At 43.0% G+C, this 72,089-nt stretch overlaps 2 protein-coding genes and 1 long non-coding RNA gene across 5 annotated transcripts in view; 1 reads left to right on the top strand and 2 right to left on the bottom strand.

Annotated features, from left to right (window-relative positions):
- Positions 1-32,736: 32,736 nt before the first annotated feature.
- SBSPON (somatomedin B and thrombospondin type 1 domain containing) lies at positions 32,737-55,393 on the top strand. Its single transcript, XM_025870722.2, has 5 exons — positions 32,737-33,073; positions 42,276-42,470; positions 51,125-51,215; positions 52,848-53,024; positions 55,191-55,393. The coding sequence occupies exons 1-5, from the start codon at positions 32,860-32,862 to the stop codon at positions 55,306-55,308; spliced, it is 795 nt and encodes a 264-aa protein (XP_025726507.1). The 5' UTR covers positions 32,737-32,859; the 3' UTR covers positions 55,309-55,393.
- On the bottom strand, positions 33,413-38,685 carry LOC141372803 (uncharacterized). Its single transcript, XR_012378232.1, has 3 exons — positions 38,559-38,685; positions 36,195-36,285; positions 33,413-35,329 (listed from the first exon to the last, which is right to left on the bottom strand). It is a non-coding gene; the product is annotated as an uncharacterized lncRNA (long non-coding RNA).
- An 8,715-nt stretch (positions 55,394-64,108) lies between the features above and the next one.
- The window catches only part of TERF1 (telomeric repeat binding factor 1), a 36,162-nt gene continuing 28,181 nt past the window's right edge, over positions 64,109-72,089 (bottom strand). For all 3 annotated transcript variants that reach the window (XM_073892890.1, XM_073892889.1, XM_025870718.2), the window contains one exon: positions 64,109-67,185. In XM_073892890.1, coding sequence (XP_073748991.1) covers positions 67,009-67,185 — 177 coding nt within the window. In that variant the 3' untranslated portion in view covers positions 64,109-67,008. The remainder of the gene's footprint in view (positions 67,186-72,089) is intronic.

Genomic DNA, 72,089 nt, shown 5'->3' with positions numbered 1-72,089 from the left:
TTTGCCCCTCCCCCTCAAAAATAAATAAATAAATCTTTAAAAAAAATACAGATTCTTGGGCCTCATCCCCCAGAGTTTTCTGATTCTGTGGGGCCCGAGAATTCTAAGCAGTTTGCAAGAGATGCTGCTACCACCAGACTAGAAACCATGCTTACAACTTCTGCTTTCTTTCATCAGAGCCCTGAACAGCGGCAGGTCGTTCAGCTTCTCAAGCATCCCATCTGATGTATCTGACCATCCTTTGCAGCCTTTGGGTTGAGAAAATGAAGTGAAGTGAAAATGGGCGTTGAAAGCATGGGTACAATGAAGCAGTTATCACCCTAAGCATGCCCATAGCAGTTTGTAAAAGTCACTTGTGTTCCCTGCAGCATGTGCTTGGAGACAGGTCTGTATCAGAGAGATCAGTAGTGGAGCATTCAAGAGTATAATTAGAGATAACAACATCTGTCTGTGTTATGCTTTTCATGGTGCAGAGCTGGATCCAGGGGCCCCATCACTCAGCGTGGCAGTAATCCTTGGCATGGAGCTAAATGGAACAGTGACTTCAGAAGGACAACATTGATCTTGATTTTAAACTGAGCTCAGGAATTACTGTATTCTCAGGTTTCACTGCATGTCTGGTATTGCACAAATTCTTCAGGCTTTCTTGCTGGAAGTGGGCCTTTTTAAACTCAAAAATAGATCTATAGGCTGAGTGGGGCCTCTGACCCAATGCCAGGCACAACAACGGGTGACTGAACAGATTTCTTATTGTCCTTGGGCAGTCCCAGCCTCACCGAAGCTTGAGAAGAATAGACAATTGTACTCTGTACTAATTTTTCAAAGCACATTTACATCTTTCATCTTATCCTGTCTGTCACAAATATTAATGACAAAGCCAGGCAGAGAATCCAAGTTTCCTGAACCCTAGCCCCATGTTCTGTCCTCCTCAAGCTGTTGGAAGACTTTTATCTCAGTCTCTAGATCAATGCCCAGAATGTTTGCCCATATGCAGAGGGGACATAGCTAGAGAGAGAACAAGACAGAGACACAGAGAGGGAGAGACAGACAGAGGGAGAGAGAGAGACTGACAGAGAGAAGAAGAAAGAAAGAACAAAAGGAGTCAAGGAGGGGAAGGAAATAAAAAACAGAAAGGGATAAGGAAAAGAAGAAGAAAGAGAGAAAGAAGAAAAGAACGAGACCCTGAAAGTCCTAAAGGACGATTGGGAGCCATAACCTTCCATGTCAGTGAACAAGAATAATAGTCTTGTTCCCTTGGAAAGAAAACACCATCCGAAGCCTGAGCGAAGCATAGGGTGTCCCAGAGTGGTTGGCATTATGGATAGCAGTCGTCATCTCCTTCCTGTCCCCTGGTGACAGCAGCTTGGCTCAGAGTCTCTCCTCTCCACCCTCTTGTCTCCCTGGCTGACAGGCTCTGAGACAGCCATGTCTGCAGGTTACTTTGCACCATCCCGCAGCCATACTCGGGGCTATAGTGGGGCCAGGGTGAGCTAGGAAATGACACGGACATGCAGACCATCTCTAGGCTCTCAGGAGTCCCACAAAGCGCCCGGAGTTATTTTCAGTGACACTAGATGGAGACACAAGAGGCCAGAAACTGGGAGAACAATCCTTCCCATCCTTTTTCAGTGTTGTCTTGACTATTACAGGATTTAGATCATGAAACCTTTCCACGGGGAATGTGGGTCAATGTAGCGCTACTTGAGTGGTGAAATGGTATTTTTCTGAACATAAATGGAGACCTACGACCAATTGTGCCAGTCTGCTATGGCAGCTTTCACAATGGCCATGTTGGGGGGGCGGGCAGGAGGGAATGGCCAAGTAGAAATGCCTGTCGGGTATTATCGGATGTGCTGTTTTGTTTTGACTCTTAGTGTCCAGAAACATCTCTCTTTGTTCGAGGATCTCTTTTACCTCATCCGTATTCTTCCTATTCTCTCTACCCACAGAGTTCTCTCTTCAGGTCTCTCAGCCCCTCACACAGCTGCGAGCACATTGCAGGCATATAATAAATAAGTAGAGGATGCACAAGACAGGGAGGATCTGCTCCCAGGAAAATCCAGAGCAGAGGATGCTTGACCCTTTATCTCTTGGAACCTGAGAGTAATGGATAAGATCCATGGTTAGACTCCATGACTTTCGGATGCCTCAAAACCCTAAAATTCTGGGGCACCTGGGTGGCTCAGTCGGTTAAGCCTCCAGCTCTTGATTTCACCTCAGGTTGTGATCTCGGGGTCATGGGATCGAGCCCTGTGTCCGGCTCACCACTCATCGCAGAGTCTGCTCGGGATTCTCTCTCCCCTTTTCCCTCTCCTCTTCCTCCTGTTCATGCTTGCTTGAGTGCTCTCTCTCAAAATAAATAAATAAATCTTAAAAAAAAAAACCCTAAAATTCTATAATGCTTACGTATTTGGAAAACTTTAGGAATGCTGATATCTGCATCTGAAAGGCCATTTGTTAAAGCTTTATGGTAAATTTGTTTGTCAGAGGTTTATTTTTTTTAAAGATTTTATTTATTTATTTAAGAGAGAGAGAGATAGAGGGGGAGAGCACAGAGGGAGAGGGAGAGGGAGAAGCCGACTCCCTGCTGAGCAGAGAGCCTGATGCGGGACTCGATGCCGGGACCCTGAGATCATGACCTGAGCCGAAGCCAGACGCTTAACCAATTGAGCCACTCATATGATCTAAATCCTGTAATAGTCAAGACAACACTGAAAAAGGTTGGGAAGGATTGTTCTCCCAGTTTCTGGCCTCTTGTGTCTCCATCTAGTGTCACTGAAAATAACTCCGGGCGCTTTGTGGGACTCCTGAGAGCCTAGAGATGGTCTGCATGTCCGTGTCATTTCCTAGCTCTCCCTGGCCCCACTATAGCTCCGAGTATGGCCGCAGGATGGTGCAAAGTAACCTGCAGACATGGCTGTCTCAGAGCCTGTAAGAGGTTTATTAATAGTACTGTTATTTGTCTTTAACATAGTTCCAAAATTTTTATTTTATTTACTTATATTCTATTCTGATAACACAACTGGAAACCGTAATCTGTGATAACTCTTCCTATTGTCATATCTTACTTCACAAAATTGAAAGGGCACGTTTTTAGAATTCCAAAAGAAAGTTGACTACTTCAAATGGAGCAAATACCAGTAAAACATAAATTGCCTCTGCTCAATATATGTGGTAAAAAGGATCAAAACTTGGGTCTTTCAGGGCACCTGGGTGGCTCAGTCATTAAGCGTCTGCCTTTGGCTCAGGTCATGATCCCAGGGTCCTGGGATCGAGTCCCACATCGGGCTCCCTGCTCAGTGGGAAGCCTGCTTCTCCCTCTCCCACTCCCCCTGCTTGTGTTCCCTCTCTTGCTGTCAAATAAATAAATAAATAAAATCTTCAAAAAGACAAAAAACAAAACAAAACAAGATTTGGGTCTTTCAAGTCTTTCCACAATATCATCTATCAATTCACAAGCTCTGGGGGGAGCATATATAGCTTAATAAATGGCTTTCTATGGTGATAATATTTGGCTATAAGAAAAAGGAAAAAAGTCTGAGGTACTATAGGTGAAGAAAAAAGAAAAAGATGAAAGGGAGCAAATATTATAACTGTGAAATATAAAGAAAATTTGAGAAATATTTGACTTCTAACAACTATCATTTCTTTGTGGAAAGCATAATACCAAATATTCAATGTCACCAATATTTTCAAGATTTGCCAGGTTCTATGCTCTTGAGGAGGAGAAAGAACTAAGGGCTGGATAAGAAGACTGTAGCACACTGCAGACACTTAATTCACACCAAAGCAGAAATGATCTAGGCTTGTCCAGGAATTTCCATATCGATCATACTGGGGGGCTAGAGGCCAGAACCTGCGCTGAAATATTCCATGTGTTTTGGAAGGGAAGTTAAAAGAAATAACATCCCACATAAGAAGTTCCATAAACTCAAGCTTTAGCCAGTTATTGCAGAGGTGACCTTCTTTGACACTTTAGAGCACTTTGTATCAAATCACCCATGATTTGTTGATCACAAATAAAGAAGTGTGTTTTTACAAAGGCGGGATAAAGTTGTCATCACGTGAACCCACTGATCAATTTTCATTTCTCACTAAAAGTGAGAGGATAAGACATTATGCCTCCAATGTCATGCATTAGGAATACATTGCATCATTATCAAGTATCTTACCAAAAAGTATGAACCCGAATTTAATCAAGACTCTGGATCTAACCTAGCAGTTTTTGGGAAATAACAAAGGATAGAAGAGCTAGTTAAGTGACACCATGAGGAAGCCAGTAGAGACATCCAAAATGTGGAAGCTTCTACAATACACCTGAGCCATTGTTTCAACATGTCAATGGCAGGGGAGAAAAATAGCATGCGTGTGTGTTGAAAGGGGAGAAGCTGTTAAAGATTATAAAGGACTAAGGAAACAGAGCAAACAAATGCAACATATGGGCCTAATCTGGACCCTGCTGAAAACTACCAACTGTAAACAAATAGTGGGGGAATGATTGGGGCAAATTAGAGTGTTAGGCGTTATAAGGGAATTATTGTTACATTTTTCTCAAGTGTGATATTAGCATAATTGTATAAAAAACTGACTTTAATTTTTAGAAAGTTATGCTGAACTATTCAGGGAGAAAATAGCCTTTAAAATGCTTCAATGGGTTTTTGTATGATCATAGCATCAATTAATTCCTTTCGTGATTAAGTCAGTTTGAACTGAGTTTTCTTAACAGTATGTGTGAATGCTTATGATAGTTATTTAGTAGAGAAGAAAAAACTGACGATTCCATAGAGAGAAGGGAGAATTTCCCTTAATGAGCAAGCTGCGCTCTGGGACAGGCCTGGTTACACAGGGGGGCTCATGGACCCATGCCGGCCTAAAGTCTGTTACTGATCCTTGACAAGTTAAGTACAGAAGCTGAGAGTACACTTTTTGAACCTTTTATAACAATTTGATAGAGTAATTTTGTGCCCATTGCTCTAATAATTTTAAAATTTGGCTTATAAAGCACAGATGGGTTTTCTGTTACTTAGAAAGATTCCTAGCCAACATGATATTTGTTATTTTATCATCACTCTTTCCAAGGGTTCTTTATTATTATTATTAATTAATTTTAAAACAATTTTTTTATGTTCAGCTAGCCAACATATAGTACATCATTTGTTTTTGATGTAGTGTTCAATGATTCATTAGTTGCGTATAACACCCAGTGCTCATTGGAACACGTCTTTCCAAGGGTTCTTGACTCGGGTCCTTGGATGTGCCTCAGGAAGTCTGTGAACCCGCTGTACTTGTATGCCTAATGGAATCGCACACAAATCCCCGCTCACAAATACCTCCATACATGTCATATGTGCGGCACATACCCGTCAATAGCTTTCATCAGATTCTAGTAGAGGTCCACGACCCACACAATGTTGACAAACCTTGCCCCAGAGTTGCCTTTGAGTAATCCTCCTCACGCTGCTTAGGGTTGCCTATGTGGACACTTTTTTCTTCCTCTAGATTTCCAGATTTTAAACTTCTCGAAGGCAAATTCCTAGCTCTATGTATGTGTGTGGCCCCACCACCTATAGTCATTAAAGTCCAAATGTCTTTGGTTATTCTCCTCATCACTCTGCCAAAAGGTAGCTCTTAAAAACTCTACAAGGCAACCAAACCTCCCTCATGATGGACACGCTCCCTCACACCCAAGTCAGATGAGGGACAGGGCTGTAGGGAGCTTTCTAAGGCCTCAGACACCAAACATTCAATACTTGCCCATCTCGGTTCTACCAGGTTGGCAGGCTCCATCTGAACAATCCTTTTTGGCTTAGCTACTCACCACACGATTAACTGTTTAAACAAATTCCAGAAAGCACATCAATTATTACTAATGAATTCCAAATCAAATCATCCAGAACTACAAAGGGCCACCAGATGTTTCAGGCAAGGAGAAAAGAGGGGGTGGGAGGCATGGGGAGAGGGAAGATTCTTTCCCACCGCTCTATTAACTTGGATCTGAAAGCTATAATTTATCAGGCACCTGACACAAAGAGGCATCACACACATTTAAAAATATTTCTTGGAGATTGTTCTAACATTCATTTCATGTTGAATATCACTTTATATTGATATCAGCCCTATCAAAAACTTTCAGACCTCTTTTACATATATATCTCATTTTATCCTTACAGTATCTGGGTGAGGGAACAAAGGCTGTGACTATTTCCCATTTTTCCAGAAGAATCAAGTAAGATAAAGTGAAACACATTGGTTTTTTTTTTTTTTTTTAAATAGTAGGACTATATTTAGAAACCAGATGTTCTGAGATTATTGTGGAATACTACCATTTCCGAACAGCCAGTGAGCTAATAGAAATAAGAACTTTCTAAGGAATAAAGTCACCAGGGCTCATACGAAATGTGCACAATAGGTTTTAAGGTATGTATCTGAATAAGATTTACCAGGGCAAGGAAACCAATCTGCAGTGGTGAGCCTGAGGTTCATAGTGAGAAAGTGGGGATGGCCGTGGGCAATTGAAGGTCCCCCAGCGGCTGGGTTCCTGGGTTGGGGGATAGGGAGCAGAGGGTCTGAGGGCACGGGATACCACCAGCAAAGACATAAGAAAATTTTCCATAATGTATCTAAGGGCAGCTCATCAGCAGCCAAGTACACAGGACTAGTCCTTCTCCGAGCAACTTGACTGAAGCTGGTTCCATTATCAAGCCAACTGAGAGATTCTCACTGGATTTGTGTCTAAAACAACACTCCTCCAAATGACTGTAGGATCAGCGATATGTAAAATACGGATGACATATGAGATGGTTAATATACTTGGGGGTGAGAAGTAGGGAATCATGAAAGGAAGACCAGGAAGGAACCTGAAAAAACATGGTTCAACTCTCTCATCTCTCAGGTGAGGGAATGGGCAGAGAGGGTACAAGATTCACAAGGGCACGTGCTTTCTTTTTAGATACGGAAGTGATCATGTGCTAACGAATTGCTTTCTTCTGCTTGTTCTCATTTTTATGCTCATTTTAAATATTTATGTACCTTTGGTGGGCTTTAAATATTTAAAATTTGTGGTCCAAAAATGTTGGAATGAATAAGAATTAAGTGTTGGCTTTTTTCTCTCTCTTGTTACATATTTCTTCAAATAACCAATTTTTTTTTAAAGGTAGATTTCCAATTTTTTTTTAAATAATAACACGTTAACTATCTCACAAAGGTCTCAAAGTTACAGCTTCATGAAGGGAAAAGTCTTAGTGGCTACACTTTTGTTTCTGCTGTGTAAGGATTGCAGAATCAGCCTGAATTTTTGTTTGTGAGCGCATTTCATGCTGCATTCCATCTCTACAATACATTTGATTTATAAACTCTAAAAATAAGACATAATTTAGAGAAAGATGTGGGCTTGGTCAGAGTGAAAGTAATAGAATAAACAATCTCTTGCAATCGCTAGCATTCCAAAATCATTTTCCAGGGTGATCATTAAGCCAAGAACTACAAAAACCATTTTCTGTAATTTGCACTCTATGAACCAATGCAAAAATAGGAAAGCCCTACTTACTGACTCAAGGACCCATTTTGTTTGTTTTCTAATTCCAAGATCTAACCATACACTTCTTTTAGAAAAAATGAGGTGATAGGACAGTTGGAACCTCACCTTGTTTCTTTCTCTCCTCTTCTTTACTGGATTTTAAATAAACTTTAATTTAAAAATTATAATACATACATAAACATGCACATTAAAAATTTTAAGCTTTTAACATTTCAGTTATTGTTTTGAAATTAAGAAGTGCTGAATTTTCTTTTTTTTTAATTTTTTTATAGATTTTATTTATTTATTTGAGAGAGAGAATGAGATAGAGAGAGAGCACGAGAGGGAAGAGAGTCAGAGGGAGAAGCAGACTCCCCGCTGAGCAGGGAGCCTGATGCGGGACTCGATCCCGGGACCCCAGGATCATGACCTGAGCCGAAGGCAGTCGCTTAACCAACTGAGCCACCCAGGCGCCCAAGAAGTGCTGAATTTTCATTTCAAACCAAAATGGTACCTCCTGGATCATCAACCTTGTGGTTTGATGCCTACCTTCTAATAGAGAAGTCATTCAACAAATATTTATTGACTGCCAGACATTTGCCAGGAGCTGGATTGCAAAGATGAGAAAGGGACAGTCTCAAGGAGACACGTAAATGGATAGATAGCCCCACATTGTAACAAGCATTGAGATGAAGAAATAATAGTAATCACAGCTAACATTTATGAAATGCTTGCTGAGGACATGGCACTGGGCTAATAACGTACCTGGGGCTGAGATAGCATGGGAAGGGGCAGAAGTGGTTAAGAAGACAGAACAGTCTGTTATATATAAAAACAACCGGCAGGAAAAAAACTGAGGGTTGCTGGAATGGTAGGGGGTGGGAGGGAAGGGTGGCTGGGTGATAGACATTGGGGCGGTATGTGCTATGGTGAGCGCTGTGAACTGTGTAAGACTGATGAATCACAGACCTGTACCCCTGAGACAAATAATACATTATATGTTAAAAAAAGAAGAAGATAGGAGGAAGGGAAAAACAAAGGGGGGGAAATCGGAGGGGGAGATGAACCATGAGAGACTATGGACTCTGAGAAACAAACTGAGGGTTCTAGAGGGGAGGGGGGGGGGGGGATGGGGTAGCCTGGTGCTGGGTATTAAAGAGGGCACGTTCTGCGTGGAGCACTGGGTGTTATATGCAAACAATGAATCATGGAACACTACACCAAAGACTAATGATGTGATGTATGGTGATTAACATAACATAATAAAAATAAAACAACTGTAGGCTGTGTACTGTCCTACAAAGGAAAGAAAGAAAGAATTTTTTTTTTTTTTTTTTTTTTTTTTTTTTTTTTTTTTTTTTTTTTTGAAAGAAAGAAAGAAAGAAAAGAAAGAAAAGAAAGGAAGGAAGGAAGGAAGAAGGGACAGGTGATGTATATATGACAGATGAAATGTAGTGTGGTATAGAAGTCAGACCACCTTCTTTTCATTGTCTCCCCCCGCAAATCTAAAACAACAGATATTTCTGAGCCTCACTCAGCTTCATCCTCACCCAGGCAATCAAAGAAGTGAAGGTCTGGAATAGACCAAAATGTCGTTGGTTAAACCAAACAGCTGAGAGTTTAATGACCTTTTATCTCCAGTGCAAAATGTTCCAAAGCAAACTGGCTCTGGCATCACAGGGGATGTTAAAACAGTCTCATCAAAAGATGTGGCCTTCAGATCTCTAGAGCTAGCTGCTAAATCCTGCTAAGCCCGCTGAGGGGCTGGCTGTGTGATCCTGGATACGTTTTCTAATTGAATCTCAGCGTCTCCCTCTGTAGAACTGAACGGAGAACACCCACCCTCCAGGGCTGCTGTAGAGATGAAATGAGAGATTAATAAAGAACCATACCCAGCACTTGACACTGAAAATTGGTAGCTGGTACTATTGTCATTATTCAGTCACTTGCTAGTCTCCAGATGACAGCCCAAAACCTTGACACCTGGGACCCAGACTCAGATTCCCAAATTCGCTCTGTGTGTGTATGTGTGTGTCTCCTGGGCATGAGGCATAAGAGAAGGAGAAGGATTCGTCCGTCTATACCAGAGCTTCTCAACCTTGGCACTACTGGCACTTTGGACTGGATAATTCTTTGTTGTGGGGGCTGTCCTGAGCACGGTAGGGTGGTCAGCAGCATCCCTGTCCCTCACCCACTAGCTGCCACTACCACCACCTCCCCACCACAGTCTTGACAACCAAGAATATTTGCAGACATTGCCAATTAGAGGCACACACCCGCCCCCGGTTGAGAACCACACTGCTCTACACATTAGTCTTTTACTCTTCTTGTTGCCAACCACATAAATCCTGGAGACGGAAATGATACTTAGCCTGCCTAGGTCAAGGTTGCATTAAAGGTTTCCAACATCTGTGGAAGCAAAACAAAAACCTGCTTTGAAGGACAGACCTTGCCAATGTGATCCGCAGGCTTTCACTCACACTCTTAGCAGCTCAGTGCTTTTGGTTTTTCAAGACCAAATCCTCTGGAATACTCTCCCTCCCCAGGCTTTCTGACCCAGCTGCCAGTCAGCTCCTCTTTCTGCATTTGTGCCTGGGCACACTGTGAGGTCCTCATCCTGCTCACCTTGCGGGGCTCCTTTTCGCATCTTTCCCAAGCAGACGCACTGGTGACCTCTCCCTTGTTCCTCAGGATGTCTCTGTTCCCCACCGCACCCCCCGCCCAGCTGAAGGAGCCTCCCACATACTTCCTGCCTGGTCACCTTGTCTCTTCCCTACAGATCTTTTTCCAAACCCTACTCCACCGGGACATCTCTCCTAACTCTCTGTCTAGCAATCTTTCTTTCTCCAGCCACTTTCCCATGCCCACATCCACTCAACCCTCCATGAAACAGATTCTGAAAAGAGCATCATTTGATAATATGCCTGGTGGAGTAACAGGTCATTTCATTAAACTCAAAGAAACAGTCGCTGCTCTCTGCCCCTTTGCTGGGTGGCATTTGCATACTGGTGGTGGTGTGTGTCATAGTTGCCTCTGATATTTATCCTGGTCAAACATCGGCATGTTCTACGTCTACTGATATTTAAAAAATGAATGCCTACACATTAGATGATTGGCTATTTACAAAGTCCATTTACTATCAGACATGAACCACACAGCCAAACCCGTGCCCTCAGGCAGTCTGCTCTCAACCTGTTCTTTGCCAATTTTGCTCTCTGCTTTAGTCCAAATTGATTTTGTTTTCCAAAGTCCTCCCTTCTTTTCTGGCCTTTAGCTCTCCGGTTTATAACAGTTTCTTATAGACCTCAATTCTTGCTATGAAGTTATAAGTCATTTTTAATGAGGGAAAAAGACTTAAAAGAAAGGAATAGGAAGTAACTAAAGGGATGGAAGTGGGTGGGGGAAATGAAGGCTTTGGGAGAATAAGCTGTATCTCATGTTCATGACTCACTTATATTAAAACATATTAACATTTTTAGGTTTATTAATGCATTTCATTGAGCCAGCAACATCTTCAAAGACTACTTAGCATACTTTCAGGAAGAAGTTTGGACACATCCTGTGCTTAATGAATCCAGTTACAAAAAAAAAAAAAGAAAGAAAGAACAAAAACCTTACTCAATATAATTAACCTGGCCTTTTCTTCTGTGTTAAAATATAGGACATGCCACTGAGTTTTTATTTTTTTATTCGTTGGTTTTCAACAAGGTAGCATGTGAGGGTGCATCTACGAGTCTTCCAGCTTGTTCACACATTTTCCCAATGACAGGGAGTGAGCGGTCCATGGGTTCTTTCTATTGAGTCCCTGGTCTTCTAGCCTTCCTAAAGCCACATTCTTATTCCGCATGTCCGCCGTCATCCATCCCAGTCATTAGTGGACATTTGTACCGGTTTTCACCGGAAGTTCTCCATTTTACCCCTATGGGTACTTATTTTTGTCAGCATCTTTTCTATTTGCACAGATAAAATTTTAAGACTCACATGGTTACCCCTCTCTTGAGAAAATTTAGTTCTGTACATAGCAGTTCATCTTCTTGTCATAACAGCTTTGTAGAACTCTGGAGTAGAAACCAACCAAAAACCACCTTTTAGGGACTATTAATAGGGCAAAAATTTGGGTTGAGGACTACCTCAATCTAATCTTATTTTACCTCTACAAATGTCTGTCTAAATTGGGTTTGAATCCCCGTTCCAGCACTTTCTAGCTATGTGATTTGGACCAAGTTACTTAATGCCTTTGCGTCTTGGTTTTTTACTTCTATGACTTGTATTTCATAGGGTCATGATGATTTGATGAGTTAATAATATAAATGGAAGCACTTAAAACAATGTCTACCACATAGTAGGGACTCAGCAAATATTAGTGTGGTTATTATCTGGGACTGTGATCTCAGAAGAGCATCTCTTGGAATAGTGTCAAGGTAAAGATATAATGAGTCAGGATGCTGACTGTCATGACCCCCAAAAGTTAGAAATTACCAATTATGAATGGTTTTCTGAAGCCATAAACATTACTTTTTAAAGTGAATTACTCACAAATAACCCAAGTAAAATATGGGTGAAGAACTTAAATAGACATTTCTCTAAGGAAGATATACAAATGGCCAATATGCACATGAAAAGATGTTCAAAATCATTAGTCATTAGGAAAATGCAAATCACCACCACAATAGGATACCACTTCACATTCACTAGATTGGCTAAGATAAAGAAGAAGAAAAAAGAAAATAACAAGTATTAGGATGTGGAGAAACTGAGTCATGGAGATATGTAAATGTTACAGTCTCTGTGGAAAACACATTAACAGTTCCTCAAAAAGTTAAACATAGGAGCGCCCTGGGTGGCACAGGTGGTTAAGCAGCTGACTCTTGGTTTCGGCTCAGGTCATGATCTCAAGGTATTGAGATCGAGCCCGTATAGGTCTCCATGCTCAGCACAGAGTCTGCTTAAGACTCTCTCTCCCTCTCTGTCTCTCACTTGCTCTAAAATAAATAAATCTTTAAAAAAAAGTTAAACAGGGGCACCTCGGTGGCTCAGTCGGTTAAGCATCTGCCTTTGGCTCAGGTCATAATCCCAGGGTCCTGGGATCGAGCCCCTAGTCAGGCTCCCTGCCAAGTGGGGAGTCTGCTTCTCCCTCTGCCTCTGTCCCTCGCCCTGCTCGTCCTCTCTCTCTCAAATAAATAAATAAAATCTTTTTAAAAAACATTAAACATATACTTACCATATGACCTAATAATTCCATTCCTAGGAATATACCCCCCTAAATTAGAAAATAGGTATTCAAGGGCGCCTGGGTGGCTCAGTCGGTTAAGCGTCTGCCTTCAGCTCCGGTCATGATCCCGGGGTCCTGGGATCGAGTCCCACATCAGGCTCCTTGCTATGCGGGGAGCCTGCTTCTCCCTCTCCTCCCCACTTGTGCTCTCTCTCACTATCTCTCTCTCAAATAAATAAGTAAAACCTAAAAAAAAAAAAGAAAATAGGTATTCAAATAAATACATGGAAACCCATGTTCAAAGCAGTGCTATTCACAGTAGCCAGAAGATAGAAACAACCCAAATGTCTATCAACGGATGAATGGAGAAACAAAATATGATATACCCACACAATGGAATATTATTCAGCTATAAAAAGAATGAACTACTGATACATACTACAACCTGGATGAACCTTGAAAATCTTATGCTAAGTGAAAGAAGCCAGACACAAAAAGTCACATACTATATGATTCCATTTATGTGAAATAACCAGAATAGGTAAATCCGTAGAGACAGAACACAGATTGGTGGTTGCCAGGGGCCAGGGAGCGGGGGGGGGGGGGAGGGGGCTGCAGGGAGAATTAGAAGTAACTGCCTATTAAGTACAGGATCTCCTTAAGGGGTTAGGAAAATGTTTGGAACTCGGTAGAGGTATTGGTTGCACAATATTGTGAATGTACTAAATACCTCTGTTGTCTAGCTTTTATTACCCCACTGCAGCTTCAAACACTCTGGTGGTAACTAAATGTTCTTTTTCTTCATTACCTGTCCAGCTCAATGAAACCAAATTGCACTGAGTCTGGCTTTGATGGCTGAATGGCTTATATTAAAATGGTTAATTTTGGGGACGCCTGGGTGGCTCAGTCAGTTAAGCGTCTGCCTTCAGCTCAGGTCATGATCCCAAGTCCCGGATCAACCCCCGCATCGGTCTCCCTGCTCAGCAGAAAGCCTGCTTCTCCCTCTGCCCCTTCCCCCATTCATGTGCTCTCCCTCACTCTCTGCCTCTCAAATAAATAAAATCTTTAAAAAATGGTTAATTTTATATTATATCAATTTCACCTCAATTAAAAAAATCTGCAATGAATTACTCACTTGCCAGTGAGGATGATTTTTCCGGGCATTTAATATGTTATTGAAATGGCAGGCAGATTTTCTTTTCTACTGTATTTCTGTAAAACTAAAAGCATTTTGCAGAAATACTTTCTTTGAAAAGCAAAAATCCCAAGCAAAACTGGTAGTGAACTCTCGACTTGATATTGCTTTTCAGAGTACAACTGCATTCTCCCTGCCAGGGCAGAGCAAAACCGTGACTCTGTGGCCACCCTTGCTTGGGGAGCAGCTGGAGCATTGGCGGCCTGAGCTGAGGATGTGCGTGACCAGGTGGGTGGGTGTGCCTCCTACCTAGTAATGCATCGGTCACGAAGCTCGCCGGGTGAAGAGGGAAACCGAACAGGATAGTTAGGTTACTTTTTTTTTTTTGATGAAAGAGGAATGATTGTCTCTCTTGTTAGAATCTTGCAACCTACTATTAGGGTACACATTATAATAGCACCTGGAGTGCTTCAACCCAGAAGGGTTGTGGCGGGGAATTCGAGGCACCAAGGCTGAGCAGTAATCAAGCATATGGCATTTGTGACGTGGGACTTTCCATTCATTTTCTGTGCTTCTCTCTTCTTTTTTAAAGACTATTTTTTAGTTTGTTTTTTAACAGAGAGAGAGAGAGAGAGAGAGAGAGAGACAGCGAGAGAGGGAACACAAGCAAGGAGAGTGGGAGAGGGAGAAGCAGGCTTCCCGCGGAGCAAGGAGCCCGATGTGGGACTCGATTCCAGGACCCTGAGATCAAGACCTGAGCCGAAGGCAGACGCTTAATGACTGAGCCACGCAGGCGCCCTTCCGTGCATCTCATCAAGCCCAGGAGTACAGCCTGTACTATTGGAACAGAACTGCTTTCAGAACCATTGTTTAGCTAATCCGAATGGCCCTTTTGACTGCCGATGCAGCTAACTGAAAGCTCAGTTAGCTCTGTGGTTTTAACTACATAAAGCCTTCTGCTGTCCACGGGCCACGTAATATTTTCTGTGATGTCCCATCTCCAATGCATCTGTCACTTCAGTTTAGCTGCCCTTGTCCACATCGTTACTCCATATGGCTTCCAATTTCCTATCTCCTATCTTTGGTTGCTGTCCAGGTTTTATTACTCCACTAAAGCCCGAATACTCCAGTGGTGACTACATGTTCTTTTCTTCGTTATTTGTCCAGCTCCACAAAACCAAATTGCACGGAGTCTGGCTTTGGTGCCAGTTGACTGGCTCCTTTCCAGGTGTTAATTATTGAAGAACTTGTCTTTCTATTTGATATTAATTACTCTGTGTGGGCTTCAGAGGAAAAATAGAGCCCAGAAATGGAATGTGACATTAGAAACAGATCCAAACCCTGAGTATCCTGCCCACCAGACCCACGTGTACCGAGCTTTTTAACCCTGGGAGGAATGAGGCAATACTCATGGGTACCTTCAAGAGACTCCAAACACGGGTACATCTAAAGGAAAATGAGAACAGCCCAAAGAGGAAGATCAAGGGAAGGACACGGAAAGGTAAGGTCAATAAGGGGGCAATGACTCCTGAAGCATTACCTCTTAACCATCCTTATTATTAACATGAGCCATAAATGGTTACATTTCATGTGACTTTGCTGCTAAGAGGCATAATGGTTAAGACCATGGACTTGGAATCAGAACGGTGTGGGTTTTAATTCAGACTCTACCAGCTAGTTGTATACAGGCAGGCATTCTAATCTGTCAGATCCCTAGTTTTCTTATCCGTGAAATGAGGCTACAATTGACCACAGATGGTCTCTATCATGAGGAATGTTTCAGTTAATGTATGCAAGATCCTCACCACAGACTAAGTCAGCAATAACTGATACCTGTCCCCACAATTATTAGGGTAGCTGCCGTTTCTATAGCACTTTACCTCTCCCCCTTCTCTTTTTGGATAACTTTATAGAAAAGGAGTCTTGCGTAGGTACTAGAGATGACCTCCTTATTCAATTTTGAGCTGTTAATACGGAGCTAACCAAGTATGCTTAAAACAAATGTCTGCTTTTTGTTTGTTTGTTTTTTGTTTGTTTTGCACTAGACTCAAGCTGAGTTCTGAGGTGCTTGGCTGGAAAAGAGAAAAAGGATGGAACTGACCCTTGCAAAGTCACTGCGGAGCCGAGAGACCACACAGGAGATTGGGCAGCAGGCAGATGCCAGGGAAGCTTACAGGGGGGCAGAAACAAGAGCTCACAGGACAGATCAATGGGAGATGGGGTAGAGCCTGAAGATGACCTGGGTAGTGGTCCCCAAGCTGGAACACTAATGGAAAAACTCGGTGTCCCATCTATGTTTCTTCCCTGTGTGTCTCCTTTACTACTTTGGTCATCAAATGTGTAGAGTTTGCCCCACCACAAGCAAGTCTCTAGGACACCAGCCAGGTGTTCTTTGATTTAATTCAATTCTGACACTCTACCCAGAGATAGCATCAGATTCCACAGGGTAGGGGCTCGGTCCAAAGAGACCGCCTACCCCCTAAACACACACACACACACACACACACACACACACACACACACACTTCAGATGCCAGGCACAAGCTCAAGTTGTCACCTGTGCTTCTCACCCACAAACCACAGATTGGAGGCTCCTATAACCCCCTCCTTGGGATCAACTAATTTGCTAGAGCAGCTCTCAGAACTCAGGAAAACAGTTTACTTACATTTACCGGTTCATTACAAAAGGATCTGATAAAGGATACAGATGACCGTCCAGATGTAAGAGATGTGTAGGGTGAAGGTTGTGGGAGGGGGCACAGAGCTTGCATGTCCTGTCCAGGCATGCCTGTCTTCCAGAACCTACACATGATCGCCAACAAAGAAGCTCTCCAAACTCCATACTTTGCCGATTTTATGGAGGCTTCACCGTGTAGGTGTGATCAATCAGTAACTCTCTTTTCAGCCCTTCTCCCTTCCCAAGAGAAGCAGGGTGGGGCTAAAAATTCCGCATTTCTCATCATGACTCAGGCTTTCCCGTGACTGGTCCTCACCCAGGAGCCATCCAAGTGCCCACCCAGAGTCACTACACTAGGTGATCCTCCTACCACCTGGGAAATTACAAGAGTTTCAGGAGTTCTGTGCCAAGAACTAGAGGCAGAGGCCAATATATATTTTCCATGATCTCACAAACACTTTACACTGGAGTACGCAAAAACTTTCCCAAGAGTGTGCAGCTCACAGATAGCTTTAGGAAAATGATGTTCCTAGACCTCAACATCCATATACAGTAGTAGCCCCCACTTATCCACGGGGGATCCATGTCAAGACCTCCCCAGGGGATGCCTGACACAGCAGTTAGTACCAAACCTTAGATAGACTGTGTTTTTTTTTCCTATACACAAGTACTTGTGATAAAGTTTAACTTATAAATAATGCATAGTAAGAGATTAACAACAATAACCAATAATAGGACAATCGTAACAATGTACTGTAATAGAAGTTTTGTGAATGTGGCCTCTCTCTTTCTCAAAATATCTTACCACACTGTCCTCCCCCCACTTATTGTGAAGATGTGAGATGATAAAATGCCTGGGTGATGAGACGAAGCGGGGGGGGGGGTGATGTAGGCATCGTGATGTAACGTTAGGCTACTCTTGACCTTCTGACCACACGTCAGAGGGAGGATCATCTGCTTCTGGCCCACACTTGACCGCGGGTAACTGAAACCACGAAAGTAAAACCTCAGATAAAAGGAGACTTATGTATATACTTCTTAATATGTCTTTGCCCAGTGGGGCAACTGTAGGCTGGAAGATGCTGATTTTCCACCTCTCCTTTCATAATTGTCCTTCTTCCATTTTACAGAAGAAAGCTATTCTCTGTCTCTAATCTTAGTACACTGTATTGTCCTGGGGCAGACAAAACTCTGGCCTGCCTAGCCAAGAGGCAGTTTGACAGCTCGTGCTGGTGTTGGCGTGGAGAAACTGAGTGGTTCTTAGGGTCAGATAACACCATATGTTTGCAACTCAGGTGTTTTCCCAAGTATTTCAATGAAACTGAAGGATGACCTTTTTGAGCTGTAAGCTGCTCATTAAAAACCATTTTTGATGACAGAATACTCTACTGGAGTTCAAAGAGTCAAGGGACTTTCCTTTAACAAAATATCTTCCATTTCATATACTTATTTTTGTGAACAGTTTTCTCAGTGCTCCTATAAAAAAAGGAATAAAATTTATACTGCCCTATTTCATTATAGGAATAAGTATATTTATTCATGGCTATATGAACGAAATTTTTTTTTAAATCTCAGCTAACTCATTAAGAAAGATATTTCAGGACCATTCCTGCACCCTTGGCCCCTTTACCCCAGGATACCCTAGAGCCTCCTGCTACTGAGATCCCTCCTTGCAGGTTCTGTGGACGTGAGAGAAGCACTTACTCTACTGTCCCTTTCCTGGGAATGTGCACACAGGCTCCTTGGCTGGCCTGATCTACAGGCAACCCTCTGGGGTTCTCCTCGGCCCTTTCACACAGCCTAGCTGAATTAACTAAAGGCAAAGGCCTGTTTTTTTCAGTGATAACGTGGTATAAGCAGACTTTTGAGCCCTCAGAACGTGGTTAATTACAAACACAAAAGAGTTCAAATTTTTTTTTTAATCCAATTGTTGCCTTTAAAAATACTCTGTCAATACTCTGTCCTACAACTTTTGGGTCACTTTTGGTTTTTAAAAAAGTCAGATCTAGGGAAGTCTAAAATGGAGTCTCCTATTCAAATTAGTGATTGGCCTATATTATTCCATCAAAAATTCCTTTCTCCCACTAAATAGTTCATTAAGACAAGCACCTTTCACTGCTCATCCCACTCTCGGATGAGGCCATGAGTGCTTAAGGCAGCAGTTTTCATAATATTTGTTTATGCTCCCACACCCACAAAAAAATGTTGTAAACCTTGCTACTCTCGTGTCTAAAAAAAATTGACATCTAAAATGTTTTATCATTGATATAATTTGATGCAAATGATGCAATTTCCATTGTAGTATAAATATTGATACTTAAAAATAATACTATTATATTGCTCTCTTAAATATGTCCACCTAACTACAAATACCATCATTATTGTACAACCGCTGGTTGGTGGGAAAGTTTTCAATGTTCCTTCTCCTCCTTGAACTTGTATTTCCAACCCACCTCTCCCGTAGAATTTTATCCTATTATCTTGTTACGCTTGGAGGTTTTAATTAACCACTCTATCATAATTTTCTACAATCAAAATATGCATATAAATTTAAAGGTTTAGATTTCCTATGACTCTAAGACTGAACAGGTTAAAAATGTATTCCAGAGTGAGTTATCAAAGATTAGGATTCCCTGGATCGAAACAGCATACACATATTAAAATTTTTTAATAAATATTAGACATAATGCATACAATTTTACTGGAAAAATGTTTGAGAGAGCTTCCAACTTCTTCCCCAGCACCATCCTAACCACGGTGCCTGTGGGCAACAAAGTAAATTCCAGGAGAGGAGCTTCTTTCTCTGTGGGAACGGAGCTGAGAGGTGGCGTGTTAGGAATGGAGGCTGAGACTTGGGCCGGAATGACTGTGCCTCAGTCCCGTCTCAGAGGCTACCTTCTTCCATGGATCACTTAGCCTCTTTGAGTCTCCATTTCCTGTCTTTGTACCCTGGGGAGAACATAACACATGCCCTGTTTCTGGTGCAGAGCTCTAGAAAGTTTCACCCAAGAGAATGTAAAAATGCTTTGCATGCAGCAAAAACAAAATACACGTGTTCCTTGCTGTTATCCGTAAAGGAGGGAAGTGCTTGTTCTGAAAAGTTGACCTGGGAAGCCCAGAATTGAAATAGCAGTTTGATAATTACAATGCTAGTTTAATCTGACCTGTCTGGTATCGCTTTAGGCTTATTGGTATCTGAGATATTAAAATAAATGTATTTTCTTGAAGAAAAATAAGGGTCCTTGAGGGAGCCTTGAAATCCTCTTAAAAATAAAATGAAAAGGATTCTTATAAGCCTAAACGATTCAATGTTCATCTCTTGAGAAGTTAGCTCTCAGCCCCCAGCAGGGGCCTGCACCCCAGGAGGAAGGCAAATCACCACTGGCAAACTAGGAATGAGTTTGTGAGTCACAGAATCACACGCTGTGTGCCTAACAGCCAGACAGCTTCTGGTTTTGAGGACTTTGCATCCTAGATTCTTGGGAAAAAAAAGAGTAAGTAGACACAAGGAAATAAGCAAGTAAGGGAAGAAGGGGAAAGAAACACACAAAAATGCAGCGTGTTTGAAGTCTCCCCATCTTGATTCCATCAGTTCAAGCCCCAGGAGAACACACAAAGTGAGGGGGCGTGTTTGTCGTCCGGCCCTGGGCGGGTCTGCAAGGAGCTGGATGGTAGAGGTGAGGTGGGGCTTGCCCTCCGCTGACAGATCCTAGTCTCAGCTCCACTTTGAAGTTGACCTGAACGATCTTTTCATCAAGTTCTCAGTATCGCTGTGGCTATAATTTAAACTTGAAACAGGAACAAAGTGTTTTTACTATTGAGTAAACCTTCTGTTAGAAGAGCAGATTCTCGCTAGGCAGATGGAGTCTCTCTCTGCTTCTCTTCTTGGTGGTGCATTTAGCCTCCACTTCTCACACGCAAAGTTCGGAGAACCGTCCCTCTGTAGAGCAAGTCAACAAAACATACACCAGGACTGGCCATGGCGTCTAGACAGTGAGAATACCATCCCTGAAGTTCTCCCTCCCTCCCTTCCTTTCTTGCTTGCTTCTTTTCCTTTCTCCTTAGAAAAATATATTTTTTTTAAGATTTTATTTTATTTATTTGACAGAGAGAGAGAGAACACGAGAGAAGAAACACAAGCAGGGGGAGAGGGAGAGGGAGAAGCAGGCTTCCCGCAGAGCAGGGAGCCCAATGCGGGGCTCGATCCCAGGACCCTGAGATCATGACCTGAGCCGAAGGCAGACGCTTAACGACTGAGCCACGCAGGCACCCCAGAAAAATAATTTTTCATTCTTTTGTTTTCTTACTGATCATTGAAATCATTTGGGGCTTTATAAGACATAGAGATTCTTGGTGTCCTGTCCCAGATGACACAATCAGAATCTCTGGAGAGAGAATAACAAACCAGGACATCTCTATTCGGGCAGACTCTGTCATGGCTGCTGGCTGGTTGCCCTGCAGTCAGGGGTCCGTTCAGGGCCACTGAGCTGTGCCCAGGGTGGCCAGGTTTCAGGAGGCACATGGGGTCACTTCAGAGTTGTGATCATGGCAAACTCCATAATACGTATTTGTGACCATGCTCCTTCCAGGCCATCCTCTTGCCACCAGGGGATTTTAAAAATATATCCTAATCAGGTCATGCTCGCTCCAGCTTAAAATCCTTTAGTTGATGTCATATCTTTTTAGATAAGGATCAAAATCCTTCACATGGCTTACATGAAGAGAGAAGTAGGGAACAGATTTTTTTTTTTTTTAAAGATTTATTTACTTATTTTAGGAAAAGAGAGAAAGAGAGAGCCGGGTGGAGGCGGGCAGGGGGAGAGAGACAATCTCAAGCAGACTCCTTGATGAGTGTGGAGCCCAGTGTGGGGCTTGATCCCAGGACCCCAAGATCATGCCCTGAGCCAAAGTCAAGAGTCGGACGCTGAGGCGACTGAACCACCCAGGCGCCCTGGGAAGAGATTTTTTTTTTTTTTTTAATGAGAAAAACTAATAGCAGAACTGAGTACCTAGGGATCTGGGTTCTGGTTTGGATCCTGCCTAATTTTATCAGTCCTGTGACTCCTCCGGCCTCAGCTATCTTACTGTGAAAGTGTATGGTAGGATGAGATGATCTCTAGTTCTCTCAGAATAATTGGGTCTGCACCACTATTTGGGGGACAGGAGGTAATTCCAGAGTAGGGGATAGGATTTGGTTGGAGCAACTTGGCTCATGCAAATGTTCACCTCATATTAATTGATGAGAGGTAAAAGTGAAAAATCAGTGGTAATAAAGGACCCTATGTGCAAGATTTCGACCAAGCATGGTGTTATAGACAACAAACAAAACCAACTTGCTCCTTCTGGCTTGTGATGATGCAATTAAACGGATCTAATGAAAATTGGGATTCTGAGATTGTCCTTTCAAAGAAATAATTCCAAAGCTTGCTTATGAGCATGTCCAGGTTTTAGCTCAGTGAGTACATGGCAAGTGCTCAAATAATTCAGTCCCAAACAAACTGTGAGAATTGGTACAAGTGGAAATGTTGTGAAACTAACTACCAAGAGAAAATGAAAAGTTTCTTTGGATGACTGGTCACATTGCAGCTCTTAATAGTCATCTGCAGGGTAGATGAAATGGTGTGTCAACAATTCATTGATTGGATGATTATAATGACCTTGTAAATTGATGAAGAGGCTTGAATTGCAATTTTTAAAGCAAGTTCAGAAATACTTCATTCACTTCCATTGGGCAATGTGTATGTCCCTGAGGTCAAAGATGGTATCCATCACTTTGACACACTTGGGCCTTTAACCAAGCAGTAGACGGAGGCCAGTTGTTGGATGGAAGATTGCTCAAAGACTCTTTCATCTGCTCTCCCACTTGTATTCACCATCTACTTTCCAGTTTGCCCTCAATGTGCTAAAATGCCCTTCTCTTCTGCATGCCAGACTTTCTCTCTCATCATTCAATCATTTTACCTTCACCAAGAATGCTGTCCTTTATTGGATGGATAGGGGCTGATGACTTCTGATTCCTAGTGCTTAATTAACCATTCCATCTTCTGTTGCCATATCATCTTATAAATACCACTATTATAAGACTTGGAGTATTAGCTGTGTCTGTCTGCCCCTCTATATTGGATATTTTTTCATAGCAGACATCATCACTCACATGTTCGTATCTCCCGCATCTACCACAATGCCCAGCATATAACTGTTACTCATAAATACTTAGAGAACAAGAACGGTAGTGATGACTTGGCAGGGGGAGTGTTAGTTACCATCTCATAAGGACTTTTATTCTAATTTATTTTATAACAGGTAAAATACTACATATCAACAATGAAAATATAGCAGAATGTAATACAGTTTGAATATTAGTGATTGAAGCAGAAAAAATGCTGTGTAGGAAAGGCTTACTTTGAGTGACGGTGCTTAAGAAAGAGAAAACAAAGTGGTTTAAATAGAGGGGGCGAGGAAGGATCTTCTGAAGAGAGATCTTGAGTGATTCTAGGAGTCGCTCACTCCTCTATCCAGGGTAAGTTACATTTCAGAGCACCTGGCCTTCTTTTTCCTAGACTTGCCCATTCTTATGTGTTCCCATTATATATAGGATAATTTACAGGCTGACAATGTAGGTAGGAGGAGGCACAGAACAGAGAATGAAATAAAAGATTGCCTTGAGGTATTTGAGCAAGTTAGAAGGAGGGAGGAGGGGAGTTTTATGGGTTGAATTGTATCCCCCCACATTCACCTATTGAAGTCCTGAGAACCTCAGATGAGTCCTTATTTGGAAATAATATCATAGATGTAATTAGTTAAGTGAAGATGAGGTCTTTGGGGGCGCCTGGGTGGCTCAGTCTGTTAAGTGTCTGCCTTCAGCTCAGGTCATGATCCCAGAGTCTTTGGGCTCCCTGCTCAGTGGGAAGTCTGCTTCTCCCTCTCCTTCTGCTCCCCCCCCCCCCCCCCCCCCCCACCCCACCACCTCTCCCTCTCACAAAAAAAAAAAAAAAATATTAAAAAAAAAAAAAAAAAGAGGAGGTCTTTAGGGTGGCCCCTGGTGTAATATGACTGGTGTCTCATTTTAAAAAAGGGAAAATTTGACACATAACACGCATAGAGGAAGAACACCATATGGACACAAAGATGGCCATCTCCGAGCCAAGTGGAGAGTCCTGGAATAAATCCTTCCCTCACAGCATTCAGAAGGAACCAACTCGCTGACAACTTTTGGCCTCCAGGACAGTGAGACAACAAATTTCTGTTGCTTAAGCCAGTTTGAGGTGCTTCGTTACAGCAGTCCTCGCAGATGAATCTAGGAATGAAAGAGAATGTGTGCATACATGTAAAAGGACAATTGCCTAAAACAGAATGAACTGAATAGTGAACTGTGAAATACAGACATAAGGGGGAATTCTGGGAGCTGGTCAAAGACAGTTCTGAGGAAGGAGAGGACATTGAGTCAGTTCCCGGTGCCAGCCAGCAGATGGCGCTGCCGATTGGAATAGCTCTCGGGTCGGGGAGAGAGCCAGTGGGTCTTTCCAATTCGTCAGCGCCTTGCAAGCGAAGTAGCTGGAGGTGGTCATTGCTGGACATGCAGACTACTGCTAAGCTGTATCCAGCATCCTCTGTGATTCTTGGAAGACTGCAAACAGGGCCTTGTGGGAAATATTTCTGGTGGTTATAACCAGATGGGTGAGCAGTGTGGTATGTGGGCATGGAATTTAAACTTTTGCTGCCTCCGACTAAAGTGCAAACTTCTAGAAGGTTTGTCACTGTGGCTGTGCCATCGCATGGCATCTTACACAAAGTTAGAAAATAGTTGTTCTTTGTGATGATAATTTTATCCTTTTAAGCCTACTAAAAAGAGGCATCATTTTTTCTTAAAAATTACATTTTGAAGCCGTAGTGCGTACAAAGACTATATTTACATCTACTTACATCTTTGAGGGACGCTCCTATTTACTTCTTAGAATATTATTAACTACCATTTTAATATAGAAACTTCAAAATATATATATATATTTTTAAAAGAATCCAACAGTGAACAAGAAATAATAAGTGTTTACAAAGCCCTTTTGCACAGCATTCTATAGTGTCATCAACATAGACCTTATGTCCTGTTCTACAGATGAGGAAAATCGAGACTCCTGGAGTGTAAGCCCAAGTAGAAAGTAGCAGAAGAAAAACCAAACCCTAGTTCTTCCAACCCCCAGTTCAATATGCTCTATCATCGATTGAGTGTTAAAGGATTTAAGGAACTGTTAAAAAATGCAAATCGAAACCACCGTGAGATACCACACCTGTCAAAATTGCTATTATCAAAAAGACCAGAAATAATAAGTCTTCACGAGAATGTGGAGGAAAGGGAATCCTGTGCGCTGTGGGTGGGAACGCAAACTGGTGCAGCCACTCTGGAAAACAATATGGAGATTCCTCAAGGATTTAAAAATAGAACTACTGTATGATCCAGCAATTAATTCTACTTTTCAGGATTTATCTGAAGGAAATGGGAATACTAACTAGAAAACGTCTCTGCACCCCCACGCTCACTGCAGGCTTATTTACAAGAGCCAAGACATAGAAACAAGCTAAGTGTCCATCAGTGGATGAGTGGATAAAGAAGCTAAGATACGTGTAAATACATATGTACACAGACGTATCTACAATGGGAAATTATTTAGCCATAAAAAAGGAGGAAATCCTGCCATTTGGAACATGGAAGGACCTGGGGGGCCTTATGCTAAATGGAATAAGACAGAAAAAGGCAAACACTGTATGATGTCACATATATGGGGAATCTAAAAACAAGAACAAAAACTGAACCCACAGATACAAAGAACAGATTGGTGGTTACCAGAGGTAGAGGGAGGAGGGAAGGCAAAATGGGTGAAGGGGGTCAAAGGTTACAAGCTTCCAGTTAGAAAGTAAGTAAGTCATGGGGATGTAACGTACGGCGTAGTGACTACAGTTAATAATACTGTGTTGTGTATTTGAAAGGTGCCCAGAGAGCTGATCTCAAAGTTCTCATCACAAGAAAAGAGTTTGTAACTAGGAAAAAAAAAAATTTAGAGAACTATTAATAGAAAATTATACCATATAGCTTAATGTCCTCAGTTTTTTTTAATGATTGAAGTCTGTGCTATTTTTCAAGATATTTATCATAAAGAGCCTATGAAATTTTAATAGAAATCCAGTTGTTGATTATATAATTAGCTCTGAGTAGAAAAAAAAATAAAAACTGTTGAAAGTGCACAGAACGGGTTTGAACCTCTCTAGTTTCGGCAAGATATTTAATGTCATCAAGCTATAATTTCCTTAACTGTCAAAAATAAATAGTAATACTCGACCTCATAAGCTTTCACAAAATAAGATACATTATTTAATGTAGTTCCTGGAACCAAATAGTCTTTTATAAATAAATGGTAGCTCCATAATTCCCTACGAAGGAGAGAGAGTATCTGGAGGCCTGGCGTGCAAAGAACATGTCTTCTCTCACGCAAATGACTAGGATCAAGGTCAAAGTCATAATATGCAGCCGTGGACCGACTTCACACCTGCTGGGCTGCTGGGCAGTCAGTGAGCACACTCACTTCTCACTTCTTAGAACTAAATGGAGTAGGAACATTCCTCTGCCTTGAAGGGGCACATTTCTGTCCGGCTTGTCATGTGGCGGGCACGTCTCAGGGCTTTGTGCCCTGCACTGACTAAGTGGGAGTTTTCAATGTAGGAAGCAAGAACAATTTGATAGAAAGATCCCTGCTGTGGATCGGAGGAGGTTATTTTACCGTAAAAGGAGCAAATTACACGACTTCTTTAATGTCATCCAGATGATTTTCTCCTTCTCATTTTTTAAGCTTTGCTTACAATTCCCCAGTATTCCCTAGCAGCATGGGCTTGACTTGGCACCATCCATAGCTTCACCCATCGTAAACAATGCTTGCAGGGCATGAGCTTTCTGGCTGTGCCTTTTTAATTTCAGAATTCCATTTTATGTGACCCCTTCCATACAGATGGATGCTATGGAGTTTACAAAGTGTTTAATGGACATTAGTTCACAGAATTTTAGAACAGATGTATTGACTAGAGGTCGGCCAGACATTTTCTGTAAAGGCCCAGGCAGTAAATATTTTCGGTTTTACGGGCCTTGTAGTTTCTATGTGCTGCAACCACTCAGCCCTGCCCTTGTAGCAAGAAAGCAGCCATAGACAATATGTAAGCAAATGGGCATGGCTGTGTGCCAATAAAACTTTATTTGTGGACACTGAAGTTTGAAATTTGTTTCCTCTTCACATGACACAAAATAACTTTTAGGATTTTTTTTTTCCTTAGCCCACAAGCTGTACAAAAATGGTCATAATTTGTCTATCCCTGCACTAGAAGATTACAGTCACAGAATCAGTAGTAGATCTGCTGGAGACCTTCTAGAGCTTCTCAAGGCCCCTCCTTGTAGAGCTGAGATTCTGGAGCACAGAGAAATGAAATACTTTCCTCAAAGGCATACAGCCTATGAGTTATAGAGACAGAACTATAATCCCCATGTCCTGCTTCCTAAAGCAGATTTTTTTCAAAAACCACAGCGTTCTTCAATAATAACCATGACTTGCACACATCCATGCAGGCCTCTATGATGAGCTTGTAATTAAACTGTGGGCATAACTGTCTGTCTCCTCGTCAGCTCCTCTGACCTCAACTGGGAGAGACTCGGACTTTGCGTAATGATTTCCTCAGCTGTTGCTTGCAGTCTACTATTAGGGTCAAAGACAAGGAGTGAGACCTCTCTCTCATGACTGAAACTGCTGCTTAAGTTAAATATTAGAAGTTTTGAGCTAAAAGGGTCCCTGGAGATTTTCTTGGCTCACACCGTAACATTATATGGGGGAAATTAAGATCCAGAGAGCCTAAATGAACCACCCAAGACCACTCACTTACGGTTCCAGAAGCCAGGTCTTCAGACTCCTAGGACAGAGCTGTGTCAATTGCACCATATTGCCTGACACAGTAGTTTATGTAAAAGCATGTTAATACCCATAATGAAAGCACGCCTTTTGTGTTAAAGTCCAGAGCACAAATAGAATGATTACCATCGATTGCCAACTCATTGTTCTATATTAAGAACCATCCCAGGCATACGTGCATTACAAGCTTTCTTTGCTTATCTCCACTTGATAGATCAGGAAGCTGAGGCTTGAAGAGTTTACAGGAATTTGTTCATGTTGCATAGCTCATATGTGCTAGAGCCACAGCTCAAATCCACTTTTCTTTTTAAAATCTGAGCTCTTCACTCTCCATGGCACCTCTGTTGGGTGCTTTTGTTTGAAGCCACAGAAATCCCAACCAAAAAAGGCATAAATAAGAAAGACTTGGCGCAGGAGACTGCAAAGGGGAAGTGTGAATTCAGGCGTCATCCAGTCCAAGCCCTGTGACCCCTGGCTCAGACTTCCTTGGCTTGTTGGCTAAGATCTCGGGCTGGCTTCACTGAGGCCACTCTGCATCCTCATTCACATCCGGTAAGGGTCAAGGTGAAGCCCGATCGTGTATGGAACAAACATCCCGAAACTGGAGCTCTGCTTGGGCCAATCCCTGGACGGGTCCATAGGCTGAGGGTGGAATTAACCCTCAGAGCCCATCTCTAGAGCTGGGAGTGGGGTCCATCCACCCAAAAAGATCTGCTGTCACACAATGGAGGGAAGGGGTACTCTCTCCATAAGCGAAAATCTGGGTACTTTAGAAAAAGAAGGGAAGAGTGAATACTTTGGGGGCAACCAAAGAATTTCTTTACCACTTCCATATCCACTCTATGTTTGTTTTTTTAAAGATTTTATTTATTTATTTGACAGAGAGAGAGAGAGAGAAAGAGCACACAAGCAGAAGGGAACAGCAGACTCCCCACTGAGCAGGGAGCCTGACGTGGGGCGCGATTCCAGGATCCCGGGATCGTGACCTGAGCCGAAGGGAGACGCTTAACCGACTGTGCCACCCAGGCGTCCCATCCACTCCATGTTTATTTGATTGATACTGTCAAAGATGCAAAACTGGCAGCATAAGCCTTGGCAGTGGTGTTCTTGAACACTTGGCGGAAGGCTGTAAGGGGAGAATTGCTCCAGGTACATGGTGTACACCAATCTTAAACAAGTCTCTTTGGATACTTGTCTGCATTTTTGGCATTATTAAATGAATATGTATCAGCCCATGAAGGCAGGACCTTCCCCAAAAGTATTCAATCTTTTCCTACTGGCTATGTCTGCACTCTGCAGGAAGAAAGCAAAGGGACAAATAGGGACGCAATCCTTGTCTTGTATGACTAGGATTTTTGTAACTCCTCCTACTCTTTATAACTCAGAATTCATTATAATTCAATCTCCCACTTGTCTGGCCAGCTCCAGTGTCTCCAACACCCCAGGACCCCCATTCAGGACCACTCTCATCACAACACACGGTGAAAACTTCATATGCCTGGCATGTCCATTCGACCTCAGTCTCTTTAGGAAAGGACCACTTCTTACCCAACTTTGGTCCTCAGCCTGGAGGAGCATCTGACCCACAGGAAGTGAATGACCATAACCCAATGAGCGGTGCTGGTTCTGAGGAGAGAGCTGGGCTTGTGCCCACGGACTGCTGGGGAGGTCATTTAGCCCCTCGGAAACCCACCATCCACAAAATGAGAAAATTAACAACATCTGCCTTACAGGATGAACTGAAAAAACATGCTATAAAATGTCAATGAGGAAAGTGCTATCTCTTCCAATTTGTCATGAATTCTAAGATGAACATTTTCTCATATTTTAACATCTCTAACACTGAGATCCATTCTTGCAATGGACTGGACATTTATGTCCACCTCAAATCTATATTTTGGAACCTAATGCCCAAGGTGGTGTTATGAGGATGTGGGGCCTTTGGAAGGTACTCAGGTCATGAGGATGGAGCCTCCACGAAGGAGATCAGTGCTGTTATAAAAGAGACCCCACAAACCTCCCACCCTCTTCTGGATCCTTCTGGATGTGAGGTTACAGCTAGAAGGCACTGTCTATGAACCAGAAAGCAGGTCTTCACCATACACCGAATCTGCAGGCCCTTTCATCTTGGACCTCCCAGCCTCCAAAACTGAGAGAAATAAATTTCTGTTGTTTCTAAGCCACCCAGTTTACGGCTTTTTGTTATGGCAGCCCAAGCAGACTAAGACAATCCTGCAATCCATGCATAAATAGGCACCATGACTTATTATTCTATGGTAGTTTTTTCCTTATGTCTTACGTACCGGATTTTCGTGTTGTGTAAGATAGGACTGTGACTCTTACAATCAAAGGTGTCTGGTATTCAACAAAATACAATGTTATTGATATCCGTGCAGTACTCTGCCTCTGACAAATGGCCGCAAGCTGGCCTCAGGTTCAACTGCTCCTTTCTTCAACCTCAAGAGGGTCCCTCCCCCTCCCTCAAAGCATTCTGGGTGCCTTTAATAACCCCCGATCCATCTTATATTCTAAATGTATCCAAAAGCTTTGGGAAATGATTTGTATTTTCATTTCCCCATAAACTAGTTACAGTATTTAGTATAAGCACTTAATCTTACTTGTCTCTACTTTCCATTACCATCTCCCCACCAGCAGCAAGCTTGAAGTAATGGGAAGAACTCTGTAATGTTTTGGAAAGAATAATTTTAGTTCTAGTCCCCTTTTGTCACTAATTAGCTACATGTCTAATCTGTCATCTGTTAAATGGGGGTGCCAATATTTTCCTCACAGTTATGCAAGGTTGAATGAAATCATATATGTGGATGTCCTTTAAAATGACTGCATTCTGGAATGTGATGAACAGAAAGGCCTCTGTTCCCCTCTGTAATTTTACCAATCTTGGATGGCTTCCAAAGACAGCACTTCAGAAGAAAGGGTGACTTTTAAGGTGCATTTGATTACTTCCTATATTCATCCACATGATCACTGAGATGACTCCTATTCTCCAAAAATCTACGAGACATGGAAAACAAAGTGAGAGATGGTTACATTTGCCTGCACCCAGTTTCCAGTAAGTATGTGGAGTCCATGGCTTTAAATGTCGGTGTCCCCCGACTTTGCCCCATCCTGCAGGAACTGTTTCCTTTGCTTGGGCCTGCTACGGGAGGCTTATCTTGATGTCTGCAAGACAGTGCAAGCTTTAACTTGAACCATGAATTTTTTTTTTCAATGTTACTTATCAGAGACAAGCTCCCTTTTATGTTTGGCGTTAACATAGTAATGATTTATTTGTGGTTTCTTTTTCACATTGTGCTTGTCTCTACTTTGCACACGATTAAAACCAACTTTATCTTTTACTTGGTTTTAGGCTTAAATTATGGGGTGGGAGTGGGGGAACATTAGGACACTCGGAGATATTAGTGCCCACTTTGTGCTCAAATTACACATATTGCCTTGTTTCTGTAGACATCTCAGCAACTGGAAAAGGTATAGCGTTCTGTGTTGGAGGGGATGACACCGAGGTGATCTGTCAGAAGTCATAGACCCAGAAACAGACCCAAACCTCCTGAGCACAGACCACCAACTTTCTGTTTTTGGTTTTTGGTTTTGGTTTTGCCTAGGCATAAGGGAAAGGGGGGGGGGGGGGAGGGGAGGGGAAAGGTATTTGAGCAGGCATTTGACATTATACCTTTAATCCTTTTAAACCAGAGGTCATCTTCTTCCACTCCCCGTATCACTTCATTTCATGTTTTATTCCTGAAAATTAACTTAGTGGATCCTTCTCCTTTACATTTATCTGGAACAATTCCAGATTCTTATGGCATTACAGAATCTGTCTCCAGCTAAAGGCATTCCATAAAGGAGACAGCCTTAGGGAAGAAGCGGGGGATAAATTACATGAATGAGTTAGTACAAAGCTGCCAATAAAACCTACAACACAAGTAAAAGGCAGAGGCTGTAATTTGCCGACAGAGTTTTAGTACCAACTACCGAGAATAAAAGTATGTATTATTTATTTAAATTGCCAAACTAAGAGAGACTTAACTAAAGAGTAAGACAAAAATGAATTTCCAACCCTGAGATTTATTTGTATAAATAATCACCAAGAAAGAATTTCTTTTTGACTTTAGAGTGTGTTTTCCTTAAAGTTCATAAGATACAGTTCTTACAATGTATGAAATCTTTTTCACTTCACAACTTTTTTTTGTCTTACTACTGTTATAGTAAAGGATTTTTAACATTTTTTGTTATTTGTCTCTCTAAAGAGTAAAGGAAAGTCCTCTATAAGAAGTCTTTGCATGAGAAAGAAAAAAAATTAGTCTCTGAAATTCATTAGAAATCTTGGGTTCACAGATACAGAAAACTTCATATTCCTGGTTTCTCACCAAAACCGTAATAGTCTAAATGATTTAAGAACATAAAATAAAATGAAACTTCCAGGACAGTTTTTGGTTAAAAAAAAGAGTGAGGAGCAGAAAATGTAATAAATTTGGAGAGAAAGGGGGAAAGAAATGTATGAGGAGTTAGATGAGAGCTTTATTAAAGCGGGAGTTATTGCTAGAATATCATTAAGCAGAGCTTCTTTGGGGAAATCTGCTTTAACAGAAAGCAGAGCACAGTTTATTTTTTTTAATCCTTTCCTTAACATTCATCAACTGCCTCTTCAGTGCATCAAAGTGGCATTTTCTTGGTCCAGGAAAATCTCATCATAAAATATAGCAAAGAAAGGATGCTGCTTTGGTGTTATTTCCTTGCTTCTAAGGGGCTTCTGTGGCCCGCGGGGACTGGTGTCCCGGAAAAAAAAATACAGTATGAGTTTTCCTGGGCGAAGACAGGGTGACCCGCTCACACTGTGCGGCGGAGACCCGTTTGCTGCGCATCAAGCGCTCTTCGTCTCCAGTTTGAGAGTAAAATGCCCACTCATGAACGTGACACCAGGCGTTAGGAAACAGAGGCTGCAGGCAGGAAATGTGGCCGCCCTGGCCGAGCTGCTGGCGGACCCGACGCTCCCTGGGTCGCGGGGATCCCCGAGCACCTGCTGCTCGGCTCTCTCCCGGGGCGGTCCCGCGGGCGAGGGGCGCAGGGCCGCGAGCGGGCTGGCGGCGGGCAGGGGGCTGGTGCTCCGAGCGCTGATTGCCGGGCGCCCCGGGGAGACGCGCCCTCCCCGCCTGGCAGGGGGCAGCCGCAGCACCCGCCCGGACCCGGCGCGCCGCCAGGGCTGGGGAGGGGCGGCGCGGAGGGCGGGGGCCGGGCGCGGGGCAGGGCCGGGCCGGGCTGCGCGTCGCCGGCCGCTCGGGCTGCTCGGGCCCGCCGCTCTCGGACGAGCTCACCACTCTCCCGAAGCTCTGCGGCGTGGCAGGCGCCGCGGGAGCGCTGGCCATGAGGACCCTGTGGATGGCGCTGTGCGTGCTGGCGCGGCTGTGGCCGGGGACCCTGGCCGGCTGCGCCGAGGCGGGGCGCTGCTGCCCGGGCCGGGACGCCGCCTGCTTCGTGCGCGGCTGGAGGTTGGACAGGGTTTACGGGACGTGCTTCTGCGACCAAGCCTGCCGCCTCACGGGGGACTGCTGCTTCGACTACGCCAGGGCATGCCCAGGTGGGTGGCGGGGCCCGGGGGGAGGGGCGGGGGGCGCCAGCCCCTCGCCAGCAGCCAAGGGGCACAGGATCCCACACCAAAAACCGCAGCCCGGGAGCCAGGATCCCCCCTCCCGGCCCCTTCCATCCTGGCGTGTCCAGACCGTCTATCCTGGCCTACCCCTCACCCCTCCATCCAGGTACACCTCCCTCCATTCTAGAGTCCTCCGGGCTCCCTCATCTAGGTGCACTCAGCTTCTACCCCCTACCCCATCCTAGAGTCCTCCAACCCCCTCCCTCCATCCAGGTACACCCAGCTCCATCTTTCCTAGGGCCTCCAGCCCCCTCCATCCAGGGATCCCCCAGTCCTCTCCGTCTAGACATAGCACTCCAAAGCACCTCTCCCCACTAGAACCTGGATGGAAGGGGCTGGAGCTATCTGTTCTCCTGGAAGTGTGTGGGGTTCAGGAACTCCAGCCTGATAGGGCCCCCTCCTACCTGGAAAGATGGCATGTCCTTGGGCCAGGCTCCACTGCGTTCATTCTGTTAACCCTCAGGGATCTTCAGGGCCTTGTGAGCCGTGCAAAGGGAAGGGATGTGTAATAACCCCACTGGGTGCCCAGGGCTTGCTCTGGTAGGGTACTCACTTCAGCAGAACAAGTTCTTGGAGGACCACAGCGGTCCTCACTTCTGGCCTCCAGCATGTGGCACAGCCCCTTTCTCCCAGGAGGTGTTTGATATGCTCTTTGAATTCAATTTTATCTCTATAGCATGATGAAGGTTTTTATCCGGGGGTTCCTATTATGTTTTAATCCTGCTGGTTTTCCTGTAGGGTCAGTCTTTTGCATCTTTCAATTTCCCACAGTATCACAGCCCCTGGCAAGGGCTCAGTAGGTGCTGATTTAAGTAAATTAAAAGATGAAGAAATGGTGAGTATAGTCCTAAAGAACAAGGTTTACCTGAGAGAAGCCAGCTCTGGAAATAAAAGTAACCTTGTTCCCTGCTCATATGCCTCACATATGTTAGGGTTTGGCCTCAAGGATCCCTGCGCTTGGCGTCTTCTTGGGAGAATAACCCGCAGGTCCGTGTCATTACTTGGGGAACCGGATGCCCTGTCAAGAGGAGCACACATTCTGCCTCCGTGGAGCTGGAAGAGGCCACCAGCCCCAGGCAAGATAGCACCCAGATCTGCTCCTGAAAGAACACAATTGAAAAACATGAAGATTTTTTTGATCCTGTTTGAAAGCTAATGATTAACCTACAAATATTGATCCTCTTTTCGATAAGCCTCTCTCCCTTTCCTGCTTCAAAGCCAGGGTATTCTACTACTCAAGTAAGGTGAAGAGTCAGTTATTTAGGAAATGCAGTGCCCCTGGGCCCAGGGTCCCCAGGCAGTCAGAAGAGTATTCGATGCAAACTCTTATCTTCCGGTAGACCAGATAATGTGCCCCGCCAAGCACAGGGCTACAAAGAAGATGAAGACAGTCTCTGCTCCCTACAAGTTCACAGTCAAGCAGGGGACTACCCCTGCGAACCACCTACAGCATGCTTGGTGCCCAAATGAGGGGTCCAGGAGGCTAGGAAGGGAAAACTCGGAAGACCCAAGGGATTCAAGGAAAACTTCCCGGAGGAAGTAAGGTGCAAGCATGGTCCTGGAGAATAAGCAGGAAGTCTCCAGAAGGGGAAGGAGAATTCTAGCAGGAAAGCATCACGTGGTCGCTCGCAGCACCTGTGGGTGTCTGCCTTTGGTGCCAGGAACTGGGCTCGGCCCCAAGGCCACGCTGGTGGACAGGGCAGGCGGCGAACCCAGCTGGACCCGGAGAGACTCAGGCATGGAAGAGGCCTGGGTAGGACAGCCCTGGGTCATGAGAAGAACTGGCTTTCCAGTGAGGGGTGGCAGAGTCCTCAAAGTCTTCATTTGGTCACGGATAAATCCTGTCTTCGGTGCAGGAGGTTGAACTGTTCAAGCAGAGAGCCTCTCATTGAAGCGGGGATGTGTTGGGTAAGGAGGAACAGGGAAGAGAGGACCTGACCATCTTGGGAAGGGCTCCACAAGGAGTCCCGGCACCTTGGAGCCTGAGGAAGAGCTGCGAGCGAGTGGAGGGCATGGGAGCTGAAACCAGAAAAAGAAAGGAGCCCAAAGAATTTTTAAAAGGAGCATATTCAGCCTGAACTGCCCTTCCCCAGGGAGTTAGCGGAGGCCCTCGCAGGCCCTTGAAGAAGCAGACACGGGACGGAAAAGGCTCCTCGTTGAGTAAATCCTCTGCGCCTGGAGTTTCTGGGGAGGAGAGGAGAAAATAGAGACAGTTGGAAGTTGGCCACTTGGAAGTTGGCCTGCTTGCTCTGCCGAGCTGAGGGTGAGAAGGGGCACGGCAGAGCCAAGATGCTGCATCTCCTTAGCCCCGGCCAGGCGTCCTGGCTGTGCATTCTCCACTGGTCTTGCCGGAGCGTCGTACAGACTCAGGAGCCGGGGTGTCCCAGGGCTTTCCCATCACTAAGTTAACATGAATGGGTAGCACAGTGACGTCTGAGCCAACTTCGGGCTGCCATCTGCCACATCTGCTGTGCATGGTTGTTATTGATTCCTAAACATATCAACATTCGGCAGCTCAGGGCCCCACCAGTCACTCCGTAGACATAGAAGCATTCTGCCCCTTAGGATCTCTTCTCCTTACCCAATGTTATGTTACCTGTCGATGCCATCTGAAACCTTTTTGACTGAAATTACGTTACATATGAACCAAAAATGGAGCTGTATCAGTAGAACTAAGAATGCCTTATTTCTCTGCCTTCTGATTTTTTCTTCTTTGTAAAGACATTTTTTTTTTTTTTTGGTGTAGCTAAGAGATGAAATACTGGAATTTCTTTTTCTAAATAGGACTTTTTATTTTTACTTAGTCAAAATAAAAATAAGTTATTGGATCTGTGGAATTACTGAACTGCCAAAAATATCTGTTCTGAAACAAATGATCTCAGAAAAATCTCATTATGATGTTGGTATTGGTTTCAACACCAATATATTGGTGTTGTATATATATCTCTATACCCCTCCCCCCACCAAAAAAAAAAAAAAGGAATAGAAAATTCTCCATTGGCTGTGCCTGACCAGGGGAGAGGTAAAGGAGGAGACAGATCCAAATTACCTGCCCTGGAAGAATTTCTTAGAAGGCTTCCTTATCAGACTCACGATGCCCCGGTCTCTAGCTCATCACCTGGGTTCCTGGAGTCTTCATTCTAAGATCACAGAAACAGTAGGGCTGCACTGGACTTTTTGATGAGCAAATTGAGGAAAGAGTAATAATGAAGCCAAGGGGAACAGGGCAAACATTGAGTAGCCTGTGTGAGCCAGTCTTTTCTTGTAGATTTCCCGGGGAATCTAGAAACCTAACTGGCCCAAATCTGCTGACCGCATACCTGGAAGGAGAAAGGGCAAATGTACTGGAAAATACGGGCTCCAAAACTCATGCAAAGGAAGGATGTCACCGTCTACGGTGATTTAGAAAAGTTGAGGCTTTACTAGGAACCATAGCGGCCTGAGAGACAGCATGTGGCTTCCCCTGCCTTTGTCTCTGTAGGAAAAATGAGCAGGGCCTGGCGCCAGCATTCAACATGACTTGACTTTGCAGGCTTGGGCTGCAGCCCTGTGCATTCAGTGGAGGAGGGTAAAGTTGTTAACCCTTCTGCCACACTTCCTCCATGCCAGGCACCTCACAGTTCTAGTCTTACTTAAGTCTCCCAACACACCGCCATGGTCATCAGAGCGCTGGGAGGTTGGGAGATTCATCCCAAGTCATATGGCTAACAAGTGATGGAGTGAGATTTGAACCCAGGAACTCTTAAGTCCGGAGCCCTTATGTTTAAACATTATGTTTTGACCCTCCAAGGACGGAGGCTTTATGAGAAGCTGTGTACTTGGCAGGTCAAGCCCCAGATAAATACTGGTAGAGTGAGTGAGTCTTCTCTCTCCTTTGACTGACTCCTCAAGGGCAAAGAAGTGTGTCCTGCCCCTCTTTACAATACCCTGACAGCCATGGTGGTGTCACTGAATTATGTTTGTCTCAACAGCCCGAGGGGTCATTCGAGGGGATGTTATCTATGGCTGCAGAGGGCGCCACCAGCTGGGCTGGAGTCACTTGTCCTTTTAAATACAACTCTTTCCTTCCTTGTCTACAAAATATGTTTGTTGCAGAAAACTTGGGAAATACAGAAATGCACAAAAGAAGAACACAACTCACCTGGACACTGACTACCGAGTAAAAGCATAATTATCTTTATGATTTGTATGCCCTTTTTCTCTGGGCTTACATGGTGTATAAAATTCTGTTTTTTTTTCTAATGAGGGAGTCCTTTTTATTGTCCCTCTAGGATTTCATGAACTTGTCCAGTTAATATCTCAAAAGAAAACAAAAACCTACTGGGGGCCAGATAACATGGTTTTTGCAAGAGGAAGAACATACTTGATCATTTTATTGGAGCTTTCGGAGGGGGCGGTAAATAAGCACTTGGGCAATGTAGTCTCATTTGACCTTCAGAGGAGATTTGACAAGATTTCTCAGAAAAGGGCATACATGGGGAAAGAGAAGAAGGCCTATGACATTTAAAATCGTGTTACCATGAGGGGGGGGCTGCTTTATTTTTCTTCCACAGAATGTCAAGAAACAAAAGCTATTCGTAAATGCTACTGGTGTGGGTAAAGTGCAAGAAGAATATTTTCGTAGCAATGACTTAGGACTATTTGAACTTAACAACGTGAGGGAGGAAGCACTTGCTCGTGGGTGGCCTTAAACTTTTAGGCGGCAAAGAGCCAAGCAGGCAGGGCCAGATCCGTGATCAGCCAAGGAGACACTGCATGAACATGAGGGCAAGGTTTTATATTAAGACGAAAGAGCCCAAACTCTATGTAGGAAAGGCAGGATCGGCTGTCAGCTCAGTTTGTTGCTGTGAGTATGTGTGTGTGTGTGTTATCATCAAGAAAAAGAGCAGAAGATGGGTTTTTGAGTTACCTTTTGGCACCTAAGACTGAGGATAGTGTGTTTAGTTCTGGTTGCCCCTGCTCACGGAGGCTGTGAATGGACCTGGAGAGGGCCCACTGGTAATTCTGGTGGTGACTCTAGAAAGATGGGTCCCACAGCTAGAGTCATCAACCTGAAAGATTCCTGCTAGAGAAGAAAGGGCACCTCCTGAGACATGAAGTCCCTGAGCCGCATGGATAAGATAAACATAGATGGGTTTTTTTTTTCACCATATTCTGAAATTCTTGAGTGAGGGGAATTTGGATCAAATAAGAGGAAATACCTCTCCATGCCACTGATAATAAAATGAAACAAGCTTGTTATTTTCAAGATGTGGTACTGGCAGGAGCTATAAATGGATTTAAAAGCATTTGAAGCATTTGTGGCTGCCAGGAGAAGCTGGGATCTACATAACCGGAAGGTACAGAAAGCCACACTCCTTCCAGGGACACCTTTTGGGGCCACCATTGCCGGGAGAGCCCAGACAGCTCTTACCTTGTTAAGAATTCCCATATTTTTGGCTCTGGGAGCTTCCGATTTATTTTGCTCTTGTCCTTCAGACGGCTTTCCTTTCCCACTCTGGAGCCTTAGTCAGTGCTTTGGCTTCTAACTAATGATATGAGCAAACCAGAATCTGTTTCAATGTAGAAAATTTGTTTAGGAAGGAGGCGGAATTTGTCCAATGCCATTTCATTCATTCATTCATTCATTCATTCATTCAACAAATATTTATTGAGCACCTACCATGTGCCAAGCACCAGGCACGAAATGAAACACTCAACGACAATAAAAAAGTAAATAAATATGTAAACTATATAATTATGAACTAGGGAGATATTAGAAAGCAAGGAACACTGAGCTCTGAGAGGAAGTAATTTTCAGGTGTGGCAGGTGGGAGGCTGGAGGTGGCACTGGGAGACTCCTTAGATAATCTGGCCAGAGAAGGACTCCCTGAATAATTCATCTGGGACTTAAAGGATGGCCAACCCCAGCCATGCCCCATGTGGGAAGAACATTCCCATCAGAGGGACACGTGGCCAAGGTTCCAGAGTGTGACAGAGTTGGTGTAAGGAGGCCAGAGGGGGGGGGGGGGGGGGGGGGGGGGGGGGGGGGCACCCCCAGGTGGGAGGGGAGGGACACAAGCTGGCTCACCCAGCCCCTTGTCGGCTGCAGCAAAGAGTTTGATTTTTTTTCCAAATTCAGTAACAATGCACTGAGAGAGTTTTAATTATTATTATTATTATTATTTTAAAGCTTAGTGGAAAATCTTTTAAGGTACTTGTACTTGGATATGACTGGCTATCCCTGTGAGGACATGTGAAAAGGTGCTCTACTCTTGCTTTGGGCAGATTCCCTACTGAAATATATAACGTATTTCTCTGTTGTTGGCCATTCTCGTGGTTGTGGTAGGGACATTTGATAACCAGAAAGCTCTTGAGGAAGGGGGACTAGCCAGAACTCCAGAAAGGACTTGATAATTCTTTGTACTCTGGATCTATCCATTATCTCGTTTCCTAGTGAGCGGAGAGCCAGGCTTGCCCACTGGGCCTGAAGCAGGAACTTAGGGATCTATGTCTCTGTTCTCTTCTGTGCCTACTTCTCTGTCTCTGCTCTGATTGCACTTCTTGGGAGCACCTCCCAAATAAATTTCTTGCATTGAAATCCACATCTTTATGAGTCTGCTTCTGGGAAACTCCACCTGAATATTAAATTATATTGAGTTTAAACAAAGGAAAAAGAAAACAGCTTGCCGGGCATTCTGGCATCCCTTAAGCCTAAGCTTCTTTTTCTTCTAAAAGGGATGGGATGATGTCATTAAGTCCTAACCATTAGGACTTTGGGAAGCTGGGATGAGCTTGGAGTCAGGGATGATCACGTTGCTCACTAGGTCTATTGGTCTCCAGTAATAACTAGGGAAATGTGAAGATTGAGAAGATCAGATTTTAAGAAAGAATATTTTGACATGCTGGCTATGGATGTGAATTCTGATGGAATAATTCAAAGGAAATGTGTGTCATGCAGCTGTAATATATGATCTGAGATGACAAATCTGTCAGAAGTTCCCGTACTTCCCCTAGCCTCTGTGACCAAAGATCTCTTATGATCTATGACGAATTGCACTCCAAACAATCAGCAGTTCACAAGTTAATCATGAATATAATCTTTTGTGCAACAGAGGAATAAATACCTCAGATTCGCCTTCCAACTCAAAATATTTTTTGGAACCCCTTTATACTTGTATAATTCTGTGTGAACTTTTTTTCATTTTGTCTTATAATGAAGCCATCAAGATGATGCTCAGGACCCAGAACTTTCTGATTTTCTTTATGAAGCTGTTAAAGTCATAGATTGGAAATATGAGACATAGCATTTTCCAAGGTCAAATGTTAACCGATAGGAACAACTGATTCTGTGATTCTGTGATTTGGGGATGTTAATTGTGGGGCAAACCAAATAAAATAAATAAACATTGCACATGACACACAAATGTTGGAGAAATACCGAGAAACTAGCTTCTTTCAGAAAACTGTCCCAGTATCATCTTTTACCATATGGATAGAGTGTCTTCAAACCGAGGCCATATTACTAAATTCTGAGTTAATGCCATGGCAAAGTTGTATTCTATAGTGATGTCCAATGTTAATCTTTGAAATAAGTGTCGCGTTCTGTTTTTTTAAAGTGTAATATTAAGCGTCGTCGTTCAAGGCCAAGGGCAAGACTAACGAGGCTCAGGGATGAAGAGATTTGGGTGACAAGTTGGAAGACTTAAGAACAGAAGGAGTGCTTCTCATTCAGCTCCTAGCCCAGCAGGCAGTCTCTTTCAGTGTGGCTCTAGGGCCCAGTGAAATCATGGGATCATGAAAATAAAAGGGGAAGATCCACAAGAAATGACAAGAGCAGAAAGTGGCCTGTTACTGATTTTCTAAAAGATGTGTGCATGGCAGGTATGCGCAACAAGTCTCACGTGCCTCACCCTTGCTTCCTTACCTACCTGATGTGGGATGCCTGTGTTTTTAGATGATTAATAAAAGCATGTTTTAAAACAGTCTGAAGTTTTTGAATTACTGACAGATGTTTATGGGACAGTTGTATGGGACCCTTTTCGTGTCAGGGTGAGCTGCGTGCTGCCAAAGGACTGGTCTTCCAAAATCCATGAGCCCTAAAGAGAGTGTGCTGAGAGGTCAAATGAGTTTTCAAGTACAAGTTGTCAGCAGTCCAAGTCAAGATTTCAGAGAAGTTAGAGTGCTTTCTTGGTGAAGACTCTGTAAGCTTGAAAGTATGAGGATGGTAGGGAAAGTGGGTCACATTTTGTGGGAAAGAAAGAATTTGGGCCTCTAGTTCGGAGGTACATCTTTTGTTTTCTTATTCTTTTTCTTATAAACAGTCTCAAGTCCTGAAGTAATTCCACTGAAACTCATTATAGCCCTTTTAAAAAGATTCGTTAGGACTTTTCAACGGGAAAGTTAAGTATGCAACCACATAGATTTTCCAGTCATGGCCAGAGAATTGTCAACGATAGCCAAATTCTTGCCCCAGACCTGCCCCTTCACGCCTGACCATGAAAGCCCAGTCTTTACCTCTGTAGGCTCTCGTTGCTCTTTGGCAAACCCCAGCTCTCCTGTGTAGGGGTTTAAGAGCCATGGAGGATGAGGATAGAGCGCCTAAGAGAAGTCCCAAGTCTAGAGGTCCTTTGGGGTGGCCCTAACCCATGACTGATGGAGAGACACACTTGGGGATAAGAAGTGACTTGGGCATTTTCTTTTACGTTTCTTCCCTCTATGCTTTCTACAATGAATACGTACTGCTGTTAAAATAAAAATGTTCTGGGAAGGGGAGGATAAAGTTAAAATCAAGGAACTCTAATAAGAGCAAAGATCTTAGCTAAGCCCACGGAGTATGAGGAAGTACCTGAAGGCGTCACTCTCTTCACTCGGGGGCTTCCCTGGCTCAGACCCACCCTCATGACCCCAGAAGAGCTGCCCGTCTGCCCCGAAGAGGTGCGGGGTCCCAGCTAACCATCCCTGTCCACTGAGCCCTGCTGAGACCGTGTCCCGTCCCTGCCCCCCCCGCCCCGCCCCGCCCCGCCATGCAGGACGCAGTCAAAGCGCGGTCTGCGAGGGCTAACCTCGACTGTTGGTGTTGGCGGCGCAGCCTGGCCGGCGGCTGGGCTTACCCAGCTGAGCGTCCCATCCCCGCCGTGCTGTTTTTCAGCTCGCGCGTGCATCGTGGGGGAGTGGAGCCCCTGGAGCGGCTGCGTCGACCAGTGCCAGCCCGCGGCCCGCGTGCGGAGGCGCTCGGTGCAGCAGGAGCCCCGGAACGGCGGCGCGCCCTGCCCGCCCCTGGAAGAGAGAGCCGGCTGCCTGGACTACTCAACGCCCCAGGGCCAGCACTGCGGGCACTCCTTCGGTACCGAGGGTTTCACGGTGGCCGCCTTTGTTGTCTGTGTTGACTTTCCATCTCGTCCTCCCCTAAAAGGCCATGTGCTGAGCGGGGTTGGGGGATGGGGTGGGGGAGTTCCGTGCATGGCGGGGCAGTGGGATGGGCCAGACCACCCAGACAGGAAGTGCAGGACATGCCTGATAAAGAAGTGAGTGTCAGCTGCATCAGGGCCTCCCTACTCCACCCCCTCCGTGGTCGGTGTGTTCTTAACCCCGGGGTGGCCCCCCACTTCTGTGCGTGCCCTCTGTGGAAAGGACACGTGCGTTGTGATGCTTGGCACACTCAAGCTGGTGACAAAGGATTTTAGGTAGGATGACAGTATTTCACACCGGGTAGTAAGTGTCCATCAGGTAAGTATTCATCTTGCACCTTTAATTCCTGGGTAGTCAGGTTGGCTCATCACACACGTGTGAAGGTAATAGAAAAATTATTAATTTCTAAGCAGTGATAAATTATTCTCATAAAACACATGCTCCTCCTCTCCAGCTGACTGCACTGGGGCTGATGTGATCAGATTTGTGATTTGAAAAGATCATTCTGGTTGTGGAGTGGCCAAGGGAGGGGCCAGAATTCCGCCGATGAATGAGTCGGGAGTCGTACAAAACTCACAAAGAAATAAGCCAAAAGACCAACACCAACGTGTTGACCTCGATTGAATCTGATAGAGCGCAACACTGACTTCTCAGGATAACAAAGGTCATGTGTTTTTCATAGGAACTTGGAAATGTTTATACCAACATGACACTCATCAAGCCATTTTGCTCCTTTTTTTTTTCACTCTATGCACAAATATTTATTGAGAGTCTACTGGTTGCCAGGCACTGGGCTGGGTGCCAGGGTTCCATTGGTGACATAAGCTGACGTGAGCCTGCTGTCATGCAGATCGCAGTCTGGTGGGGGGGTGGGGGGGTCATAATCATGATCTTAGGAAATCAGTCCCAGAAAATTACAGCTGCAGTTTGGTGCAACTGGTCTTGAACAAGTGAGTTGTTTGGAGCCATGAGTGTGTGTAATAAGCTGATTTCCCCAGGTCTTGCGGGAGGAAGGGAGCCATAGGAGTGGAGAAGGGAAGGGACTTCCCCAAGGAGGGGGAGGTAAGGCGGAGAAATGTAGAACTTCCCCGACAGAAACTGGCATGGTGAACCAGGTAGTCAGGTATAGGGGCTAGAGGGATTTGAGGGCTGATGTGGGAAAAACCCGACCACAGGAGGCGGTAATCCACAATAAGCTTTTTTTTGGGTGGCGCCTGGACCCAGTTGCAAGAGAAGCGGAAGCCCAGAGGCTATGGTGTGGGGACCACCGTCCAGAGGGGGAGGAGAGGAATCTGCCCGGGGCTCTGTGTCTAGGGGATGGCAACTAAGCAGCATGGTCGGGAGTCTCTGGGTCAGAGAGTTTCGAAGGGCAAGGGTGGTAGCAGCTTGGGGTCTTACAACTCTAAGGCTTTTTAGCTCATCGATGGCCAGCAGATGCCAGGTCTAGTTTCACAGGGTATGTAAAGCAGGCATGGCCCAAATGGCTAAAAATCTGCTTGTTTGGCAATTTTTAAAACAATTTGGGAGGGTGCCTGGGTGGCTCAGTTGGTGGAGGGGCCAACTCTTGGTTTCCACTCAGGTCATGATCTCAGAGTCATGGGATCAGGCCCCGCATGGGGCTCTGTGCTCACTGGGGAGTCTGCTTAGGACTCTCTCTCCCTCTGCACCGCCCCCCATGCTTGCTCAAGCACTCTCTCTCTCTCAAAATAAATAAATGAATCTTTAAAAAGGAAAACAATTTGGATGCGTAAAAATGAGTTTGCTGCCAGTAGACTTTGGGGCTAACAGTTGTCAGCCCGCTGTGCAGAAGTAAACAACCTAGAGACCATCTTTGGCTCATCTCTCTAACCCCGGGGAAGCAAAGGCCCATTTGCGAGGCTGAAGGAAGGCCGGAGTCTGGGGAACACAGAGAGTGGGGCTGGCATTGAGAGGGGAAGCGTCCGCCCTGAGCTCTGCGTTTGGGATTTTGGTCTTTATCTTAGGAGCCTTGGAGAGCTACTGTAGCATTTTCTGATGTGGTCAGATCTGTGATTTGAAAGGATGCCTCTGGTAGGGGAGTGGCTAACGGAAGGGCCAGGGGGGAGGTGTCTCGGGGACACAGCGGTCAGATGAAGCGCCCAGGGAAATAATTTAGTGCTCCCAGAAACAGTCGTGGAACAAAACCACAGTCAGCTCATGTACTCTGCAGAGCACGACAGAAAAGGCTCGGGAGGATGTCGTTGTAGGACATTATTGATTTTTTGGATGACTCTTAAAACCTATAGCTGATCTATCAGGAAGCAGCTGCTTTGCTCATTTACTGGGTCTGGCTGCTAGAAAGGAGTTCTTAAGTATGTTTGACTCTTTAGGGCTAGACCAGGCTGACACAGAACCCCTTTGCAGCCCCGTATCTCTTTATAACAGAATAATGCAGGTCACAGGAAAAGGGACAGGAAGGTCAATGAAGAGGACGCTATGGAACATGGGCCAAGGGCACCTAGGAGCACTGGGCCCACACCCTGCCCCCTGGGGTTCTCGCCCCTGCCTGGACGTGTCCTCTCCTCCGTCCTCTGGGCAAAGTCCCCCGGGCCTGTCCTCCTCTACATGTTCCCGTGTTCCCGAGTTAACCCTCTCACCCACCCTTCCCACCAAGGTCCAATAAGAGGACTTTATAAAGCAGCAGTCTTCATAGGTGACTCCCCACAAGGTGTTCGTGACTTGGAAATAACACCAACAGGACAGATCTGTGCTCAGTGGCCGCCTTTCCTAATAAGGTGAGGTAAAACCCAGTTTGGGAAGAGAGGAGAAATCTCTCCTGGCATTTGCAGCCCTGACTTGCGTTCCTGAGATGCACGTTCCTATGGTAATTCCGTGGAAATGATGACTGCTATCACAAGCTGGTCAGGGAAGACAAGACCCCTTGAATATTCCAGTCTGGTGGCTCCTAAAGCCAGCAGCGTCTGCCTCAGCTGGGAAATTGTTAGAAAGGCAAGTTCCTCCAGCCTCACCCAGACCCACAAGATCAGGGTCGCTGGAGCTGGGCTTAGCACTGTGCTTGTAACCAGGCCTCCAGGGGACTCCGCTGCTTACCGACGTTCCAGAACCCCTGCTCTAGCCCGAGTGTGGGTGCACACCTCTTCCCTCAGCCCCTGACTCATAGCTGGATCCCTTATGTGCCACTTTCCTGAGGGCAGAGGCCCCCGAATGCAAAACAGGGGTTTAGTCAGGAAAACGTGGGGTAAATCAGACCATTTTCTCTAAGGAGGAGCTTCTCAGAGGCTTTCTTATGCTAATAAGCATTTTCATTCTACAGGAGGGAGATAGGATATGCGACGCTTTCCCACCTTATTGGATTAAATGGCCCCTTTCCCCAGGGGATCTCACCGAATCATTAGTGTTCTGTGGAATACACCTGGGAAAATGATGGACAACAAAAGGGAAACAAGAGCAGTGACGTGAAAATGCAATTTGGTGGATTGCCCTGAGCCCTGTGTCACCGCAGTTCCCACACATTCATTTACGTGTGTCATTCATTCAAGGTTCACTGAGCATCTACTACAGCCAGCACGATGCTGGGTTCTGGAGATGCAGACTCGAACACCAAACCTATCAGCCAACTCCAGCTCAGGGTGCTGAGCGAGCGCCGTGATAGAAGGATGGGCAGATAGGTGTGGAGCACCCTCCTCCACCTGGGGCTCTCAGTCCGGCTGCGCGGCCACCTGTGCCCGCCTCCCCGCTCCACTAGACTTGCTATTGGCAGGGCAGGAGGCCTGGGTGCATGGCAGAGCAGTCCCTCACAGCTGCAGGGTGGAGAGCTTTTATCGACATTATTGATTCAGTGCTCATAGCGATCCTGTAGGAGAGCGTACTCCCTTCCCACGGCCACTGTCACAAATTACCCCAAACGCTGTGGCTTAAAACAACTCAAATGTATTACCTTAGGGTTCCAGGGGAGAGAAGTGGAACCCAGGTCGCCCTGGGCTAAAAGCAAGGCATTGGCAGGGCCTGCATTGCTTTTAGGGAGGCTCTGGGGGAGAATCCGTTTCCTTGCCTCTTCCATCATCCGGAGATGGTCACCATTTCTCTCCTCACGGCCCTGCCTCCTTCTTCACAGCCAGCTACATTGCATCTCTGTGCTTTCTTCTGTAGTAACACCTTCCTCTTCCTCTTTTTTTTTTTTTTTAAGATTTTATTTATTTATTTGCCAGAGAGAGAGAGAGCACAAACAGGGGGAGCGGCAGGCAGTGGGAGAGGGAGAAGCAGGCTCCTCACCAAGCAGGGAGCCTGATGCAGGGCTCGATCCCAGGACCCTGGGCTCTTGACCTGAGCGGAAGGCAGATGCTTAACCCACTGAGCCACCCAGGTGCCCCGCCTCTTCCTCTTTGAAGGACCCTTGTGATTACACTCAGCCCACCAAGAAAAGCCGGGATCATCTCCCCATTTTAAGGCCAACTGAGTAGCAACCTTCATTCCATCTGCAACTTTAATTCTTCCTTATAAAATAACATAACATATTCACAGGTCCTGGGGATTAGGGTGTGGAAATCTTGGCGGGGCCAGTATCCTGCTGACCTTGAAGAGGGGACAGCCTCATTATCCTTGAGACCAAGAGGACATTGGAGCTCAGGGAGGTGACAGCATTTGTGAAGGACTTTCAGAATCTAACCCTGGATCTCAGGGCTCTAAATCCTGTGGGGTTTTCCCTCTTGATATTGCGTTGCTGCTCCTTTTATCATTAGAGCTAAAATTGCAAGTGCAGGTTCTGGTAACTAAGTATAGAACTAGAAAGGCTCTGTGAGACCCGTGAATGAAACAGGATCACCGAAGCTCTCTTGTTAATGATCAAGTAGCTATTGAGTTTTTTCCATTTCCTTTAATGCAGATCTTGACTCTATCTTTATCATAAAAACAAATCCAAAAAGCCCTATTATTGTATTAGTTGTACATCCTGACCCCTCCTAAAAGGAGATCGATGTGTATCATAAGCTGTATGCTTCTGGGCCGCTGTTATTTGTCACATTTTCATTCTGTTCCCTTTTACACTATATCTACAGACCAGTGGTTCTAAGCCTACCTTGGTGACACCCCATCGTGTCAGAGGGCTTTATGAAATTCCCTAAGCAAATTCAGTTTATTTTCATGTTCAAAGTAAGTATGCGTGGTGCCATGCTTTCAGAAGTGGAGTTGTTGTAAAACCGAACAATGGTAGGCTGAGAGGATGCCAGAAAAGTTGGCAAATGGCCTCTTAACAAAGAATCTACTGCATTTGGATATTGTTGCCAGGAAGGGGGAAGAAGGGGGACCTGGCTTTTATTGAGAGGCTTTGTCCCCCGGCACCCGGCTATGTTCTTCCACACATAAGCAGCAGTGGGACTGAAGGCAAAAATAATTTCTAAATTCCCACTCTTAAGTAATGGAAATTAAACTGGGGGGAGATATTAAAAAGTCACACTGGCTCAGAGACCCCCAGGCAATGTGGCTGCTGGTCTGGTTTCTGGAGGTTTCTGGTTCAAGGAGGAAGTGCCCCCTCTCAGTAGAATGTGCCACTGAGCCAAGCTAGGGCTTGAGGGGGCAGGACACAGAAGACACAAGGCCCAGGGTTACTGGCTGGCTTTTAGGACAGGTCTTACGTACTGCAGAGGCTTGGCACTGAACATGGACAGGAGATCGAAAAACCAGAAGCAATCTTCTGTGCTGGGGTCCTTGCTTCATCATTTACTGTGAATTTTCCCTTCCTTTAACGTCCTTGAGCCTCAGTTTTCTGAGAACACATCAGGGCACCTCTTCACAAAGCTTTTGTGGGGACCAGTCACAGAGGATGAGAAGGTACTTGTAAAGAAGCAGGCTGGAAACATACCATGTGCTGTTCCAGCGGGCGTTAATCTGGGCCCACCGCGAGCCCCACCCCCCACCCCAGGGGCCCCAGGCCCCATCCCAGCCCTCCACCCTCCCAGGGGGGCCTGAAGGGACTCCAGGTAGAGGGCTCACAATGTTCCCTTTCCTCCTTTAAAGTTACTTCATATTAAGGACACATTAGGGACAGAAAGGGAAAATAAAACAGAATTTAAGCAATTCATAGGAAATACGCATAAAACAATGAAACATTGTGATCCACATTGCAAGGGTCTCTAGGCAGGGAGGAGCGTGGTTTTAGAGATACTGCCTGACACTGCCGTGTTTAGACGGGAGCCTTGAACATGTTCCTTAACCTCTGTGCCACAATTTCCTCATCTGTGGAATGGGGAAATAATAGGAACTATCCCAGAGGGTGGTTGTAAGAATTAAATGCATTCACACATGAAAGGTGCTCAGCATTATGCCTGGAAACTTAGAAGTGTATCATTGTTAATTTTCATTATTATTATTATTATTAGAGAACTTTTTCTAAGGATTTTATATCAGATATTATAATCATATACTTGCCCTTTACCTCCTAACCTCATTTCCCCTCCCTGCCCCAAGCTATATATTAAGTGCGTTGCCTTTGAACTTCTGTAATAATATATGTGGTACAAATAAGGAGATCAAATACATGTTTTGAGCTAAAGAAACACATCCTGAAAATTTCATAGTTTGACTGGTCCAATGCCACGTGGACTGAGCTGCAATTGTATTCTTCACTTGCTGAATAAACTCTTAACTGCGTCAGAAGAACAGAAATGGAAACAATACGTGGGAAAGCGAAAATCCTTTCGATGTTTGTGTTCCAGAGAATTAGATCTAAGAGAAACAGTAAGTTCCTAACATACATGCGCTCCCTTGTTCTTTCTGATTCTGTCCACGGGTTTGGGAAAGTCCCAAAGCTATGGTCACATTTAGAAGGAGTGGCATGTTTCTGGAAAACAATTAAACTTGTTAGCGCAGCAAGGAAAGAGTCTCACAGCTGCGACTCTCAGGGCTTATGCTAGATGTGAATTTTCACACCAAAGAGATTAAGCACCAAACTACGTAGGACAAGAAGGATACCTGCAACTCTCAGGAGCAGGTGACTACCCGGTGTTTGGCCCCTCTGGTCTTACATTCCCTAGTCATAGCAAAAGGCCTCCCCGAGAAAATCTAAAAAAGAATTCGGGCTGCCATCTTGTGGCCGAAAGGAGCCAGTAAGGGGCCACGTCAAATGAACACGTAGGCTTGACGCATCTGTTTTGCAGCCCTTTTGCCAGTTTGCTCACATTGATGATGACTCTGGCAGCGCACGAGCCAACATCAGCTGGTCTCTACCCTTCCTGGGACGGTCCAGTTTCTGAAACGAAAGGTAGGAAGGATTGTTGAGTCGTCTCAGCCACAGGGCTCAGTGTAGGAACAGAAGACCACAGGGAGGTAGGACCCGGAGGCTTGGTGGCAATTCCGTGACTTCATTCACTCACTCATTGAGCCGCCATTCGTTGCCTACGTACTTACTGAGTGTGTCAGTGTGTGAGGGCCACAGTGATGACCAGGGCAAAACCCTGCCTTCCTTGAGCTGACCGCAGAGCAGCATCGGGAGTTCATCTGCAGGTGCCGCACGTACCTAGCATCAGACGCTTCCCCACACTTAGCGGCCAACAGGAAGGAGGCACACAAACAAAATCAGTGAAAGAAGAGAGCAGAGGTGGGAGGATTCCTGGCTCCCTTTCTTCTCTCCGGGCCAGAGCGTCAGAGTTGGGTTGGGGCTGGGGACAGGGAGGGGAGGACCAACCTGACTTTCCTTCCCCACACCACACCCCCCTCCACCAGGCTGAGGGTTGGCATGGGGATGCTGTGCTGGCTGGCACCAGGCAGTCACCCTGAGGCCACAAGGCAGGCGGGGAAGCTTCCAGGCTGGGGTCACGAGGACCTTGGGGGGGGCACTCACACCTCTTCCCTTGGTACATCTGTTTTCTCCTTTTCACATTTCCTCTCTCTCTCTCTGGTGGTCTTTTTTTCTCCTTACATCCCCTTTTCTCTCTTTTTTGTCTTCTTCCTCTGTCCTTTCTCCCTCCTATTCTTCTACTTTATTCTTCCTTTCTTTCCCTTTTCTCTTCTATTTCTCTTCCTTTCATCTTTAAAAATCTTCTCTCCCAGAGCACCTGGGTGGCTCAGTCGTTAAGCGTCTGCCTTCGGCTCAGGTCATGATCCCAGGGTCCTGGGGTGGAGCCCGCATCGGGCTCCCTGCTCAGTGGGGAGCCTGCTTCTCCCTCCCCCACTCCCCCTGCTTGTGTTCCTTCTCTCCCTGGGTCTCTCTGTCAAATAAATAAAATCTTTAAAAATAAATAAATAAAAATAAAAATCTTCTCTCCCTTTCTCCATTCCCTCCTTTCCCCCCTGGCTTACCTGCATCTTTCACTACTTCCTCTTGGTTTTTATTTCTGGCCCCCCTTCCTCCCCTTTCACACAGTGTCAACTTATTACCAAGGACAAGCCTGCCTGTCAGAGGCCTGCAGTTCTCCCTGCCCATCGGTGTGCACACAAATCTTCTTTGAACTGGGTTCTGGGGACACGGTAACTTGGCCCCATTCCATTCCTGGTGGTGTGCTCCGGCCCTTTGCACTTAGGGATGGGGGGCTTGAGACAGGATTGACATCAAGTTTGGGAAAGGTCGTTCCGAGTACTTTAGGCTGCATGTGTCCAACGCCCTTCTCTCTTTCCTAGTCCCTGCCTTTATAACTACCTCTGCATTCAACAAGGAGAGAACAAGACAAGCCGCCTCTGCACAGTGGTCTACAGTCACAGAGGACGCTGGGTAATTTAGTGTTTTTGTTTTGTATGGTTTGGTTTGGGTTTTTCAGCTTATGCTTTTCCAGGTGTATGGCCAAGTCAGCCCGCAAAGCTTGTCTTAGTGTGATGGGGGTTCTTCTGTTACTTGTTTGTTTACTTTGGGTAAAACATGACTCTTTACCACAAAGCTGGGACCTACTTGTCTCTTCTCTTTTTGTGAGGCCGCAAGGATTTGTCTCTGAGGTCTCATCAACAAGAAACACACTATATAAAATGATGGTATCACTTTATCCATCATACTCAGGATGTTCCTCTTAGAGTCATTAGGAGAACATGGACTCTAGCACCACCTGTGTTTGGTTAATTTGAAAGTGGCCCACACGTCAGCTCTGAGGATTTCTGTCAGGACAGAAGGCACAGCCTGGGAGGGACCTCCATGCTTACCTGAAGTCCGCTGTTCAGCTGTCAGCAGAGGGACCCCAGTCTGCTGCATGTTCAGAAACCCCCGCCCATGGCCATGCACTAGCTGTAAGACCCTGGATATGTTGTCCCATCTCAGGTTTTCTTCTTGAGAAATGAGAATATGAATGCCTACCACATGGCGTTGTAAGAATTTAATGAGAAAATAATGAAGAGATGTCTGGGTTAAGCTGTCTGACTAAAGTTGCTTGAAGCTTCGCCATAGAATTTCCTGCCTCAGTATCTAATGGTACCTAATAAATGGTCTACCCCTGTTAAAGCTCACAGAAGCAGACCCTCCAATCACTTTCCATCTAACCTAGGACAGCTCATAATTCTATGGATAAGAAACTAGCCCATTGGAGCTTAATTAGAAACAAAAACACAACATGCAGGAGTTAGTTACTATGTTTTGCTTCCCTGAAGAATTGTAAAATTATGTTGCTTTTTAGTACAAGACTCTAAAGTATTCACCCATGTCTGGATGTTAGAGTGCTCTAGTCACTATAGTGCTAGAGATTTCCACAGTTCAGTGTAAGGTGACACTAGCCTCTGTCACAGAAAAACGTCTCCAGCTTCCCATTTCCTTTTATCTATGATGCCCAATATAACTTTGATGCTTGGATTCAAGTCCAAACTCATCATTAGCCCAGATCACGCAGGTGAGCTGGGTGGGGAGCATATGGAAGGTCCCTGGTAATGTCTGTGGGGCAGAAAGTCATGGGTGTCGGGCAGGGCACTGAGGACCAGCCCTCCAGGGGCTCACACGTTCTCAGACTTAAGACTCAAGCAAGTTCTTATTCAATTTCTCTTATTCTTTTATCAGTAAAGTTATGAAGGGCTATTTTCTTACTGAAATGTGCTTTTTATACACAATGTGGTGTTTAGATTAGATAGGAAACAGGATATCCAAATTTCTGCAAACTCATGTTGACCAGGTAACTCAATCAGGGATTGGAAAAGAGCCACAAGCTTCACTGTAGTTGCCAGTCGGGCATCGTCCATCATCATAGTTCGGCAAATGAGAAACTTTACAAGGCATTCTGTGACCGGTGCATAGCCTGTGAAGATGCACCACACCACCTTCTCCAGTCCGTCAAATGTCCTTGGGGGGGGGGTTGCAGGCTTCCTAAGACTTTTTACAGCGTTAGGCTGTCTCTCATTATAGCAGGTGCAAGTGTCCTGTTTTCTGCTCTAGATACTGTATGGAGTTCAAGACAGAGTCATTGACTCATCACTGCGCTATGGAAAACCGCCCCCTGACTCGATGGATGCAGTATCTCCGAGAGGGGTACACAGTATGCGTCGATTGTCAACCCCCAGCTATGAATTCTGTGAGCCTTCGCTGTTCCGGAGATGGCCTAGACTCAGATGGGTAAGGGAGGAACACTGGTTGAAGGACTTCTCTTATTTTTCATTTGGAGAGATCTGTCCTGTGTCCTGAACAGCAGACTATGTAGCATATCAGGGCATGATTTGGGAGCCAAAACACCAAGTAAGGAGAACCCTCTGTCTAGCAATTCCTGAATCCAGTGCCCAGTTTACACTATGGGACTCGGAGGCTCTATAGCAGAGATGAGTGGGTAAATTTGGATATTGGGGTTCATATCATGCTCCCAAATGACCATTGAAAACCTCATTACTCCAAAGCAGTGTTTTGAAAACCACTTGAATCAGAACCTCTTGAGATGGTGATTTAAAAAATTCAGATTCCTGGGGCACCTGGGTGGCTCACTTGGTTAAGCGACTGCCTTCAGCTCAGGTCATGATCTCAGGGTCCTGGGATCGAGCCCCACGTCGGGCTCCCTGCTCAGTGGGGAGCCTGCTTCTCCCTCTCCCTCTGCTCCTCCCCCACCCCGTCATGCTCTTTCTCTCTCTCTCATAAATAAAAAAGCTTTAAAAAAAATAAAATATGCAGATTCCTGAGCCCCACTTGAGATGAACTGAATCAGAATCTTTGGGGGTGGATTTTTTTTTTTTTTTAAGATTTTATTTATTTGAGGGAGAGAGACAGAGATAGAGAGAGAGCACGGACGGGGAGGAGAGGGAGAGGCAGGCTCCCCACTGAGCAAGGAGCCCCAAGAAGAGCTCGATGCCAGGACCCTTGCATCATGACCAGAGCTGAAGGCAGACGCTTAACCAACTGAGCCACCCAGGTGTCCCTGGGGGTGGATTTTTAACCATCTTTTAGGTTAGGAGTTGGCAGGTAGTAGATAATTTCAGCTTTGTGGGCTATCTGGTCTCACTGCTCAACTCTGCCATCACAGCATGAAAGCAGCCCCAGACTCTATGTGAAGAGGTAAGCTTGGCTTTGTTCTAAAAATACTGTATCTATGGACACTAAGATTCAAATTTCATGTAATTTTCATGTGTCATGACATCTTCTTTTGATTTTCTTTAAAAACAAAAAACTATTCTTAACTCACAGACCACACAAAAACAAAGGGTGGGCTGGATTTGGCCCGTGGGTTGGGGTTTGCTGACCCCTGCCCAGATGATGCAGTCCCACAACAATGTTTCAGAACCACTGCCCAATGGGAGTAGTCCTAAAACCATGACTGAGAGGGTGGTAGGCTCAGCTTTGCAGGATCAGAAACCTACAGGAATCTATAGATTGTCCAGAAGAATTGACTCTGAAAAATCTATCCCAATCCTGTACTTATTTATCAGTTAAAGCTGATAATAACACTCTTCCTAAGAGAAGAGTAGACTTCATGCTGGTCAGCTATTGGACAAAGACCAATTTAAGTCACACGTGGATTAATGGTTTTAAGTATGTCAGGTGGAACTGATAAAAATACAGATTAGAAAGTAAAAGAAGGACCTTCCCAGCTAGTCATTATTCCCATAGTATATTTTAATATTTAATAACTTGAATTTATGTTTAGTAGTCACTTGTGCCTGATAGCCTTTGTAAGGAGTACACCACATGGACAGTAAAGTAGGTAAGACATTCATATCAAATAGAAACCAAATCTTTAGACTTAATATTTTTCTGAATATCTCATCCATATTTTGTCTTTAAATGAATTTGTAATTGAATTTGTACTCAGAAAGTACCTTAAACCCTGGCTGAGATTCCAATGACTTTAAAAATAATAATTTCAACAATCTGGCTTTGCTCTTCCTGCTTCTCCCATTTTTTTCATTATGGAATCAAAGAGTTGAGGATTACAAGAGCTCATTTGGGCAGACCCCTCTAATTTAAATATACATGAAACAGGGAGCCATTTTCCTTTATGTAACACTTCGTATAGTCAGATCGAGTGGGAGAAATGAATACAGTAACCTCAAACTGGTCTCTCAACAAGAGGGTATCCTCAAATAGAGATTAATTTGTAACTTGTTTTGATGGAACCCCTAAGAAGGGAAACTCAGTTTGTGATCATTTTTTTTTAATTTCAATTTTTAATGCACTTTAAAACTCCAGGTGTGATCATTCTTTGATCAACAACAAAACACCTCAATTTATGATCCTGTAAATTAGAATTCTTTTTGGTTTGCTTTCAGCGTAACTAACATTTTCAAAATATCGTTTCAGAAATCAAACTCTCCACTGGCAAGCAATTGGCAATCCTCGATGTCAAGGAACGTGGAAAAAAGTTCGGCGAGTAGATCAGTGTTCTTGTCCAGCTGTTCACAGTTTTATTTTTATATAGATTGTGATGTAAATATTTCACAATGTGTTCGTCATGCTAAACCTAACCAAGTCATGTTCAGTGCTTCATAAACCTTCAAAAACCATCTGGCCAAAGTCCCTAAAACACATGTTATCGCCACACTCCGAAGTAGAGAAAGAAAATGCACGGGCCCGTTCTCAAGATGCCCAGTACCTTTGTTTTTATGTTTACTACATTGAGGACCTACCCTAAAGGTTCCTGTGGTTTTGTGTCCTTGGCCTTCTAGAGAGTCCTCTCATCATTCAAAGGTCGCCCACACAACACAGAATGCATGTCTGTTTGCACTAAAATTACTACAGTATGGTCCATTTATTGGTGCGTAGTTGTCATTTAAGGGCATCCATGCTTTGAATCTTGCATTCCTTCTTTCTGTTCTGTAATCTCTTAAAAACTTCTCGCTTGAAAAAATGTATACAGATATATGTACACTCTCACATGTACGGATTCCCACATATTATTCCATAAATTGTGAAACAATAATTTTAAGAAAATAGTCACAAATGATTTCCACAGGACAAGTTAAGATTTAGTAAGGGTTTCGTAATGAAAAGCCAACAGCTATGTTGAAAACACTTTTTTGAAGAAGAAATTTTCTTTGGTTAATTGACAATCAAATGTTCATTCTAGGTCAGTAGAAGTTCCTTAAATGCTATAATTTTCATGAAGAGAATTTTGGCACCGATGAATGAAACAATGCTTTAATTATGAAAATTTTACCATCATTAGCACCTAAGATTATTTCCAAGGCTTAAAACTTGAAGCTGACTAAAATAATCTTTCAGATTTAAGTTTAAACTAACTTCAAGTTTAATTGAAGTAAACTTACTACTTTTTTCCTACAGCATACATTTTCTCCTGTTTGGGGTGGAAGGCAGTTATTATAGAAGACGTGGATTTTATCACAAATGCGATGACCACACACACACATACACACACACACACACACACACACACTCACACACAGAAGTATTCGTCTTCTATTTTATGATTGGAAAACCAGTGAGCCAGAGACAAAGTGGCTTAAGGATGGGTTATTCTGCAGGTCAGCCACAGAGCCCACTCTCAGTTTCTCATCCAGGACTCAGCTTCAATGAAAAGCCTGCCTATGCCAAAGATAGCTGGGAAAGCTAAGTCCTTTTCAATTCTGAAACAAATTTTAAATTTAGGATATTTCTCTGGAGAACTGCATCTTAAAATTTAAACTCCTGCAGTTTCATTTATATAAAATATTATTCACTAACAAATGATTTACTAAAATACATATTTCTTGGTACTTACATGTAATGACAAGAATGACAATATCAAGCTTAATAGGGCTGGAAAAGTCCCTAATATTTAATGCTGAGGGTAGCAGTATTTCTGACTATATATTCATTTAACTGTCAGAGTTGTTTTTATGGTAAATTCTTCAGGGATTAATAATAAAAAATTTGAGTCTCATCAAGGTTAGGACCTTAAACTGTAAGTTCAGTATTAACATTTTAAGACCATTTCTAACCTTTGTAAAGCAAGATTTTTGAAGATATACCTGGGTAATTTTAATGTTACTTAATTAAAATTTTTATACCAGTTAATAAAATCTCTGTTCACATTTTTAAGAGGTCTTTACTTGTTTGACTTGAAAATACCCACATTTTCTGGACTGGTCAGAGAATGAACAAAATTTCACCAAAAACAAAATTTAAAAAACCCCTCAGAATTGACAGGCATACATATGGAGACTATCAGCCATAAAGCTATGCTGTATTTATGGTTCCAGGGTGTGTTATATCATTTAACGTATTTGAGTTGTATAAAATCATTTTTCACCTTATGTATTTAGTTTTTAGTGCTGGCCATTTATTACTTTCATAGTGAAGTATATTTTTGTTATTTCTATTCTTGAGAACTTTATAGGCTAGAAGACTTAACTATTAGTGTTTTTGAAAAGCTTGTTATTAATTCTAGCAGAGTCCAAGGAAACAGTTCAGAACTGAAAATTGTAGTCCAAGAGATTAAGGAAGAACCAAAAGTTTTATTTTCAAGGTTAAAGATCAAAGTATTTAAGACCTCTTCAGTATTCTTTCTCATTGAGTACCAAAGGGCTGGGTTCCCTGCCACAGGCACTCTACAGTGATAGGCGTACCCTAGAATTACTTAATAGGTTGATTTTTCAAAAGTGTATGTGGTAATTTGAACAAAAATAAATATACCAAAAAATTACATATATGTATGTGTGTGTGTGTGTGTGTATACACACACACACACACCCAGGAAAGATGAAGAAAGGAATTAGGGATGATGATCACTCAGAAGGGGAGAATGATAAAGAGATGGAAAAAAAAAGAAAAGAAAAAGGGTCAAGGTAAATTATAATCACACCATTCTCTTTTTAGGATCTTTCTTGGGATGTTTTTGAGAATGCTATAATTAAACATAAATATCAACAGCAATAATTTAGCCATCTTTTCTGGTTATACGCAAAAATGATGCAAAATAAAACTGGTTATATTCTCTAAGAACTTTCTAGTGAATATTCATATAAATAACTCAAGTTGACTTAGAAAATAAAGACCTGGACATTCTGAGGTATAAGCAATCAGGTGCTGAGCATATTGAAAGAGAGGTGAACCGTCTAGACTAGTGACAAATGGATACACATTTACTCTCTCTCCTTCCCCAAATCCAATTGAGATTACAGGATTCACAGCAGAGAAGTCCATAACATAGATGAGGAGGGCGGAGGTGGTGGTAGGAATCACCCCAAAATCAGAAACTTTGAAGAATTTTTTTGAAGACTGCAAGAAAATTGGCTTCTCCTGATGGCTAAACCAAAACAGAAAGAGTGTACCCTTTAAAACATGTAGAAAAGAAGGTGGAATCAGAGGTGAGAGCCGTTCTTCCTGGGGTGGAGAGGTCCCACTGAACAGCAAACAAGATGGATTTTAAACATCCTACCACTAGAGACAAATTTGTGAAATTTAAAATCGAGGATAAAGAAGAAAGAGAAAGAAAACCCAGATTATCTACAAAGGAACAAGAATTTTCATGGGAAGACCACGGTGTTCTCATCAGTATCCTTGGATGCTTGAGGTCTAATGGAATAAAGCCTCCAAGCACCAAGGGGAAAATAATTTTGAAATTAGCATTCTCTGTCAGCCAAACTACTAATAAAGTGTGAAGGCAAGATACAGATTTTCAGAAGTACAAGGACAGAGAAGCTTTATGAGAGTCCTAAATAGGGTTTTGTTTTTGTTTTTTTTTTTCATTTAAACATGGCAGGTTGAACATATATTTGCCTCCCAATTCCCAATAAACTTACAGTTGAAGGATTTTTTTTAAAAAGATAAAAAATACAACGATAAGAGGATCAAGAGAGACAAAGATAGCAGGAAAGGGATGGCCACCAGATTTTGGACCAGAAAAGCAGATGGCTGTCTAAGAAGAGAGGGGAAAGCCAAATGCCTACCGGAGTGAATCTGGATGAGCAAGGTAATTTACAGCACCTTGGAAAGGTTCCAGATATTTCCTTTAATGGAATGGTTGACAGTTGGTATAAGAAACAGAGCCTTAAATTCTCTCCAGCCAGGCAATAGCCTGACAGGTCTACTCTTGGGAGGGACTCCAGATTGGAAACACCAGAGACAGCAACTGAGAACGGAAACTGAGTGAGTCTCCATTCTGAATGGTGACCCCCAGGTCTCTCCTCCACATGCTCTGAGAATACTGCAACCAGGGGTGTATACTCCCCTCCCACACTCCCACTCTCATCTGCTCACAGCAGTTTGTTAGATTCCTCTCTGAGGAAATCGATCATCCAAGAGAAACGACTGCAGGTACTGACAGCTAAAATAGCCAAGTTCCTGTCCCATCACTATACAGGGATACCTTGATCTTGACATGGGAGCACCCATCAGTGCTCACAGAGCCTCCTGTTAGATTTTTTTTTTTTTTAAGATTTTATTTATTTATTTGACAGAGAGAGAGACAGCGAGAGAAGGAACACAAGCAGGGGGAGTGGGAGAGGGAGAAGCAGCCTTCCCGCTAAGCAAGGAGCCCGATGCGGGACTCAATCCCTGGACCCTGGGATCATGACCTGAGCCGAAGGCAGATGCTTAATGACTGAGCTGACCAGGCATCCCTTCTGTCAGCTTTTTCATTCTCTCTCATAAATATAAATGAACAGCCCAGGACAAGCAGATATTTGAGGAAAACCACTAACAAACAGAGAAACCAAAATTAAATAGAAAAAAAGCAATATAACAAAACTCAGAGGCAATAAACAATACCAGGATCAAAAGAGATGAAATAATATCAACATGAAGTAAGAACAGGATGCTCAGAGAAGGAAACATTAAAACTTCTTTAAAAAGGGCAATTAAAACCTCTTGGATATTAGAAAGATTGATAATAGATAAATGTAACATTTGGAAGTTAAGCAACATTTTCCCCAGAAAGCAGACAAAAAAATTAAACACAGAAATAAGGAGACAAAAGATAAAAAATTAGAAGATCAAAGAGATCCAACATCTGGATAATGGGAGTTCTAGAAAGAGAGTACAAAGAAACTAGGAGGGAGATTACTCAAGAATAATACAGTATTTTTCAGAACTTAGCATATACATTGCCAAAGCCACTGAGTGTCTGTCTCATTAGTTAAAAAAAAAAAGATTCCCATTAAAGCACATTACCATGAAATTCTAGATCATTGGACACATAGAAGACTCTAATAGCTTCCAGAGAGAAAAATGTAGGTCACATGCAAAGGATCAGTAACCATAATGGTTAGCAGACCACTTGAAGCAATATTTGACCCTAAAGACAAGAAAGCAATGCCTTTGAAATTCTGAGAGAAAATATTTTCCAAATTAAAATTCTATATCCAGTAAAATTGTTAGTCAAATACAAGGATAGAATAAGAATATTGTCAAACATGTAAGATAATAGTTTTCCATTCTATGCATCTTTTCTTGAGAAGGTACAGGAAGAGGAGCTCTACGTAAATGAGGGTATAAACCATAAGAGAGGGTCCAGGAAGTAGGAAATCCCATGCAGGAGAGATGGTTGGGATCCCCCAGACAGAGATAAAGGGACATGTGAGCTTGACAGCTGTGCAGCAGGCCTGGAGGGCAGCCGGACGCATGAGAGAGGAGGAAGGAGGTCACCCAGAAAACAAGGAAATCAACAGAATATCTGATATATTTCACAGTGTATTCAGAGATTTTTCAGCTGGGTCAGAGAATTTGGAGATCATAAATGATGGGTACACACAGCTCAGGTGTACATAACGGAAAACTCTAATAATACAACTATAATAATACAAACACTGATTACTGACTTAACCAAAAATGGATACAAATACTCTGGAAGAACTGGGGAGGAGAAGCATATGTATGGTGCAATGTGTGTGTTTGCAGGGGCTGGGGGGAGAGCATGCAAGAGACCTAAAACCTCACCCTATATAGTGGGGGAGGTCAATAATCTAATATCTCAAACTGGAAAATAAACAGCAGTGTGAGCATATTTTTATTAAAAAATATGCTCACTTGAGAATCAAGAGTTGAAAAAGTTGAGAATGGTCACCTTTAGGGAGAATTGAAAGGCAGTGGAAGGGAAGAAATGTTTTCCGCTTTAAGCCATGTAGAACAATTTTATTTTTAAAACTATGAACATGGATTACTTTAGTAAAAATGGAAGTAAAAATTCCAAGAAAAAACTGAAAATATAAGTATGGTCAAAATGTGAAGCAAACTAAAATGTGGCATGGTTTTGAGCTACTAAGGTAGGAGGGATGGATAGAAAGACACAACGAGAGAGAGAGAGAGAGAGAGAGAGAATACAATTTACCTTGACATTTCTTTGAGTTGCAGGAATTCATGATTACAAGATTACATTTTTTGAGTTAGTCACACTTCTAGGATCTCATGTGAAGAATACATGGTATAGTCATAATACAGGCTTATTGCTTTCTGATTTTTTAGAGTTACTCCATATCTAAAGCATGAAATATTTCACTATAATTGTTAAACTGAATGCTAAAAATCAATCAAACCAATCCAAACAAACAGAATCCTTGGCAATGTAATAGGGATGGGCATGGGAAGCTGGGGAGAGCGGAAGTGCTGAGTTTAGGGGTCCTGATTTCCTCATCCTACATCGGAGTCAAGGAATCCTGTCTACAGCTGATGGCATAAGAGAAGCTTTAGTAACTCAAAGAAGAAATACATTGGAGGAAGCTCAAGAGGAGCATGGGAGGGAAGGAAGGTGGAGGTGTGAGGCGAGTTAAATGTCTCCTGTGTCCTATTGGGGAGTTACGGCAATAGCAACAGCCAAGCATAAGTAATCAAGATATGGAAGCATAAGCAAAAGGACTCATTACAGGATTCATTTGGATAACAACTCTGATATCAAAGTTATTAACTGTTGTTTTTATCCACTTGGTAGTGGTAGAAAGCCTTAGACTTAAAATAGCATCTCTGAAATAATGAACAAATTCTTGACAGTGAAAAATACACTTCAATTACAGGTGTATTTTGAGGAATTCTTGTACATTTTACTTGCTGCTGCAGCTGCCAAGTTCCACTGGTATTGAGAACACTGAGCTGGGCTTTTTTATGAGGGACATCAACATTCCTGGACTAAAGAGGGAAGAGAATTCTGCCCTTTTTTCTGATAAAACTTTTAATTGCGGGACATCAGCAGTATAAAAAAAGTTCTGTCACCAATGTGATTCTGCCAATGCAAGTCAGAATAAATGAAGCTTGATTCCTCATTTGTGCCCTGGAATTATTAATACTGTTCTGCCTCATCAGGGTTTTGCAAGAGTTATAATCCATGCAAAGTAAAGCTCTCACAAATTTATAAAGACAAAGACAGATGTGAGCTCTTCAAGGACTCAAGTGGAAGGGAAAACGTTCTTTAAATAATTTTCTTGTAAAAAACAAAGACACTGAAAAAGTATTCTTTTCCTTTGAGAGGTGTAGATTATATAAACCATCACATTTCTTGTGTCACAATATCTTTTTATTTTTGCTCTCTCAACACAGGATAGGTTTAAGTGAAGGCTTGCTTTAAAGTATTTTGACATATGAAGGTGTTATGTGGTGGGGAGGGGTGAATAAAAAAAAACAAACAACAAAAACAATTTTTTGGCTCTCACCTGCAAATCCCTTTCTCTGCCCTGCTTTGTGATCCTAGAGCTAGAACTCCTGCCCACAACTCTTGACATTAACGGTTAAGCTTTATCAACAGAGGGCATTGGAGTGACTCCAAGTGTTGGGGACAGCAAGACCCCTCCCTTCCAGTTCCGGTCCTGTTACGTAGTGTGGGAGCCCTGTGGATGAGCTCGGTCGTCCCCACACCGCCCGGTAATGGCGGGCTGCTTTTCCAGACCAGCACCACCTGTACCCTCTGCCAGCCTCTTCACCTGCAGTAGCTGTGCGCCACCACTCGGCAGAGGTTGGAGGGGCCCACATAGAGCCAGTAGTTACCGTCTTCTCTTGCTCCGAAATGGGGGCAGAAAGCAAAGCCCAAGGCCAGACCGAGGTGGGGTATAATTAAACAAAGATGCCAAAAGACTGTATTCTTAGAGGAAGACTGAGCTGGAAGTAAATCCAAAACGGCCCCCTTCTCCCTAAGGAATTGTGGGAGCATTACCTTGGCCTAATGAAGGCTGTCACCACAGTCTGCTGTCTTGTGAATCTGAACCCAAGATTCTCATCACCAGGCTGGTCTTTAGAAACCCCACGCTGTTAATTTACTTTAAAAGTGGTTCCCAACTTGGAAATTTCCAAACCTGGAAGGAAGAAAATGAGAATTAAAAGACATTCCCAGTTTCAAAAGTAACTACTTCCTGGAACAAAGTCCTGTATATTTTAAAGAAAACAAAATCTAGAACTCCAAGGCCAGGGCCAGCAAACTACAGCCTGCCTGCAAGCTAAATCTTGCTGCAGGCTGTTTTTGTAAATATAGTTCTACCGGAATACAGCCACACCCACTCATTTAGTATTCATGTGTATGACTAATTCCAAGCAGACTTGACAGGCCGTTCTGCCCAAAAAGCCTAAAATATTTTATCTGGCCCTTTATAGAGAAATCTTGCCAATCCCAGGCTCAGACCACTGACATTTAATATAATTATTGATGTGTTTGGATTCCAGTGTGCCAATTCTTGTTTGTCCCTGTGGTTTCTTTTTGCTTCCTGTTTCCCCTACCTTTCACTTTCTTTTGAATTATTTGAATAATTTTTAATATTCCATTTTTAATTTATCTGTTGGCTATGTTTTCTTTAAAATGGTTGCTCTAGGGATTACAGTATCATACCCAGCTTTTCCATTTATTTAGGAGTTAATATTATTCCTAATATTAGACTTCATGTAAATTGGAAAAGCCTTGCAGCAATAAACTGAAATAACTCTGAGCCGGAATATAAAAATGGACAATGGGTAGACCTTATATGACAACAAACTGACCCATGACCTCTGCGGCAACCAGGTTAGGGCACTGAATGAAGCCCCTGCAGCCACCCACTCAGAATGGTAGAGACTCAGTTGATGACTGCCAACATCCTGATTTTTTGTCCAAACTCAGGACCGAGCAGAGAAAGGCAGGTATGTTCCCCCAAACAATCACATAAGATGCGTGCTGCTCCAGCTTCCTCATGCCAATGACCTCCAGTCAGAGCATGCCTGCAGCTTTGTTTCTCACTAGAAAGCTTTCCCATTACAAACTTCAGCCTGCGTCAAGTAGTCCGTGGCTGCTTCCCTTGCTAGAGCAAGCTCTGAATAAACAGCCTGAATGGTTAAATTTCTGAGTGGTCTTTATTTCCATAACTCAAATGTTTAACAACATAAATGTGATACAATCATATATTACTGTATACATGAACAAACTACAGCTACATCCACGAATTGAAAGAAGAAAGGCCAAAAAATTAGAGTTATTTCATTTAATTTCCTTAGATGTCTCAAGTCAAAAAGAAAAACAAGATTATTTTCCTGGCCTTAACAGATTGGCTGAGTTCGGACTCATTCAACGGGTAGCCGGATCACTTACAACTCTGCTTTATCCTTCACCTCCTGTACTTGTGAAGCTCAAAGATCAGAGGTGGAGGCCTAGCGTCCTCCCAAGTCTTTTCTGAGACTGTGCAGTACTGGGCATGCGGGTGGCCTTCCGGATTCCCTAATTTACTCGAGTCCTTCAAAGCCTTTCTTAACCCCACACCACCACCCCCCACCCCCTTGTATCTTCCTCCCCAGACTTCTGGTTTGTGTGGCATCTCTCTGACACTAGACAGCTGTAGGTAATAGGTTTTTAAAGCCTAGAGAGCTCAGAGGGGAACAAAGGCAAATTTCTGAATTAAACCCTCGGGGAAATGCCAGACAGGTCAAGACACAACAATGTGAGAACAAAGCGTCCCCTTTGGCACCATCAAGCCACACCAAGAATTCCTCACAAAACTTAGTGCCTCTTTATTAAGCAATGTTCCAGTTGTTTTAGGTTTTGATTGTATCCCAGAGTTTCAAAAATTAGATTTTAACAGTTTTTGTCAGCTTAATAGCTGTCTCAGTAAAGGGAGAAGTCTTTGGAGCTCCCTACTCCACCATCTTTGGTGATGTCACTATGTCACATTTTAGAAAGATGACATTTTAGGGCGCCTGGGTGGCTCAGTTGGTTAAGCGACTGCCTTTGGCTCAGGTCATGATCCCAGGGTCCTGGGATCAAGTCCCCCATCGGGCTCCCCGTTCAGCGGGGAGCCTGCTTCTCTCTCTCCCTCTGCCTGCCACTCCCCCTGCTTATGCTTACTCTCCCTCTCAAATAAATAAAATCTTTAAAAAAATAAAAAAATAAATAAAAATAAAAAGATGACATTTTAGAAATGGAGGACAGATGAGTGGCTGCCAGGGGTTGGAGGAATGATGCAGGTGGGAGAGGAGCAGCAACAGAAGGGATCCTTGTGTGTTGGAGCTGCTCAGGATCTTGCCTATGGTGGTGAATACATGAACCTACTCAAGTGATAAATTATTTAGAACTAAATACACACATACCATACAAGTAAAACTGGGGAAATGTGCATAACATTGGTGAATTGTATCAATATCCTGATGGCAATATGCTGTAGTTTTATGAATATTGAAGGGAAGAAAAATCGGAGGAACAAAAGTACAAGGAATCTCTCTGTATCATTTCTTAGCAAATGCATATGAATCTACAATTACCTCAAAAATTTTAATTAAAAAAATTCAGATTTCAGATTTAAGATGAGGAAGTTTTAGAAACACATTATCCAACTTATTTTGCTTCCCTTTCTATATGCATCCATGTTATATGACAGAAATTTATCTTTAAATAAATCTAAAATGGCTCTTTTAAGAAGTAAAATAAAATTCTCAAGAAAGCACCATACTATAGTATAATTACACTGATCTTTTTTAGTGGTACATAAAATAATGGGGCATCTCCCAGTTAGCGGAAACTCAGGATTTGATGATTTATGGTATGTTTGGAATGAGGTTTACTTACAGGTCCATTTTGGTTCATGTCACTAGCTTTGGCACTAACCATCAACATGTCTGTAATAAACAGTGACAGTGACTAGTGGTGTAATAGGATAGATGGAGTCAGGAAGCATACAGTAATTATCCATATTTCTGTTTACTATATGTATAAAGACATAACTTCAGGAACAATGGGAAAGTAATGTATGCGACTTTAATACAAAATGAAATATAAATTATTAAAATACTACCATTTAACTCTGTACACCAATACTTCAGTATTTCCACTCATTGCATAAAGCACAAGTAACTCAAAATGCTAAGTAATTCTTAGTTTATGACTAAATTCTCTAAAGAATAAAATGCTGGTGAAAACTCAAAATTGTTCAGTAAGATATGGATGACCTTATTTATTTAGCAATTATCATAGACATCAAAATTACCATGGGTAACACTAATTTAAGCATTTACAGAATACCACTTAGGCCCAATATCGATGTATTAAATGAAAATATAGAGAAAAAAAAAAATCAAAGAAACTGGTATTTATGGCACCAGGTTAAAGGCAGATTTAAAACCATCTTTGTCAAAGTTTTAACACTGGAACAAAGTTAAATGTACCTAAATGAGACATGAAGCTATTCTTGGTAATAGTACAAACTTTGTCCTCCTATGGGTATTACTATTTTTAAGTTTTCTCCTCTATATAAAACAACTGAAAGGAAAATTTAAGAATGTTACAACTCATGGATTACTTTGTACATGTATCATTCTATATACAAATGTATTAGTAACTAATATATTAAGGCCATAAATCAAGTCTTAAAAAAACTTCATTTTTATGTGTGTTACAAAGGTCAAGTGAGCTTACAGACACAGCATAGGTTAATAGGAATATTTTTTCTCTTACCAGGTTTTCAATTTTTTTTTTTTATTGGAATAGGATTTGGGGATAGGGTTATTGAAAGCAGCAGGGTTCAACAAGTTTACATTTATCAGAGGAAAAAGATTCTTAAAGAATGCAATGATGGCATATAATCTTACTCTTATAGCATAAATCTTCATATTAATTAAAGTGATACTATAATGACACTGTAATGCTTTAGACAAAAATTTTAAGATACATCAATGACCACCAAGTTTCAAACAAAATGCAGTGATCAAAGTATTTAACTGTCCTTCTGTCAAGCTTTTACAAACACATTCAGTCTTCACTGTCTGAGCAAATCAGTTTTAGCTTCTTCATAGTCCTCCATCTGTCTTTCAACATGACACCTGTTCGGTTGTTGAATTTATAATGTAACAGTATTTTAGACCAGTTTCCCTCTCCGTATTTCCTCACACCGGATCTCAGATTCTTGTCTTCTTCCCAAAGCCAAGCCTTTTGATAAAATGCAGAACAGTTATTCACAGAAACAATTCTTTAAAGAACATATTATAAATCCAATTGTTTTTAATCAAAATAGTATTAGTTTCGTAGGGATCGAAGAATTTACATATACATTTCTTAGATTTCTCTAAGAGCTTATGTTTACAAGATTTCTCAGGGTCCTTACTATTCTTGTTCATTTTACATAAGCACAGATGGCTCAGCTGCCCCAGACCAGACAGCTGCAAAGTGAGAGCTAACCCAACCCAATTCATCAGACTTAAAGCCTACACTGTCTCTTACAATGCTTTTTCTACAGTTGTTATCAAATTGGTATTCCCCCCCTTTAAAAAAAGATTTATTTATTTTGAAGAGAGAGAGAGAGAGAGAGAGTGCATGGTCCGGAGGAGGGGGCAGAGGGAGAGAAGCAGACTCCCCGCTGAGCAGGGAGCCCAACCCGGGGCTCGATCCCACAACTCTGAGGTCATGACCTGAGCCAAAACCAAGTCAGACACTCAACCAACTGAGCCACCCAGGCGCCCCCAGATTGGTACTTCTTAATCCCACGTATCTCTAAATAGAACTTATGAATATTTAATACTTCATTAATGAACTCAGTGAAAACCCAGTTCTATGTTAGGCGAAGTATACACAGCCATAAACCTCAAATCTTCCCTAAAACAAATTCTTGAAAACACAACTAAAAAAGACTAATTCAAAACATATTATTTTATTTTGGAGAAAACAGCTGAAAATTTTTAAAAATCAAATTAGCACCATACACAGAAAAAAACTTATAGTTGGCATTTGCTACAGGTGACCAACTAACCTATCCCTTTTGCTGACATGCTGAAGGAGCAAATGACTGAGTGATTATTTACTGTGTCTAGACTATGATTACTTTCCCCAGCTGAATTTCCTATTTTCTTTAAAAATCCATTTATCATCAAGTCATGAAAAGATAAATAATGTATGATTTCGCTTACATGAGGTATCTAGAATAGTCAAACTCACAGAAACAAAGTAAAATAGTGGCTGCCAGGGGATGGGAAGAAGGGAGAATGGGAAATTGTTTAATGGGTACACAGTTTTAGTTTTGCAATATGAAAAAGTTGTAGAGATTGGTTGCATAAACAATGTGAATGCACTTAATGCCACTGAACCATACACTTAAAAATGATTAAGATGATCAATTTTGTTATGTATGTTTTACTACAAAGATATAAAAAACTTAAAAAAAATGAGCAAGGACTTGATAGACATTTGTCCAAAGATACACAAATGGCCAATAAGTACATGAAAAGATGCTCAACATCACTAATCATTAGGGAAATGCAAATCAAAACCACAAAATATCACCTCACACCCATTAGCACATCTATCATCAAACAAAACAAAACAAAACCAAAAATAAAATACCACAGAAAATACTAAGTGTGGGTGAGGATGTGGGGAAATTGGAATTCTTATGCACTGTGGGAAGGAATGAAAAACTGTGACCGCTGTGGAAAACAGAATGGTGGTTCCTCAAAAAAATTAAATAAAATTACCACGTGATCCAGTAATTCTACTTGTGGTATATATCCAAAAGAACGGAAAGCGGGGACTTGAAGAGAAATCTGTACACCCATGTTGGTAACAGTGTTAGCAGGCAAAAGATGGAAGTAACCCAAGTTATCCACTGATGGATGGATGGATAAACAAAAGGTGGTATATAAATACAGTGAGATTTTATTTAGCCTTAAAAAGTAAGGAAATTCTGACACATACTATAACATGGATGAAACTTGAGGACATTATGCTAAGTGAAATAAGTCAAACACAAAAGGACATATATTGTAGGATTCCACTTGTATGAGAGGTACCTAAAACAGTCAAACTCGGAGATAGAAAGTAGAATGGTGGTTCTACTTTCTACTTTAGAGGTATGGGAGAGGGGCAAATGGGGAGTCCGTGTTTAATGGATAAATAGTTTTTGTTTTGCAAGCTGAAAAGAGTTCTGTGGATGGACAGTGGTAATGGTAGCACAACAATATGAATGTGTTTATTGCCACTGAACTATATACACTTTAATACAGTTAAGATGGTAAATTTAATTATGTGTATTTCACTACAATTTAAAAAATTCCAACTCAGCTGTCTGATGCACTATTAAAAAGAACTCAAGGTGGCTTCAAGAAGACAAACCTGAGATGAAAACTCTTATGTATGGCTCAATGCCATAAAACTGGCAGTGACCATAATTAAGCCCCTTGTATAAGTTTGTCTGAGGTGCCACATCTTGGCAACCATGCTGTCTATGAGTGCGTGGTACGCATGGCTAATTGATCTCTAGACAAAGACAAAGAGGACATCCTCCTGTGGTAGTCTACCATGACCAACCCAGCCCACTTCTCTTATCAGTCATCACCCCTACAAGCTTCAATTCACTGCTTGTCACTGATGCAAAACCAAAAGAGATGTAAATTTTCCGTGTGTGGGTGAGGAGTTTAAAAAAGAGAGAGATGGACTTACCAATTAAAAGTACTTCAGCAGTGGGTGGGCGCCTGGGTGGCTCAGTTGGTTAAGCGCCTGCCTTCGGCTCAGGTCATGATCCTGGAGTCCCAGGATCCAGTCCTGCATCAGGCTCCCTGCTCAGCAGGGAGTCTGCTTCTCCCTCTGACCCTCCCCCCTCTTATGTGCTCTCTCTCTCATTCTCTCTCTCAAATAAATAAATGAAATCTTTAAAAAAAAAAAAGTACTTCAGCAGTGGGTTATTAATCTTTGGGGTCATATAGATCTTTGAGAATGTGATAAAAGCTATGGATCCATCTCACAGACAAGCAAAGATATACAAAATTTTAAATAACATTTCAGGGGCCACTCAGACTAACCCTAAAATATTGTTTTTACAGTCGCCAAGAATTTCTGTTAAGTTGCTATAGTTTTGTTCAATTTTAAAAAGTAGTCCTTGGTTTATGTAAATTTCATATATACAACACAGTTTTCTTGTTCAAATATGAATTAATTACTTTTAACAGAGTGCACAGATGATGTCTGATACAATACAAAAGCTCATTTATCTCAAGAAATAAGTAATATTCTCTGCCTGAATCCTATTTAGGTTCCTGGGTACAAGTTTAAGCAGTGTTTTCCAGTGGATCCCATACAGCAGAGGTAGCAAGCTACTGCCAAAATCCACCCTCAGCCTGTTTGCACTGCCCAGAAGCTAACAACAACAAGCTAACAATATTCAGTGTTAGAACAGAAAGAAAATATAAGGGTAGTACAATTTCATGAGTGTACTCTTTTGCTTACTCTTTTTCATTTCTTCATTTTATATCCTTGCCTTACTGTTCTATATACCATTCATAATGTCACACAGTTAACAAAGAGTTTAAGATGATCTAGTTTAGGACATAAAAAAAGAATCTGTGTTCTTTGTGCTTTTCTGTCTTTTCCTTTCCATGAAAAATTAAAAACAGAATCAATAAAAAAATCCTAACAACCCTGGTCAAGCCCACAACCCAAAAAGATACAAAGAGCACATAACAAATTAAAACATACCAATCCTTTTCTTTCCTAAGGCTAAAAAGTTTTTATATAACTTGTATTTGAAAATTGTCTATCATTTTTAATGCCTTTCAGAGGAAAAAAAATGGTCTATGTCTTAAAATGATACTATTTATAGTAAAAAAAAGTTATAGTAATTTCCACTATATCTCTGGGGAAAAGTCTTTGTTGTTGAAAGACATTTACTTTCCTTCTTTAATAGAATAAATTTACAAAAGGAGGTCTCTTTGTAAACTGGGATGAGGCTGGCAGAAATACCTTTGTCTGTTTAACAGACAAAATACAACAAGGAGAAACTGTCCAATCTGGTACAGACTACTGCAATAAAAATTTTTTAAAGAACCAAAATGTTAACACGAAATAAGATAAAATCTGTCACTCATCTGAAAAAAGTCCCACTCAAAAAGCCAACAAGGGAAAGTGAAAAATAAAATGAGACACTTGTGATAGCCACAGAATTCTTTTTTGGCATAGTAAACAATGATAGACAATATCATCTATATTCTGTTCTTTAAATTACATAGTTGATTACCCACATTTTGTTTCGAATACAAAAAAACAAAAAACAAAAAAGCAAAAAACCAGAGTAACTTTTTTTTTATATACATCTATAAGTAACACCTACAATACCATTCAGAATTGTTGCCAGAAGAACTACAGGGAAAGATCACTTAAAATATGAGGCAGAGACTTCTAGTTTTGGGACAGACATACAAAAAGCTTGGAAATATCACTCCAGTCCTCACAACAAGAACAAAACAAAACCAACTGAAAGTCAACAACTCTTTGTAGATCCATCAGAGAACTAACGTCAACAGGCAAACTGCTGCCATAAAAACTAGAAAAACAGAAAGGCAGATACAGAGAATCACAGCTTACCAGGAACAGAAACTCATACCTGGAGCCAGTACTGATAGAAACACTTAACTATGTTGGATGAACTGATGGAGGCTTACTATGGGCAAGCCTGAGTTAAGAAACTCCAGGTGCTCAATCTTAGTGGGGCCCACAACTCCAACTCATTTCCACCTAACTTCAGCCCCCTCTAGCCTTCCATGTCAGGAGGGAAATACCCAACTTCAGCCCCTTCTAGCCTTCCCTTCTCACTGAAGAGGGGGAAATAAAAGCTGAGAAGCACATATGAAGGTCTTAGTCCAGGACACAAACTCACTGAAAATCACACAAAACTAGAGAATACTTCTCTCCTTCATCTTACTGTATTATTTGGGCTCCTATAAATCAATTGTCTTAGCTGAGAGCTGCCTCAGACCCTTACTAAGGAGTTTAGGGAAAACCAAAGACAGCAAGAGACAAAAACAAGGAAATTTTAGCCTCTGACATCTATGGCTACAGCAAATAGGAAA

This window comes from Callorhinus ursinus, unplaced genomic scaffold (genome assembly GCF_003265705.2).
Source record: "Callorhinus ursinus isolate GAN/ISIS: 27379988/994484 unplaced genomic scaffold, GSC_fseal_2.0 scaffold5, whole genome shotgun sequence".
Taxonomy (NCBI): Eukaryota; Metazoa; Chordata; class Mammalia; order Carnivora; family Otariidae; genus Callorhinus; species Callorhinus ursinus.
This window is presented reverse-complemented; position numbering and strand designations above follow the sequence as displayed.

Bases quoted from the DNA above. Each gene is read 5' to 3' on its own strand.
- SBSPON (XM_025870722.2), top strand. From the start codon at position 32,860: ATGAGGACCCTGTGGATGGCGCTGTGCGTGCTGGCGCGGCTGTGGCCG. The intron at 33,074-42,275 runs GTGGGTGGCGGG...GCTGTTTTTCAG, and splicing joins CTACGCCAGGGCATGCCCAG to CTCGCGCGTGCATCGTGGGG. The intron at 51,216-52,847 runs GTAATTTAGTGT...TTTCTGCTCTAG, and splicing joins ACAGTCACAGAGGACGCTGG to ATACTGTATGGAGTTCAAGA.